Raw genomic sequence first — 69,468 nt, 5'->3', positions numbered from 1 at the left:
CACTGAATCTGATCTCTTTCCATAATCTCTATGGCCACAATTCCAATCCAATCCCCTAAAACCCCCTGCCTTCTGAAGAAGTCTCCTGATAGCACCCCCACTCCCGTCTCAGCCCTTGTCCTCTGCACTCTTGTGACCACACTGCCATCAAAATGATCTTGGTACAGGGACAATGAGATTATGTCACTCCTCTACTGAAAGCTTTCAAGGGCTCCCTGCCCCAACTAGAACAGAATTCACACTTCCTCTCAGGGCACTCAAGGTCCCTCCTGATCTGTCTTCCCACCCCAGCCATGTCCTCTCCTCTCCCCTTTATTCACCACCCTGCAGCCACAGGGGCCTTCCATCCCCTGAGGGAACATGCCAAGCTTGTTTCTACCTCAGGTCCTTTGTCAGTTCTGATGGGTTGCATTGTGTCCTCTTAAAACGCATATGTTGAAGTCCTAAACCCCAGCACCTCAAAATGTGGCCTTATATATAAAGACAGAGTCATTACAGAGGCAATCAAGTGAGACTGAAGCCATTAGGGTGGACCCATATCCAATGTGGATGGCGTCCTTATGAAAAGGGGGATTTCAGAGACAGTCATGCACACAGGGAGAACACCATGAGAAGATGAAGGCAGAGATAAGGGAGATGCTTCTACAAGCCAATGAGTGCCAAAGATTGCCGGCTAGCCGCCTGCAGCTAAGAAATAGGGACAGACCAGATTGTCTTTCACAGCCCACAGAACAAACAAACCTGGCCAACACTTTGATTTCAGACTTCCATCCTCTAGAACAATGATTGTCTGTTGTTTAAGCCAGCCCCTTTATGGTCCTTTGCTTCAACCATCTTGGCAAACTGCTGTTCCCAACACATCTCCACAGGATAGGGCATGAGTTTTCCATTTGACAGCACATCAAGTCCATTCTTTCCACCTGACGATCTTCATCTACCTTGTTTTTCACTGCCTGTGTGATACCCCATTGTTGGCCGTCTCATAATTTGCCTGACCACTCCTCCACTGACAGAGAGTTACAAGCTGCTCCCCACTTTTGCCACTAGAAATGACATTACCTCTAACACTTGCTGTGTGAAGACATGCTGAAGGGAATGCCTCGGCCGCCTGGCATGCCCATCTAAGATGCTGATCTCTGCCAGCAAATGACTTTCCACAAACACTCACCTGTGTACCCTCCACCAACCCATCCATGGTGCCATTTCCTCACACACTTGCGGCCCCTGAGCCTCATTATTCTCCTGATGGGTGACCAAACATCACCAGGTTCCTTGGTTCTGGATTACTTCTGACGGAGACTGAATGTCTCCCACAGGGCCAGGCCACTTCCATCGGGATACATGGCTACAGTGAATGTTTGCCTCTTTTCCGCCGCTCAGTTTTTTAGCCAACCCTTTTCTCATCATCACCACAAAATCACAACAAACGCGAACTGTGTGTGTGTGGAATCCCTAGTAGGAACTGATGTAACTGAAAAGGCAAGAAGGGGATTGACTCCCCTCCTACCCGGTGCTGCAGAGAGTACCTGCTTTGCACCCTACCTGCACAACAAGGAAGATAAAGAGGAAAGGTCATTAAGTGCAAGACAGCAAAGCTGGTTCATGGCCCGAAGAAGGTCATCTACTTAGCAGGCATTGGAAACCAAGAAGAGCTGGGAGGGCCGGTCTTATCAGTAACACACATGTGCACCTCACAGTTTGGTTCGGCTAATCACAGCAGTGGGATCCTCAGCACCTGTCTGGGTCAAGGACACACGGTGCACCAGCCCGCAGGGCAGAAAATCATTTCACCACGTTGAACAGCATTCCTGCAGCTGAGCACGCTCCATTCGAAGGGAGAAAAATGACACTTCCCGTCCCATTGTCGAGGGGCGAGGGTTTGGGGCTCTAAATCCCATTGTCCTCAGCTTAATTCTGGGTAAGTCACGCTGAGCACGGCGCCACAGGCCACAGAGCTGTGCACCGCCGGGCCTCGGGTCCAGGCGAGCTCACAGCAGAGGGGCCAATGGGAGGCAGGGAAGACCAGGCTGAGGTGGGGCCGCTGTGTGTGGAGCAGCACACCGGCTTTCTACTCGCAGACGGACGTCGCGGGTACACGCGCTTAGAAGGAGCGGAGCCAAGACCCTGGCAAGAGCAGGGGGCAGGAAAAGGAGCCTTGGTCGCGCCCCGCACGGGTTCCCAGCCCCACATCCAGGGAAGCCCTAGCCCTCAGGTACCGTCCGCAAGAAGGCTGCGCACATAGGCTCCTGCATCATGGGCCCTGGCACCTGTCAGCCCCGGCAGGTCTCACGGCCTCCGGAACCACGGACCCTGCGAGTCGTGGGTGCCCAGGGCCGACTCCGGCTTTTCGCCACAGGGAAGAACAGTACTCCGCCTCCCCGAGACCCAGCGAGGCCACCGGAGCCAGGACAATGGGCTCCCAAACGAGGAGACGTGGGCCGCGGTGAGAAGAGGGAGCGCCTGGCTAGTGTCGAGGTTGCAAGGTCGCTGCCGCTAACTCCGGGAAACCGGTGGCCAGTGACAAGCGCTAGCGGTCCAGAACTCTACCGCTTTAATGCAGCTCCCGTCATCCCTTTCATGAAGAACGCACGTGGGCACGTAATCACGCATGTACGCACAACACGCAGGAGGCACGTAGTCAGCCATGCATATAGACAGCCAAGTCATTATGAATCTCGCATTCTCGAAGACACGCACTGACGACATCACGCACGTACGCACGCCCTGGCTGCTAGGAGACGCTATTCCCTTTACCAGGCCCTCATGCGGGCCAGCCAGCCAGGCAAAGGCCAGGGGAGCTCGAGACTGGCAACCTGGGCGAAGAACCGGAAGGAGGAAAAGGAAACGGAGGGAGAAAGAGTAAGGGGAAGGGCGGGACGAGGCCACCAGGCAGGAGTTTTGGGTCCAGAGCTGCTATACCAGCAGGGAGGAGCTGGGAGAAACCGCTGGGGAGTGGGTGGAGGCGGGGTTGAGAGGAGGAGGGTGGAGCTGGGGGAGGGGCAGGGCGGGACTGAGAGAAACGATTGGGGGCGGTGTTAAGGGCGGGGCTAGGATAAGGTGGGGGTTGGGGCAGGGCCGGGCGGAGCTGAGAGAAACCACTGCGGGCAGGGCCGTGGGAGAGCTGAGCAAGGAGAGGCTGCAGAAGGAGCTCGCGGACTCCCGAGAACCAGCAGGGGGAGGCAGGAGTCCGCTGAGAGTAGGAGGGCGGGGGAGAAAGAAACCGCTGGGAGGGGCTGGAGGCGGGGCTTTGAAAGCAGCTGCGCGAGAAGCAGGGCGGGGCTGGGAGAAGCAGGGCGGGGCTGGGGTCCAGAGGGACCGTCTTTTTAACGCCTCTTTTGCAGGTGATGAGAAACGTCCACACTCCTAATGTCTTGCCTCCTCTAAGTCGCCGGACACACAGCCCAACTTCCCTGGCAAACTTGCTTTTCAAACTCTCTTCTCCATCTCAGTCAGGGGCTCAGGTTCTGTAGTGCTGCCGTGCTTTACTCCTCTGTCCCTCCCCTTATCTAGTCTCCCGCATTGACTTCATAAGCAAGTTTTGAGTCCCTGCCTCTGGAGTGCCCGATGAGACAAAACTGCTCCTCGTCCTGCATCCCCGCTGCTACTTCCAGAACTCAGGGCTCGTGGTCTGGAGCCTGCACTGTTCCATGAGCCTCCTGACCAACCTGGAAGCCTCTGTCTTTCCTCCCTCAGGTCTGTCCTCCACATTCCACTGGCTCAGTTTCTAAGTCACAGATCTGTCCCCAACAATCCTCTAGTGAAAACGCGGCCGGGCCTTCTCAGGTTTAAGTCCTAACAGTTCAGGGAGTCGGCTCAGCTCTCCCCACCCTTAAGCCGAACGCTCTTTGGGTTCACGCTGTGCTGTTTAGTCACTGGTCCCCACCAGCCTGCTGTTCCAGGTCTCCTTGCTTTGCACCGTTAGTTCCCATGGCCTTGTCCTGGTGCACTCCTGACCTCCTTCAAGACACAACTTTAATGTCACCTTCACAGCCCCACCCCAAGTATTACGGACTTTTGTCTCCAGCTCTGATAGCATTTTGTACATCCCCCATTCCCACCCCACATTAGGCTCTTGCAACTCCAGGTGGTAATTGCTCTGTAAGAGTCTGGCTGCTGCAGGGTCTCTTGAGTTCCTTGAAGGAACCGCTGGTGTTTTACTCATTTCTGAAACTGGGTGCCCAGGGCACAGTATCTGCTTAGTAAGTGTTTAATCAGCAAAGGGCTGCTTTCTTGTTTTTTCTAGTGAGATGCACCTACTTCTCCCTGGAGAAGCTCGAGGAAGCAGGAATACTGAAGATGAGGTGAGGAGGAGAGGGTCCCTCTTTATGGGATGTAGGCCGTAGGGCTGCAGGGGACCTTCAGATCACCAGTTGCAATTCCTATGCATGCTAGCATCCCCTCCTGGGTTCCTTCCCCCCAAGAATGGTTGCCAGCTTCTGCCAAACACCCCAGAACCTGCTGGGAGTGGTTTCAAATCATGAGTGAGGATCCCCGGGATGGTGGGTGGCTGTTGCTCCGCCTGTAGCGTCTTGTATGAAGGACTAGAACTTGCATAATGAGCTGGATAGTCACCGTGTGGCTGCTAGCGGGGAAGCCCATGGTGGCTACATAAGAGCTCCCTTTTCCAACTCTCCCAGCTGCCCCTCACTCTCACTCCTGGGTGTGCTGGGCAGTGGGGTGCAATGCGCACGTGGGTGCACACTCTCCCTGAGACCTCCCACAGAGGTCTCATCTGTGGTCGGATGAGGAGAGGAAGTCCAAGTAAAGCAGCTGCAGCGGTGAGTGGGCCTAGGAAGAATGGCATCACCAGGCCAGGTAGGGATGCGGGTGGTGTTCAGCTATCCCTGAGAAAGGGACCAGAATGCACCTGAGTCTTCATTTTCATTCCCAATAGCAGGTCAGCACCAGACCCGAAAACGCTCTGATTTCTGCCCTCCACGCCATACTCTCTTCACCTGCTGCCTCCTCATTCCTCCCATTAACAATGTCCTGGCAGGAACAAGACTTTCCCCTCCCTCTCTGCTTGTCTCTTAGCAGGTCAGGTCGGCCTTCACCTCCCCAGGCCCGTCCTGCTCCTGCCTTCCCCTGTGGGGCCCTCCGTGGGTGCTCTGGAGCCCCAGGCAATAGCCAGCTGCGGGCGTGTGGGGCCTTCTCGGGTTCTTTGCTGTGCTCCCATGAAACCGCTCTGCTTGGCTGCACCCCACTAGCACACACTCAACTGACCCCAACTCCTGGGGCTGGGGGTGTGTCTCCTCAAAGTCTGCTTGCTTCTTCAGGCTTTGCTTGCATGCCCATTGTGCTACACGTTGTATCTCTTTTAGGAAGCCCTTGTCTATTCCAAAGATCCTGCTTTGCAGCTGACCGTACCCGCTGCCCGTCTCCGCCAGGATACTGCCTCCTTCCTGAAACCACAGCCCCACTCAGGTCTTCCTTCCATCCTAATCCCTGGGGAGCCCCCTGCAGAGCTCCCTGTCCATCCCAGTGGCCTTCTGAGCCTTGCCTCCCCTCCCTTCCCCTCCCTTCCCTTCCCTTCCCTTCCCTTCCCTTCCCTTCCCTTCCCTTCCCTTCCCTTCCCTTCCCCTCCCCTCCCCTCCCCTCCCCTTCCCTCCCCTCCCTCTTCCCTCCCCTTCCCTCCCTCTCCCCTCCCCTGCCTCCCCCTTACCTCTCCCTCGCCTCTCCCTCACCTCTCCCTCCATGGCAGGCTAGCCTCCCTGGCTAGAGCTGTCCCCTGGGAATTTGCCGTCACTTTCCCTCTCTGTGCTCAGCATCCCTGGTTGAGAGGTTTAGGAGGAAGAGGAGAGGACAAGAGGAGGAGAAGAGTCCCTCTCTTCCGCCCACATGCTCCCCTAGGGAAGCATTGTTTTTGCTCAGCGTGATTTCTGTGCGACTCCTCCTATTTTCTGAGCCTGTCACCCCCTTCCTCTTCCCTTGCCTCCCCACTGAGACTTTCCAGAGTGCAGCCACCTCCCCTCACTGTGCTTCTTTGACTCTGAGGCCCAGGAGGAAGTTGCCCTCCTCTGGAGAGGGTTCACGTTTGATCCAGCCTAGTGTTCTGGGACCGCTTTGACCCTAATTCATGATTTCCCTTCAGATGCTTCTTGTTTGGCCTGCCTTCCTCGTCTAGGAAATGGATTTTGCTCATTTTTCTATTGAGTCACTTGCCTTGTTGGTATGGAGTTATAGGAGCTCTTTCTGAATTCTGCCTCAAACCCCATGTTGGTTTTTTGTATTTCAGAGACCACATCTGCTCAGGGGTTTATTCTTCCGTCTGTTTGCAGGGCTGTTTTGGACTCAGTATTCACCTAAGCACTCCAAACTGTAAGTAACCCCAGAGCTCATGGAGTGTCCCACTGCCCCTCCTTCTGGAGGCTGTGGCCCCTCCCCCAAAGAGGAGGTGCTTGCATGCGTCCAGTGCCCTGCCCATTAGATTAGAGAGGGCTCCCTTCTTTGCTCTCTTGCACTCATTTGTCCGCCTTTTAGCTTTCCTTTTCTGCCCTGGACTCACACAGGGTTGCGTGAACGTGTGGTGTAGCAGGAGGAGACAGGTAAAGTGGAGGAATAGGAGCTGGAGGGGAGCAGAAGGGAAGAAAAGAGGAGGGGGAGGGGAAAGAGAGGGAGTGGGTGGAAGGAGGAGAAGGGGAGGAGGTGAAGGAGGAGAGGAGGACACAGAAAAGAGAAGAAAAAGGAGAGGAGGAGACAGGAGGAGGAGCAGCAAAGGAGGAAGAAGAGGAAGAGGACAAGAAGAGCAAGTAAGGAGGAGGAGGGGGGAGTGGGAGGAGTAGGAAGAGAGAAGGACCGAAGGAAAAGGAAAAGGATAGGCAGATGTGGAGGAGAGGAGGCAGAGGAGAGGAGGAGATGAGAAAGAGGAGGGAAAAAGGAGAGGAGAGGGATGAGTGGGGAGGAGGAGGAAGAAGAACAGGAAAAGGAGAAAAGGAGGAGGAGAAGAGGAGGAGTGAGAAAAGAGGAGAAGGAGAGGAGGATGGGGGGAGGACGGAGAGGAAGGGAGAAGGAGAGAAATAGGAGGAGGGAGGAAAAGAGGAGAGGTGTAGGAGGAAGAGGAGAGGAGGAGCAGAGGAGGAGGAGGAGAGGAAGAGGAGGAGATTTGGAGGAAGAGGAGAGATGGAGGAAGAAAGGAGGAGGCGGAGAAGAGGAGAAAGCAGAGAGGAGGAGGCAGAAGAAAGGAGGACCAGGAGGAGAGGAGGAGGAGGAAAGGACGAAGAGGAGGAATAGAATAAGAGGAGCAGAGGAAAAGGAGGAGGAGGTGGGGGAGGAGTGGAGAGGAGAGGAGGAGGAACAGAGTTGGAGGAGGTGGAAGAGAGAAGAGGAGAAGGAGGAGAGGAAGAGAGAAGGAAATGAGGAGAAAAGTAGGAGGAAGAAGAGAGAAGAGGAGAGAGGAGAGGATGAGGAGGAGCGGAGGAGAAGGAGAGCAGGAGGGGGAGGAGGAGGAGAGTAAGAAGAGGAAATGAGGAAGAAAGAAGGACAGGAGATGGAGAGGAGGAAGAGAGTATTAGGAGGGGAGGAAGAGGGGAGGAGGGGGGGAAAAGGAAATGAGGAGGAGGAGGAGGCTGCAGCGCCCTTATCAGGCTCCAGTTCTCGGTGTGCCCCGTTCTGTAAGACACTCCGCTGTGGTCAACCCTGGCCTGCAGAGGATTCCCGCGCTGGATCTCTGAGGGATGCTGGCGCCCTCTCTCCAGCACATTCCTGATGCCCTTGCTGACGCATGTGTCCTCTGGGCCCTCTCCTGAAACATGATCCTCCAGGGTGTCTTCTGGCCTCACCTCTTCTGTCCAGTTCCAGCAAACTCACTTTGCTTAGCCTTTGAATCCCTTCCTTCACCATCTGCCATGACAATTCGGGCCTTTCACCGTCACTCAGGCCTGGACCATCACTGATGCCCATCCCATGCCATCCACAGGTTTGCCCCATCCCTTCGGCTCCCTACCAGGGCATTCAGTTGTGTTGAGCAGCAGAGTGTCTCCAAGTCCCTTGTGTAGTTTTCGTTTCCGGCCCCCACTGGTTGAGCTGCATCCGGGTCCCATCCCACAGGGACCCCCCGGCCGCTGCAGGTGCATGCTGATCCTGCAGCTCCTCAGGGGTGTCATGGCTTTCCCCCTTCCCAGACCCAGCACACCCTGCCTGCGCAGCTCTGTGCTGCACCTTCACTCTGGTCACGGGTGTGGCAGTCAGCTCACCAATTCCTCCTGCTTCCCTGGGACTCGCTGGCTTTTAGCACCGCAAGTCCCTCGGCAAACTGGGATTGTTGATCACCCTACCCGGCAGCCAGTGATAAGGTGAGGGCCGCTCCTGGGAGGGAGGACACCCGTGGGGAAAATGCTTGTGTTATTTATTTCTCCTTCGGGATAGGGTGCCTGCAGTGCTTCATGGGAGGGGTGGGCTGATGCTGCAAGCTCAGAAGTTTCAAGGGCATCTAGGGAGACCAGATATTCAGAGACCTTCTCTTAGATGTGCGTGTTCCATGTATCAGGGATGCAGGTTTTCCCAGCAGGACTTGTGTCATTGGCATGACAGACCTGCCTTGGCTGAGCGTTCAACTGTCTTTGGAGTTCAGCCACCTTAGCAAGTCCTGGGTTTGTTCTTCAGACTTTGCTGCTTGCCCATTGCTTGGATCGGGGGCTACTTTGTAAACCACCAGGAAGACTCCAGTGTTTCTGCTTAATTTTTAGATGTTTGTTAATTGCCCTTGGCCTCTCATTAATCCCGGTGGGTCCTTCAGGAAACATACCGTTCCCTGAGTTTTCATTTCCAGGCATCTGCCCTGCCTGGATCTCCTCGCCTTCCAGGAACTTCCTCTTCACAAGCCGCGGCCATCCCAGCAAAAGTTCTAACATCGAAGGTCTAGCAGCTAGCCTGCCGTCTTGTGCCTAGAGCCACCTGCGTGCCACCTACCCCCGAAGATGGGAACCTCGTTGCCAGTTGGGGAGATGCAGGGCAATCCTGTACCAAGACCCCATCTTACCACCTGTTTTCTCGGACCACTCTGGAACCCACTGTCTCAGATTGGGTCCTCCAGGAAGCAGACTGTGAGAGGGAGTTGGCAGGACCAAAGGTTTACTGGGGCTAACTAACCCTCAGGAAAGGGACAGGAAGGAAGCAGGGCTGGAGAGCAGGTTGAGCCCGACCTGACAGTCTTGAGCAGCCCAGCAGGGAGGTGTGGAGCAAGGGTTGCCCAGTAGAGGGGCCTGCATTGGGCATGGGTGGTGGGGTCCACATGGTACCTGGCACACAGCAGGCTGTGCAATCCATATTAACTGCCTGGATGAATTAATGCCCAGGAAAGGTGCCCTGGAGAACGGGTATGTGCTGAGCACAATAGGGAAGGGCCCAGCATCTGCCTTGGCATAGGCAGAACTGTGCTGTGCCCTGCAACAGGCCACCCGAGAGCTGCTTTCATCTTGTGTGTGCATTAGACAACTGCCAGGGGCATGAAGGGGATGTGCTTCCAGGGCATTTGCTGGCAGGGTGTCTCGTGATCTCTTGGTATTGGTGTGAGCACAGCCTGGCAGGAGAGGGCAGATCTCAGTGCAAAGTATCATGTCAAAAAGCAGATCGAAGCCAGGCCCCCTCCTGGAAGAGGCTCCTTGAAGGTAGGTGCACACTCATGTCTTTGTTACTTGTAAGGGGGCATCTTACAGGCAAGAGAAGTTAGGTGAATGTGAAGAGGAAGGAACTGCTCACTCTGGGCAAGGGGCTGGGGGAGGCTTCGTAGAGGAGCAGGTGTTTGAGCTGGGCCTTGAAGGTCGAAAGGGTTTTGTTAGGTGGGAAATGGGGGAAGGACAGCCTGAAGGGGTTAGGTACCTTCAAGGAGCCCAGAGAAGGTTGGTGGCTGGAGCAGACCCATTCGTAGAGTGAAGTCGTGGGAGAAGAGGCTGGGAAACTAGATTGGGTCCAACTCCTAAAGGCCCACTGAAGGAGTATGGGTTGCACGCTGGGTGCAGCAGGTGAGTGTCCTCACTTGGGTTTCACTGTCAGCATTTTTAAAAGGCAAACTGGTTCTCTTCCTGAGGAGAATTCACTGATTCACTGATGTGGCCAGTAAGTCATCTGACAAACCTTTGTGTACTTCTGATGGGATAGGAGTGTTTGTAGACAACGGTCACACAAATATGCAGCCCAGTGCAGCTCAGGAGCAGCCTTCCATGGATAAGCCATTGGTACCTACAGTGTGCTCCTGTCCTTGCTAATCTGAACACATGGGTAGTAACCTTAAGCGTGTCTCAATCTTCTGACTTGTGATGAGGTTTCCAATTCTTGTTCCTGACTTTAGAATGAAGTTTGGAGAGATGTCATTAAGTCTCTAGGTTCTGAGGATTACTGTGGGGTGGGCAGAGGGAGAAAAGGGTGTTGGGGCCAGATGTTCCTGTGCTTCTACCAGAAAGTTGATTTGCCCAATGTACCACCCTCACTTGGCAGGCCTGAGCAGAGTGGCCTGCCACTCACAACCCAGAGAAAGAAGGTACAGTGCGGGCTTGCCCTGGCGGGCGCTTGGATGCCCTAAGCTGCAGCATCCACGCCAGGTGGGATTTGGTAGGGTAGGCCCCCCATCCACTGTGTCTGATCATACTGCCTTTGAAAGAGGAGGGTGGATGATGAAGACAAGACGATGAGATAGGGTGGCCTCAGCATGTTGCAGCACCCAACTGGAACATTTGCAAATGATACTTGGAGAAAGCTTTAGGAAAGAGGCCCACTTCATTTATGAAATGACACTAGATAATGTTTGACCTTAGTCACATGTTCCTTGATTCCTCATTTTGCCCTCTGTTGGCTGACTCATGCAGCTTCACTTTTAATTAAAGGTGGGCTGTGATGAGAGTCATGATCAGTGAGTGGCTTCCATAGCACAAAGTTCTGTGTAGTTCTTGGGGGATGTGAGTTTAAGTATGAGGTGCTAAGACGAATATGTCCATACATTGTATTCTATTTCCTCTATCCTTTCCCTCCTCTAACCATTTCTGCCTTCTTCATCTTTCTAACTTTCCCAAGGCATTTTACATCAGATTTCAGATATAGAACAGTGGATGTTAGAACAAACCCAAATTCTTAATGCTTGTTACCATGAAAACATGGCAACACCATTCACATTTTCTTTACAAATGGCCTGTACGGGTCAGCCCAGGCATTGACTTAGGAGCCCATTGTTTGCATCCTCTGGGTCCTTGTAGTTCATATGCTGGAGCAATGTATAGAGGCGCACAGAAGGGCTGAGAATGTGGCCATGAGGTATGTAACAATGAGGCCCAGAGCCTGAGCTTTGGTGTCTAGCAAACCTAGGTTTGAATGTTAGCTCTTTGTGTTCCTGTGTGACCTTGTTGGTTACTCGTGTCTCTGTGTCTCCTTCTCTTACAAACCAGGAGGTACAAATGCCACTCATGTCACAGGGCTGTTGCTGGGACATACACTTGCACCTTGTGTTCTCTCTTTCTGGGACTCAGGTTCTCAAGATTTGCTTCTACATTTACAGGTTGGAGATTATTCCAGCAACGCTGAGGAAACTTTTCTTTTATTTTTTTTCTCAGCTTTGCAAATTTCAGAGATTTCCAACAGTGTTCGAGGGACTGTGATGTGCTCTTGCAAAAATCCCATATGTTTTTTGAAGAATCTCAGTTGTGCTATCTAGAAAATGAATCAGTTAATCTAGAACATGGTTTTCAAACCTATGTGGCCATGGAATATCATTTTGGAGGGACGCTTTCACAGGATGTAAGATTCTGAGTGAAAGCTTTTTTTTTTTTTTTTTTTTTTTTTTTTTTTTTTTGAGACAGTCTCTCGCTGTGTGGCCCAGGCTGTAGTGCAGTGGGGCAATCTCTGCTCACTGCAACCTTCGCCTCCTGGGTTCAAGCAATTATCCTGCCTCAGCCTTCCAAGTAGCTGGGATGCCATCATGCAAGGTGCATGCATGCCATTACGCATGGCTAATTTTTGTATTTTTAGTAGAGACAGGGTTTCGCCATTTTGGGCAGGCTGGTCTTGAACTTCTGACCTCAGGTGATCTGCCCACCTTGGCCTCCTGAAGTGCTGAGATTACAGGTGTGAGCCACCACACCCAGGTGAAAGCTATTTTCTTTAAGCCCTTGAAAAAAGTTGTGCCACTTCCTTTTGGTATCCTTGGTTTGGTAAGGTATCATTTTTCTCACATTGCTTCCAAGTTTTTCTTTTCTTTTTTTTTTTTTAAATTATTATTATTATTATTATTTTAAAGACAGGGTTTTACTTCATTGTCCAGGCTGCAGAGCAGCATTGCAATCATAGCTCACTGTAACCTTGAACTTTTGGGCTCAAGCAATCCTCCTGCCTCAACCTCGCAGGTAGCTAGGACTACAGATATGAGCTGTCATGCCCAGTTAAGTTTTTTTTGTTTTTATTTAAGAGTTCTCAGAAGTTTAACTCAAGTGTTTTAGTGTAGAATTTCTTTGGATTTATTCTCTTTGGGATTTGTTCAGCTTCTGAAGTCTGCAGGGTTATGTCTTTTGTCAAATTTGGGAAATTTTCAGCCGTTACTTCTTTGATTTTTCATCCCCACACTTTTTCTCATTTCCTCTGGGACCCTTATGACACAGATGTGAGATCATTGTTCGTAGTCCCACAGGTACCTAAAGCTCTGTCCATCTTGTTTTCCCATGTATTTTCTATTCGTTTTTCGGAATGGGAAATTTCTGTTCTGTCTTCAAGTTCACTGGTTCTTTCCTCTATTCTTTCTATTCTGCCAGTGATTCCTTTATAGAGTTTTTAAAATTTCAGTTATGGTATTTTTCAGTTCTAAAATTTCCATTTGATTCCTCATTATGTCTTCTATTTATTTTTTGGCTGAGACTTTCTATTTTTAGTTTGTTTCAGATGCGTTCTTAATTGCTTAATGAAGCATTTATATAATGGTGGTTTTCAATTTTTTTTTACAGATAATTCTAACATCTTTGTCATCAGTGTTGACATCTCTTGATTGTATCCTGTCATTCCATTTGAGATCATCCTGGTTCTGGGTATGATGTGTGACTTTTGATTGAAATCTAGAGATTTTCATATTATGTTACTAGGTTTAAAGTGCTATTTAAACTTTGTTTTAGCTGGCATCCTCTGACATCACTCCAGCAGAAGAAAGGGAAGGATCATGCCGCATTACTGCCTGGTGAGTGCAGTAGTCTACCTTCCCCACATGGCCTCCATTGATTCCTGAAATGGGTGGGGGTACTCCTTGTTTCTGCTGGGCAGGAGTGGACTTTTTGGATCTGATCTGGGGCTGCACTGATACCTTTGTGGCTGGGAGGGCTTGATATTTTTCAGCACTGTATTCAGTATCACCTGCACAGACACCTTAGGGGATGGGGACTTGCTATTGCCTGGCAGGGATGAAAATGCCAGCTCCCTGATTGGCCACCTCCAACAGCACCAAGGTAGACGGGAGGGATGTTACAGCTTAGCAAGCATGTTACACTGAGCCCCCTAGTTGACCTTTGCTGGCATGTGTGGAAGTGGGGATCAAACTATATTTCTGTGGTATTTAACTAGAGTAAAGCAGCTTACTGTCTAAAAGTTTTCTATCTTGGTAAGTTACAACTTTCTTGGTCCTCTGGCTTTGGTTCTTCTTTCCTCCCTCCCTTACTGTCCACCTTTCCTCCCTCTTTTCCTTCATTCCTTCTTTCTTCTTTCCTCTGTGTTTGTTGACATTTCTGGATCCTAGCTCCTTCAGCTCCATGTCTGGTGTATATGGGCAAAGAAAAAGAGAGAGAGAGAGAGAGAGAGAGAGAGAAAGGGAGGAAGGGAGGAAGGGGAAAGGAGAGGAGAGGGAAAGAAAGAGAGTGGAGAGAGAGGGAGGGAGGAAGGGGAAAGGAGAGGATAGGGAAAGAGAGAGGAGAGAGAGAGGGAGAGAGAGAGGGAGGAAGGGAGGGAAGGGGAAAGAGAGGGAAAGAAACAAAAAGAGAGGGGAAGGGAGGAATGGGAAAGAAGAGGAGAGGGAAAGAAAGAAAGAGAGACACACACCAGAGAACTAATTAACTCCATTGTTCCTCAGGTCACAAGGTCCCTATCTGATCTGCCTTCACTCCACCTTTCAGAGTCTTATGTTTGTTTTGTGTATATTATCAAGGGGTTTTAGGTCACTTAGTTGGAAGAATAGGGAAAAGTATATCTACTCTAGTTTTGTGGAAGTGGAATTCTTCTGAGAACCTCTTTTTTGATACAAAATATGTACTTGTGCATATTTTGTATCAAAATATATAATGTACATGTCCATTTTGTACATGTATATAAATTGTATATAAGTATTTAGGGTTATAAAAATAACCAAAGACACCAAAAACTGCCACAGGTGGATTTGAGAAGACGTTGAAATGCCTCCCCTGCTAAGACACGCTCCTCCTTGACAGAGTGGGAACCCTGAAAGCTGTAGTGTCACCACTGCCCTGTCCTGTACCTACCTATCTTTTGACTCATTTCCTCCAAGCTCAGGTTTTCAGTTTTGGGTGTGTGCCACCTAAAACTGAGCTGTGGAACTGCAGCACAATCATCAAATTCAAAAAAGGCAAGGACATCTGGCTCAGATTTTAAGATACACCATAGATGGAGTAAACTAAAACCTTTGATTCCAGATCCTTAACCCCGATTAAAAACAACACAACCCTTCATGCCTATTTAAAACGTCCCTTGCAAAAGATGGTTTGAATATTCCAAGTTGGAAATACCCAGCCTTTTTAAGTTACAGCACCCTTTTTGATACAAAAAATGGGCATGACAGAAATTGTATAGTGAGTAGTGTTATAAAAATAACCAAACACACCAAAAGCTGCCATGGGTAAATTTGAGAAAGTGTTGAAATACACCACACAGCGTGAGACCTTGCTGGCTCTGTCTAACAGATGACGCTGGGGCTGCAAATGGTGTCCCAGCCTTCCAGCGTCTGTGGTCTCCAGAACAGGGCTGAAACCTGTTCTGCGCTGACACTGCTCTCCTAAGAAGACCCCAAGTTGAGAGGAGCCTCTTACCCACTCATCTATAATCAAAGCAGACTTGATGCCCATCAGAGTTGCCCAGTGATTCTGGTGAGCCCTTCCTCCCTCTGGCTGTGAGTACTGGGGAGCATGGTGGGGACTTTCAGATAGCTCGGTGGGGCGCAGAAAGAGAGGGAGTTCCCCCTGACTCCTGCCCCAGTCGGTCAGCCCCGTGGGCCGAGGGGTAGCCCCACTGCTCAACCTCTCCACTCTCTTGGGGAGGACGAGGCAGCCTTGACCCACGAGGGCTGATGAATGGGTCGGTTATCGGCAGGCTCGTAGGCCACCAGCTTGGAGATCACGTTGTCCCTTTTAGATTCAGTGTGGCGGGAATCTAAAAGGTTGAGGATGGAGAAGCCTGCAGGATGGCAAAGTGAGGGACCCCGGCAGTGGGACCTCAGGAATCCACCCCTGAAACTCTGACTGGGGTGCCCGTGGAGGCCCTGAAGGTACAGCAGTCAGGCGCTCTGTGGCATTCTGAATACTGGCACGCAGCCTTTGGCCTCTGCCAGCTTTTGTGAGCTGCCCTGCACCAGGCAGAGGTGGCCCCCAGGCCTAGCACAGGGTCTGCCACATGGCACATGCTATAGAAATAACTGTGGACTGCCTGACTGCAAGATCACATTGAACATCTGGAACATCTGGCCTCAGCCTGTGCTGCTGCAGCCAGGAGCAAATACGGGGAAGTCTGGCTAAGGAGAATGCATGCCTGTGTGGGCCCCAAGGATCCATCCTGAGATCAGGAGGAACAAAAACCCAATGACCTTGACAGGCCCCTCAGGCAGCCTGTTAAATCCCACGTTCCCATGCCCAGAGGTTTTTGGCTCCTGCCCCAGAGGCCCAAGATGAGGACCTGGCAGCACAGGGAGGCTAAGGGAATGATGAGCTCAAGGAGAGGTGGCCAGACCACCTGAGACACCTGTTGAAGTGCACTTTCCCATGTCCAGAACTGCGAGCTCCTGAGACAAGGTGCAGAAACCAGATTACACTTATCTTTCTGACCTAATTCACAGAATGGGCAGCAGCCCCCGCCTAACCACTGCCCCATCACTGAGCAACAAGTTAGCAACAGCAATGCTGGCCACATGGGAGGCCCTCAGGTGTCCTCAACCCACCCCTAGGTTTACTGACAGGTACCCTGCAGGGAGGAGGGTGGGGCCCCGAGCTGGACTTCACCCAACATTGCCACCTCCTCAACCCGTGTCCTGCCTACCACCCAAGGAGCTGAAGGACCCAACGGCACACCCTCAGTGGTTTCTGAAAGGTAGCAAAGCTCTTTCTACCCTTTTCCACTTTGGGTGAGAACATGTAGCTGGGTTGACAAGTTGGTTTTTCAGAAAGGAAGCACTGAATAGTGAGGCACTCGCCCAGCCAGAAGAGCGATCTGCAAAGACAGCCCCATCCCCAGGACGGGATTGCTGGATTCAGATACCACAAACCAAGAGAACCCAGACTCTGAACATGGAGCAGTACCAGGGTGAAAGACTTTTCCCACCGACATGGTCACATAGCCATTCTCCTTGAAGTACTGGGGGATGGTGGAGAAGTTTCCAGCGTGCACCCTCCAGTAGGAGTTGAAGTCGTACAGGCGGGTGGTGTCAGGTCTCCTGCCAGTGAGGAAAGAAACGCGGCTCGGGGCGCACACTGCTTGCTGTTAGGGAGCAGAAGCAGAGGTAAATGTCCTCACAGCAAAATGTGCCTTCCATCTCATAGGTATCCAAGCAACCTCCCTCCTGAGGCCCCTAGCAAACAGCTTGGTAGCTGAGTCATGCAGAGCTCAAACCAGACACTGGGATTTGGGCATCACCTAGGCAACAGACAGCTTCCCGGAGAGAGAAAGGGAAGCAATCAGCCCCTGAAATCAGCAGATGCTTATCTCCTCCTACGCAATGGCCTCCCCAGGCACGCAGACCTGCCAGTGTTGCTGGGGGCAGAGCCATGAGGGGTTCAGGGAACAGAGCCACCCTGACTAGCTCTTACCTGAGGCCCAGTCTGCAGACCTGTGGGTGCCCTTCTGCAGTACCCCTTCCTTCTGAGCAGCAGGCAAGCCCCCGTTCTGGGAGAAAGCTGCCCAGGGCTGCCGTGAGCACATTAGGTCCAGGGCAGACCTTCCACCCAAGGAGAAGGCCACCCTTGAAGGTCAAGCTTTCCCATCAGTGGAAAGCCAGATTTTCTCCACTACCATTTTCTAGACTGCTTCCTCCTAACAAGATGTCCCGCACAATCTGCGCCATCTGACAATAGCTGAAGCTCCCCGCCCCCAACCCTCAGTGCCCGAGGAGGCACACACCCACAGCTAGAGGTTCCCAGACACACCTGCGCAAAGGCATTCTGGAAGAGGAGGCTGTGGGATGCCAGTTGGTCAGTGTTTGGGGCCTTCACTAGTTCATCCCTGCAACTTGAAAGGGTAAGACGTGTTCTAGAAAATAACACCTGTGGCCAGGCGCAGTGGCTCATGCCTGTAATCCCAACACTTTGGGAGGCCAAGGCAGGTGGATCACTTGAGGTCAGGAGATCGAGACCAGCCTGATCAACACGGAGAAACCCCATCGCTACTAAAAATACAAAAGTAGCTGGGCGTGGTGGTGCATGCCTGTAATCCCAGCTATTCAGGAGGCTGAGGCAGGAGAATCGCTTGAATCCGGGTGGTGGAGGTTGCAGTGAGCTGGGATTGTGCCATTGCAAATGAGTGAAAAACTCCATCTCAAAACAAAAACAAAAACAAAAACAAACACTTGTAAGAGAGTGAGGGAAGTAGAATTGAGTCAGTCCCTCAGGGAGCTCTATGGTTGGGAAGATTCTATTGAGATGTTGCAAGTAGAGGCTGGAGTCCAGGTGTTGGTACTCTCCACCCTTCATTGACCCCTTGACTGATATTTGGAGAGAGAGTTATGTGCCATCATCACGCAACACCTTTGTCAGGCAGGGGAATGATTATCTCTGCCATCAGGCTGGGCTGTGGAACGACCACAGCATCGACCACAGCCCATGTCTTGCAGGCCTCAGATGGGCTTGCTTCACACAGGATGCTCCCCTCATTTGGGAATAACTTCTCCAGGATTTGGCTTGGCCCTTTTCCTGGGGAGTTGAACATGAGGCAGGGTAGTGGGATGGTGTATGGCCCGCATGACTGCAACTGGCTTTGAAGCCACAACTGATGCTCATGGTCTTCCTCGTCTATCCAATCTAGAGTGCTCTCAGTCTCAGCCACCATGTCTGCTGTTCTCAGTGACCTACCTGGTCGAGTAACAGACCTTTATCCCTGAGGATTGGTTCTGAACCCGTGGTCCCCATGACCTTCTCAGACTGTGGGAATTGCATGTGTCCATTTACCATAAAAATTGGGCAAAGAATTATTAGGAGACATTCAAATGGATCACCTGGGTGCCAAATATATCCTTCTCTGTTCACAGTGTGTAAGAACAACCCTGCCTCCTCATCATGATCAGAGCCAATACCCCTGGCAGAATGGCTACTCTTCTTTACACCTGCTTAGTTCCATAGCCATAGCAGGATGAATGAACCCAAGGTTCCCATGACTTGTAATTCAGTTATCAGCCATGGCTCATAATTCAGTGGGACTCCTACTGTGTGTACTGGTGGAAGCATTCCCATTTGAGTAGCCAGGATCCACTGTTCAATTAGGTAGCCACTGGCTGCATGTGCCTACTGAGTACTTGAAATGTACCTGGTGTATCTGAGGAACTGAATTTTAATTATCTAAAATTCAGATAAAATAACTAATTTTATCTTAATTTAAATTTAAATAGATGAATTTTGCTAGTGGTGACTGTATTGGGACGGGAAGCACAAATTCCCATGTGGATCACTAGGAGAAATAATAAGTGAGGTCATTCCACTGCTTGGTCCCCTGCTTCCAGACCCAAAGAGGCCTACATGGCATCATGCTTCCTTCTTAGTGGTAGGAGGTGTGAGATACAGTCATTTGCCTCTGACTTTGGAGGGGTGGTCCTAGCATGCCCCTGATCAGTAGCCCCTTAAATACTTCGTTGATATGGCAGGGCTCTGAATCTTTGTAGGCTTAAGCTACCACTCTCTGAAGTGCTTATGTCTTTCAAAGGCCTCTAAAATCCCTGCCATGTCTTGCTCATCCAGTTGTTAGCATGATGTCATTGATACAGTGGACTTTAGAACCTAAGTGGGCAGACACTGGTAAGTGACCAATGACTTCATCTGTGGTGTGCAAGCCAGATCAGGAGGCCTCTACCATCACTTTGATGTACTGGGAAAGCTATTTTTAGTGTGTAGACTTCATGCCAGATTTGCCCAGATCAGGGGTGGGATGCCCAGAGCTCCTGGTTGTTGGAAGTGGTCTACCTTGAGTACAGAAATCCACACCAACTCACTCCCTTCTCCAAGGGGACCCTCACCCTGAGAAATTTAACTGGACCTTGCTAACATGCCGGGAGAACGTCCCTGAGAAAAAGAGCAGTGAAGGTGCACGTGAATTTCCTGTTGCATACCCACAGTGGGCCAGAAACAAGACCATTGGATTTTTACCTCGTACTTTTGATGTTTGGCAGTCATTGATTCTAGTTTGGGGGTGAAAGAGATGACACATGTATTGGAACCTTCCTTGGGGACTGCTAGTCTTAGGGACAAACTGCCAAAATCAAGCTAGGCAGTGGTGGTCAGAGCTATGGGATGGAAAGCGAGGGATAGGACATATAAACTGACAGCTGGAGGCCCAGACACTGCCCATGTTAGCATGTTTGGGGACAAAATAAGGTGGAACAAGAGTGGGTGGAACAGAGAACAGAGTGGGTGGAACAGGAGCAGTTCAGGGACTCTGCAGAAATAACCTGTGGCTCCTCAGAGAGCTTACAGGGGAAGCTTTCCTTGAGTACCCAGATGTCAAAGAGATTGGCAGAGGCAGGAAGGATATGTTCCCAAGCAAAAAGTAACAGCAGCTAACTTTGATTTCATGGAAGGTGCGAGTCCAGCTGTGAGTCAGAATAGGGAGACAGGCAGTGAACAGAGGACAGAATGATGACCTGCAGTGCTGAGAAACGGGCCTATGTATGACTTGGTCCTCAGTCCCTGACCCAGGGGAACACCAAGGATGCCGTGGGGTGCAGGGAGGGCCAGAAGAGCTAAGTACTCAATTTCTGCAAAAAGGCCCGTGCCCCAGGACAGGCCTGGGAGAAGACATACAGATGATCCCTACCCCTAGTCCTCCAACAAACACATCTGCCTCAAAACTGACATATTCTCAGCTGGTGGAAACATCCAGGAAAGATAACACATGGCTCCATGTGCAGCTGTGGTGCCTGTGGGGCACTGGGGATTATACCACCAAACAGAGCTTGAACAGTGTCCCCAGCTCCTGTTCTTTTTAAAACTGTGTTAAAATATATATCATATAAAAGTTACCATGTTAAACATTTTTAAGTGTCCAGTTCGGTGGCATTCAGTGCCTTCACATCATTGTACAATCATTGCCCCACTAGCCTCTATTCTTTTTAAAAACTTTAAACTTTTATTAATATTTTAGATTTAGGGGGTACATGTGTGGGTTTGTTATAAGGGTGTATTGCATGATGCTGAGGTTTGGGGTTGGATTGAACCTGTCACCCAGGTAGTGAGCATAGTACCTAATAGGTAGTTTTTTAACCCACATCCTCCCTCCCTCTCCTCTCTTGCGGTTCCCAGTATCTGTTGTTCCCGTCTTTATGTCCATGTGTGCCCAATGTTTAGCTCCCACTTACAAGCAAGAACATGTGGTATCTGATCCTGTGTTAATTTGCTTAGGATAACGGCCTCCAGCTCTGTGTTGCTGCAAAGGACATGATATCATCTTTTTATGACTGTGAAGTACTGGTGATACAGATGCGCCACATTTTCTTTATCCGGTACACCAGTGATGGAACCTTAGGTTGATTCCATGTCTTTGCTATTGTGAATAGTGCTACAATGAACATACCAGTGCATGGTCTTTTTGGTAGAACCATTTATTTTCTTTGGGATATATATCCAATAATGGGATTGCTGAGTTAAATGGTAGTTCTGTTTTAAGTTCTTTGAGAAATCTCCAAACTGCTTTTCACAGTGGCTGAACTAATTTACACTCCCACCAACAGTGTGTAAGTGTTTTCTTTTCTCCACAGCATCACCAGCATCTGCTGTTTTTTGACTTTTAAATAATAGCCATTCTGACTGGTGTGAGATGGTATCTCATTGTGGTTTTGATCTGCATTTCTCTGATGTGATGTTGAGCATTTTATCATGTTTGTTGGCTGCTTGTATGTCGTCTTTTGAGAAGCATCTGTTCATGTCCTTTGCCTGGTTTTTAATGGGGTTATTTGTTTTTAGCTTGTGGATTTAAGTTCCTTATAGATTCAGCATATTAGACATTTGTGGATGCATAGTTTGTAAGTATTTTCTCTTGTTCTGTAGGTTGTCTGTTTACTCTGTTGATAGTTTCTTTTGCTGTGCAGAAACTCTTCAGTTTAACTAGGTCCCACTTGTCAATTTTTGTTTGTGTTGCAATTGCTTTTGAGGACTTAGTCATGAATTATCTGCCAAGGCCGATGTCTAGAATTTTCTTCTAGGATTTTTGTAGTTTTAGGTGTTACACTTAAATATTTAATCCATCTTGAGTTAATTTTTGTATATGGTGATAGGTAAGGATCCCGTTTCATTTTTCTGCATATGGTTAACCAGCTTTCCCAGAACCATTTATTGAATAGTAATTCCTTTCTCTATTGCGTATTTTTGTTGACTTTGTCGAAGACTTTGTTGTAGGTGTGCTTCATTGTTCCTGGGCTCTCTATTCTGTTCCATTGGTGTGTGTATCTGTTTTTGTACTAGTACTATGCTGTTTTGGTTACTGACGCCTTGTAGTATAGCCTGAAGTTGGATAATGTGTTGATTCTGGCTTTATTCTTTTTACTTCGGATTCTTTTGGCTATTTGGACTTTTTTTTTTTTGGTTCCATACGAATTTTAGGCTAGTTTTATCTAATTCTGTGAAAAATGATATTGGCATTTTGATAGAAATAATTTTGAATCTGTAGATTGTGGATATATGTACATTTTAATAATACTGATTCTTCCAATCTATGAGCATGAAATGATTTTTCATTTGTTTAAGTCATCTATAGTTTCTTTCAGCTCTGTTTTGGAGTTCTCTTGGAGAGATCTTTCACCTCCTTGGTTAGATGTGTTCCTAGGTATTTTAATTTTTTGTGGCTATTATAAATGAGATTGTGTTCATGATTTGGCTCCCAGCTTGAACATTTTTGGTGTATAAAAATGCTACTGATTTTTGTATGTTGATTTTGTATGCTGAAACTTTACTGAAATCACTTTCAGTTCTAGGTGCCTTTTGGCTGAGTCTAGGCATAGAATCATCAACAAAGAGAGACAATGTGATTTCTTTTCCTTTTGTTTTGTTTTTTTGTTTTTGAGATGGAGTCTCGCTCTGTCGCCCAGGCTAGAGTGCAGTGGTACGATCTCGGCTCACTGCAGCCTCTGCCTCCTGGGTTCAAGCAGTTCTCCTGCCTTAGCCTCCAGAGTAGCTGGGATTACAGGTACCCACCACCATGCCCAGCTAATTTTTAGATTTCGCCATGTTGGCCTGGGTGATCATGAACTCCTGATCTCAGGTGATCCTCCCACCTCGGCCTCCCGAAGTGCTGGGATTACAGGCATGAGTCACCACACCTGGCCATTCTGGCCCTTCTTTTCCTAATTAGATGCCTTTAATTTCTTTATCTTGCCTGATTGCTGGCTAGGACTACCAGTACTATGTTGAATAGGAGTGGTGAGAGTGGGTGTCGTTGTCTTGTTCCAGTTCTTAAGGGGAATGCTTTCAGCTTTTGCCCATCATGAAGAGATGGTGGATTTTTATCAAAAGCTTTTTCTACATCTGGTGAGATGATAATGGTTTTTGCTTTTACTTCTGTTTATGTGGTGAATCACAGTTATTGATTCGTGTATGTGGAACCAATCTTGCATCCCAGGAATAAAGCCTACTTGATTATGGGCAATTAATTTTTTGATGTGCTGCTGGATTCAGTTTGCTAGTTTTTTTTTTTTCTGAGGGTATTTGTGTCTATGTTCTTTAGGGATATTGGCTTGTAGTTTTCTTTTTCTTTTCTTTTCTCTTTCTTTCTCTCTTTCTTTCTTTCTCTTTCTCTCTTTCTTTCTTTCTTTCTTTCTTTCTTTCTTTCTCTCTCTGTCTCTTTCTTTTCTCTCTCTCTCTCCTTTCTTTTCTTTTTCTTTTCTTTTTTTTTTTTTTTTTTTTTTTTTGATACAGAGTCTCACTCTGTCACCCAGGCTGGAGTGCAGTAGCGCAAGGTGCAATCTTGGCTCACTGCAACCTCTGCATCCTGGGTTCAAGCGATTCTCATGCCTTAGTCTCCCAAGTAGCTGGGATTACAGGCATAAGCCATTGTGCCCGGCCTTCTTTTTTTTTTCTTTCATGACTTTGCCAGATTTTGGTATCAGGATGATGCTGGTTTTGTAGAATGAGTTAAAGAGGAGTCTCTCTCAATTTTTTGGAATAGTTTTAGTAGGATGAATACCAGCTCTGTTTTATATATGTCTGGTAGAATTTGGTTGTGAATGTATTTGGTCCAGTACTTTTTTTGTTGGTAGGTTTTGTTTGTTTTGTTTGTTTGTTTGTTTTCTGACAGGGTCTCACTTGTCACCCAGGCTGAGGTGCAGTAGTGCAAACCTCTGCCTCACAGCCTCAAGCCATCCTCCCACCTCAGCCTCCCGAGTAACTGGGACCACAGGTGTACACCACAATGCCTGGCTATTTTTTTGTCTTTTTAGTAGAGACAGGGTCTCACTATGTTGCCCAGGCTGGTCATGAACTCCTGAGCTCAACTTATCTGCCCGCCTTGACCTCCCAAAGTGCTAAGATTACAGGCGTGAGTCATTGTGCCCAGCCTTGGTAGGTTTCTTTACATTACGAATTCAATGTTATAACTTGTTATTGGTCTGTGTAGGCTTTTAATTTCTTACTGATTTAATCTTGTGTGGTTGTGTTTTTCTAGGAATTTATCCATTTCCTCTATTCCTAGGAATTTATCCATTTCCTCTGTTCCTAGGAATTTATCCATTTCCTCTGTTTCTAGGAATTTATCCATTTCCTCTAGATTTTCTAGTTTGTGTTCAGTGAGGTGTTCTTAATAATCTCTGAACAGCTGGGCACGGTGTCTCATGTCTGTAATCCCAGCACTTTGCAACACTGAGGCAGGTGGATTGCTTGAGTTTGAGACCAGCCTGGGCAACATAGTGAGACCCTGTCTCTATTGAAAAAAAAAAGAATCTTTTCTGAGGATCTTTTGTATTTCTGTGGGATTAGTTATAATGTCACCTTTGTTATGTCTGATTGTACTTATTTGAATCTTTTCTTTTTTTGTTTGTTAATCTAGCTGGCAGACTATTAATCTTGTTTATCTTTTCAAATAATAAACTTTTTGTTTCATTGATTCTTTGTCCGGATTTTGAGCCTCAATTACATTTAGTTCTGTTCTGATTTTAGTTATTTCTTTTCTTCTAGCTTTGGGGTTAGTTTGTTCTTGTTTTTCTAGTTCCTCTAGCTGCAATATTAGATTGTTAATTTGAGATCTTTCTGTTTTCTTGATGTAAGCATTTAGTGCTATAAACGTTCCTCCTAACACTGCTTTTGCTGCAGCCCAGAGATTTTGGTATGTTGTATCTCTGTTTTCATTTATTTAAAGTAATTTTTTTGATTTCTGCTTTAATTTCATTTTTTACACAAAAGTCATTCAGGAGCAAGTTTGGTTTCCAGGTAATTGTGTGGTTTTGAGAGTTTCTCTTGATTTTGATTTCTATTTTTGTTTCACTGTGGTCCAAGAACCTGCTTCATATGATTTCAGTTTTTTTGAATTATTGACTTGCTTTATGGCTGATCATGTGATAAATCTTAGAGTATGTACAGATGAAAAAATAGATATTCTATGGTGGTTGGGTAGAGTATTCTGTAGATGTCCATTAGATCCAATTGTTTGTGTCAAATTTAAGTCCAGAATCTCTTTGTTAGTTTTCTGCTTCAATGATCTGTTCAATGCTGTCAGTGAGGTGTCAAACTCCCCCACTATTATTGTGTAGCTGTCTAAATCTTTTTGTAGGTCTAGAAGTACTTGTTTTATGAATCCGTATGCTCTGTGTTGGGTTCATATGTATAGATAGTTAAGTCTTCTTGAATTGAGGACTTATATAATTTATCATTATATAATGCCCTTCTTTGTCTTTTTTTACTGTTGCTGGTTTAAAGTCTGTTTTATCTAATATTAGAATAACAACCCCTGCTGTTTTTTTTTTGTTTTCTGTTTGTGTGATAGTTCTTTCTTCATCCCTTTACTTTGAGCCTATGTGGCCCCTATTTGTTAGGATAGAAGACCTAAGATAGAAGAGGCTATCTTCTTCTGGAGGTTACAAAGCTGCCCTTGTGGGAGGACTCTTGGAGGGTCACACATGAAGACTTGATCTGGTTGTTTTACTGTGTATTCTTCCCCAACATGTTGCTCTTACTTTTATCCTGAATATCATGCCTCCAGCCCCCACTATGACAAAAAAAAAAAAAAAAAAAAAATTGAAGGAAACTGCTGACCCAACACCAAAAGTCTCTGATGCCTGCTCTTGAAATTGCTCCTGCAAGAGACCAGATAAGCCCAGACCTTGGGGAAGCAGGGAGAGGTGGGAGAGAAGTGACTTGGCCAGGAGAAAGAAAAGGGTCCAAAGGATAAGGAATCCTTGGAATGGGAAGGAGAACTAGAGCTTGACATGGCATGTATTAGGGGCCAAGTGGGATAGACTCCAAGGACAAGCTTCGACACGTCTACCTGTCCCTAGCTGTCTCATGCCCTGTGGGCACCTGCTGTTTGGACACTTACAAGCCCGCCTAAGAAAATGGTGAGGACTCAGATATCAACCCCTGCTTGAGGGATACATGGACAAAACAGAATCAACAGAGTACTTTACCTATGAGAAGGGAAGAAGGGTCTAAGTGTCACTGTTGCACTTCCCTGTTCTTGGCTTCCTCCCACCACTTCCCACCTTAGAACCCACAAAGCCAATTCTCGTAATCAAATGATTATTTGTTTCCACATCTTTCTGCAAAGGGTAAGGCCAGAACCTGGTTAAAGGATATATTTGCTTCATGCTGTGTCTCGCCAAACATCTGTCTTTTATCACCACAGCCTTTATGTGGCTGCAAGAAGAATTTGGCTTCTATGTCTGAGTCTGTCCTGGGAGTTGGGAGACATGGGCTCTCAGCACAGTTTTGCTGTGGAAACTGCCTGGGAGATGTAGGCTCCCAATCTGTTGGGAGTGTGTGTGAGTATAGGTGTGTGTGTGTGTTTCTGTGTGGAGGTAGAGGAGGGATGGTCTCTGGGACCGAGTTTCTAGGCTTCTCTAAGTCTTTGTCAGGTTCTTTAGCAACTTGCCTCCTGCCATCTCCATGAAAGGCAGTGGTCACTCTGACAGATGAGATAAAATCATCCTCATGATGGAAAGGAAAGCAGATGGAAGAGGGGCTCTGCTTTGATCGAGTTGCCTGCTTTTCTGTTACCCCATGACCCAAACCTGGCACCATCAGTTCAAGTCCACTGGGGGATTGCTGGCAAGCGAGCTTTAGAGATTTTGGTAAACTATGAGATTTCGTCCATTGCCTGTAAAGGAAAGGGGTGTGTGTGTGTGTGTGTGTGTGTGTGTGTGTGTGTGTGTGTGAGAGAGAGAGAGAGAGAGAGAGAGAGAGAGAGAGAGAGAGAGAAAGCTACCCAGATAAAGATAGTCAGGCTTCTGTCCTCCACAGGGCAAGCAGGGCAGGAAGCACAAACTTTGTAGTTATAAACCTGGAATTGAACCCGGCTCCATCATTCAATGGATGTGTGACTCAGAAAGTCACTATACCTCTCTACGTTATAATTATCTCATCCGGAAGATGGGTACAATATTAACCATCCACCTGCAGGAGTAATAAAACTTCTCAGTCTATCTCCTGGGGGATGAGATTCCTGTGGGAGTGATCTGTAAACTATAAAGCACAGTATTACTAATAGTGGTGAAGACACATTTCTGTTTTCCCAGGAATGACCTTTTGAATAAGTGTGTGGGGATGCTGGCCTGAGCCTGGAAGCCTGTAGATGGGAGATGGGCAGATAGGGAAAAGCCTCCAGCTTGGGGAGAAGGAAGAAGAGCTGTGAGACTGTAGGTTTCCAGTCCTGAAGGTCCTACAGGATATGGCCTGTTTGGGGACTTAGATTCCATCCATGGATTATGTGTAGTGGCTGTGGGCCAATAGGGAGGCAGTGAGAATCGACTTGGGTGAACTGACAGGTTTGAAAATTGAGGGCTATTTCAGTACCAGGAATCTGTAAGGCGGGAAGCCTCTTTTTTGATCTGTGTGGAAATTGATGCCTAGGGCAGTACAGACCCATGATCTATTATTCACAAAACCCTAATCCATAAAGCTCTGGCAAGCAAAACGTTTTTCACAGGCCTGCTCTAAATTCTCTTGGTAGTAAAACCTAAAATGGATGATACGAAACTGTTTATAAAATACTGAATTTTCTTCATTTATCATATTTTGTATTCATACATCTCACTGTTTAAATGTCAACGTGTTTGCTAGACTCTGAGAGGTGTAACTGATCTACACACCTCATCCCCTTTCTGAATTCTGAAAATTATCTCTGCATATGTGATACTAACACCAGTAAGAGCCACCATTTGTTGAGGCCTTGCAGAGGGCTAGAGTTCCTGGATATGTGCTTTTTCTCCAGCCTTGACCTCATGAGGGCGCCCTTCCTAGGACAGTTGGCCACAAAGCTGAAATAGTTAGCACAGGATCTCCTTGTAGCATGGTGCTTATTGTGGTCACACATTCTATCATTTCCTTCTTCACCAAATCTGTGTAGAGCACAGGGGGATAAGTGAGGTGGCTTTTCACTAGCTGAAACTGGGTTTGAGTCCTGCCTTTGTCACTTACTAGCTGTGTGACCTTAGACAGCTTATGTCTACTTTCTCATCACGTAACATGAGGATGGTAGAACCCACATCCCAGCATTGTGGGACCATAAAGTCCTTTAGACAGTGGTGTTCAGGGCTTACTCACTCAGACTTGGTAGCTAACAGTAATAACTTAGAACTAATCTGGACCCTGAATTGTAAAATGTACTTTTCCCACATGTAAAATTGGGGTTTTCTGACAGCCTATGATCTGGAAACTCTTGCCTATCCACCCCTGCTCTCAGCCTTGTGACCTTCCATGTGCTCTAGTTGCCTATGAGAGCAGATCATGGTTACCCTTAAAGCACAGGGCCTAGCAGTCCAGCCCAGTGCCCTGGCCTGTGGCAGTGTTGCATAGTGATTAAGAAGCCAGGGGCTAAATTCCAGCTCTGTTGGCTATGAGACCTTGGGCCAGTAATGACCCTCTTCAAGCCTCAGTTTGTGCATTGGTACTCTGGAGAGAAAAATAGTGCACAGCCCTCGGGCAGCAGTGAGGATTCAATGAGTTGAAAAGTCTGGGATGAATTTGATCCACAAAGATGTTATTGGAAAAGAATAGCAAAACACTCCTGGGGTTGGGGTCTTTTGTTTGACTTTGGACCGCACTGTGGACTGACGGTGGTATGAAGAGTGCTAATTGTATCCCAGTGAGAACTTAATCTTTATTTTATTTTTATTTTATTTTATTTTATTTTAGACAGGGTCTCACTCGGTAACCCCGTCTGGAGTGCAGTGGTGTGATCTCAGCTCACTGCAACCTCTGCCTCTGAGGTTCAAGCGATTCTTCCTTCTCAGCCTCCTGAGTAGCTGGGATTACAAGCTTGTACCACCACGCCTGGCTAATTTTTGTATTTTTAGTAGAGACGGGATTTCACCATGTTGGCCAGCTGGTCTCGAAAGAGAACTTATTCTTTAAGCAGCTCATTGTTGATATTGAAAACCAGTTACACTGCATGATAGTAGCCATAGATGGGGCCCTCAGGCAAATGCTCACGAAGCCCTGGAGCCTAGTCAGATGCATCACCTCAGTGCAGGCTGAAAACCCCCACATGGCACAGGCTGTGGCTTCAGAACTGAAAATATTTCGCTGGCCCTTATGCATCTCTCTGAAGTTCACAAGCCATGATATGAGCCATGTGGGGCTCAGGAGAGCCAGCAATTGCTGCAGCTTTGCCCCAACTGGGCTGGAGCTGAAGCAGGCTGAGAAGGCTGGGATCTGGAACTCCACAAGCTAGCCTCTGGTCAGGCAGGCAGAACCTGCTTCATAAAGGCCCAGTTGATTGAGTACTTACTGGAGGCTGGAAGTGGGTCCCTCCGCTGGCTGTTTGTGGGATTCACATTTCCTGATGGGGCCCAGGGAAGTTTAGCAGTGGCTCAGGGTCACACAGGAGCTGGGGTTGAAATAAGGCCTGTCTGATTCCAGAGTTCATACTTTTTCTTTTTTTCTTTGAGACAGAATTTCGCTCTTGTTGCCCAGGCTGGAGTTCAGTGGCGCAATCTCGGTTCACTGCAACCTCTGCCTCCCGGGTTCAAGTAGTTCTCCTGCTTCAGCCTCCTAAGTAGCTGGAATTACAGGTGCCTGCCACCATGCCATGCTAATTTTTTTGTATTTAGTAGAGATGGAGTTTCACCATGTTGGTCAGGCTGGTCTCGAATTCCTGACCTCAGGTGATCCACCTGCCTCGCCCTCCCTTGCCTGCTGGGATTACAGGCATGAGACATTGCTGCAACAGAGTTTATCCTCTTTAGACTGCCCTATCATGTGACTGCTTAGCCACCATCAATCAGAAAGGTGGGAACCAGGCAGCCAGCTGGGGGCAAGCTGGTGGTTTCTGCATTGGGATACAAAGTAAGGGTTAAGACCGTGGGCCTCAAGGCCTTGCTCCTGCCCAGGATTTAACTGCAATGCTTAGGCTCCAAGATTCGATGGAAAGAAATCCAGCTGTGGGCTCTGAGGACTTTGAAAACTGTGTTTCATATGTGAATACACTTGCCCTTTAGCAGGAATCTCCGCTAATAAGCCTTCCTCCTCTTGAGTGTTTTTATCGGTCACTTAGAGAGTGTTAGAGAAGTTTCCCGTTTTGATAGACTTTTTAATGATGTTACAAAAATATCATTTCATACTGATTCCACAGGGGGGACATCTGCTGCTTCCCAAATGCCACATTTCTTCAAATAAAAAGCAGAAGATAGCATGTAATACATAAGGAACTCATGTCTTAATAAAGACAAAATTGAAATTCTTTTAATAATTAGTCTCATATGATAGAAAAGAGGACTGATTTTCCTCACCCACCCAGCAAGGTTGCTCTTCTCACTATACTTGTGTGGCATAAACTACTGACTACTTCTAAGCACTGATCTGAAGTCATGGTAATTTGGCATATCTTTGAAGATCCTTCCTCCTACACTTCTGTTTGTACCCTTAAAGGTGTCATATTTCAGGCTGTATTTAGCTATTCTTTTTGTTGATGCATCCATTCATGCCTGAGGTATGTCTCATAACACACCTATGAGAGGGGACCTTGGAGGAACGTCACCAAAGGCTGAGGAGCAATGTCTTTGCAGTGTTTCCCAGTCCATCTTGTCTTCTGGCTCTTACTTCAGAAGGGACAGTCCTGCTTTGCTGGCAAGAGGGAGTGGGCTCTGCCTTGAATTCCAGCTGTGGGCTCTGCTTTGCAAGATATCTTCTTGTCAGAACCTGAGGTCTATATGACTATGGGACAGGTCCCAGGTATGCGACTGACAGGCCTGAGGGACCAGAAGCCTTTCTCCTTACCCAAGCCCAGATGGGGAAAACTTCAACTGTGAGAGCCCCCCTTTATTCCCAAACAGCCATCATTGTTTCCCTTCCCTGAGGCTCTTTGTAAAGAGATCTGGGAGAGTAAGAATAAATCCTTTCTAGATCAAAGAGAAACAGCAAAAGCCAGGAGAGAAGCAGGTAACCAATGTACCCATTCCATTCAGATGAATGCAGTCCAAACGGAAAGAGAGCCAGTCATACATCACTCAGTGACAGTGCAATGCAGTACTTCCAAAGATCTGGTTAGGCACTTCTGTTTTTCTTATTTTAAGCTTATGCTTTACAAAGTAAGTTGGTTGTTTTTTGTTTTGTTTTGTTTTGTTTTGTTTTAAATGAATCGCCTTTAAAGTAGTGGGGGCAAAACACCAGAGCTTAGGCAACCCCTGGTGGAGGCTTTTACAATTCCTCTACTTTTTGGCTCTGACAGCACGAGGGTTGCCTGCTCTAAGCCCTGCCTATCCACCCACCCAGAACTGAAGTGGCTGAATCATTGCCTGGCATGACAGGAAAGTCTTGGGCTTGAGGGGAGAAGAAAAAGAAAAGAAGAGAGGGAAGAGGGTGGGACGAGAACTGGAAAGAAGAGGAAGCAAGGGAAAGATTGTTCAGAGGATGATGCAAGATGTCCACAGGCAAATGGAACTGGGACTAACCTCTTCCATCATGAGAGAATGTCTCAGCTCCTGAAGTTCTTGACATAGTGTGTGACCCAGGGTAGGAGCCCAGCAAACGTCAGGGCTTCTGTGATGCCCAGCCCCTTGGCTGCCCTGTCATGCTCCATGGGACTTCACTTCTTCCTGGGAAGTAAAACAGAATCAGATTCTGGTTGTGTTGCCATTCACTTTCACTCCTCTGGAACCCCAGGGAGCCTAGAGCTGCTACTGCTGCACCTCAGTCCTCAGGGCAGCACAGACCTGGCTATGGAACTAGATGCTTATGGATGACAGTCTGTACTCTCCAGAGTTCAGATTTAGAGCAGAGTTCTCGCACATTGCCTCACGCACCTTGAGATAGTCTCTTCTGGGAACAGTGCCCTCCGTGCCCAGCGTATTTGGGTAACATTCACAGCTGACGTTAGGCTCCTCCTTGGAACACCATTTCATGTGCCCACAGAGTCCAGGGCCCTGCCTGTGACTCTGCAGGGGAGAGAGCCCTCACTGGCATTGGGCTGAGGACAGCCTGGGACATTCCCTTTCCTCATCCAGGTAGTTCTCATCATGGTTCTCATCCCGAACCGTTGAAACCCCACGAAGGTACTAGCCCCGGTGAAAAAGTAGTAAATGGACTGGGCAGAGCCTGCCCTTGAGGAGTGCCCATCCAAGGATCCCTGGATCTGGAATGAGAGACAGATCTTGAATTCTCCCCTGAATCCTCATCCTACCACTGTGTGGGACTATGTACCAGTTTGCCAATGTGCATTGTCCCCTCCTCCTGGAGTTAGGATCAAAGGTGGGGGTAGAAGTCCAAGAGCGAGGGGAGGCAAGAGAAGGTCCAGAGTCCTAGAACTCCTCTCACACCAAATCCACATATCTTAGCTACAGAAGTATCTGGGGCAGTCCCCTTTGCTTCCTGTGACACTAAAGTGGCATGAGAAAGCAGCTGAATTTTCCTGTGCCTCCAAGGAGGTAAGAGAGGGAGGGAGAGAGAAAGAGGGAAAGAGAAAGAGGGAGGGAGCGAGAGGGAGAGGGGGAGAGAGACCGAGAGAGTGAGAGGGAGAGCGCACCTCCAAAAAATGTCACAATAGAAAATGGCATGGACTGTGCAGCTAGGAACCAGGTTAGAATGACATCACCACATTGGAAGACAGCATGAAGGTATGCTATCTCTGAGCACTGGATGGGATTGTACATTGGAGTGGATGCTGGCAAGGACAGGTTGCCGTTGACAACGAGCAGATTCTCTTCTCTCTTGCTCTCTCTCTCTCTGAATTTAAGAGCCTTACAGACTTTAGGTGATAGGCTGGGGCAAAAGAGACAATCCTAAATCACTTGATAACAATAATTGGTAATTAGTAAGACAATCCTGAAGTAACTGGGAAAATGTGGAATTGACTAAATTTTCTGTTATCTGTTGGAATTGAGACTCAAGATAGGGCTCTTTTGTGGTAGATGCCATTCTAGGTGGCCCCCAAGTTTCCTGCCCCCTAGTGTATGTGACCCCTTGCGTACGGTAGAATGTACTACAATCAGCCTCCTTATCAATGTGTTCCACATCTGTGGATTCAGCCAACTGTTGAATTTGAAAAAGATGGATGGTTGTCTCTGTAGTGAACATGTACAGACTTTTTTTCCTTGTCATTATTTCATAAATAATGCAGTGTAACAACTATTTTCATGGCACTTACATTGTACTAGGAATTATAAGTAATCTAGGGGTAATGTAAAGTATATGGGAGGATGCGTGTATGTTATATGTAAATACTGCACCATCTTATATAAAGGACTTAAGCACCTGTGGATTGTGCTATCCACAATCCTGAGCTTTAAGTGAGAATGCAGTCCTTCAGTGCAACCTTTTGAGATCCTGAACTTAAGACCCAGCTTAGCTGTGCCTGGATTTCTGACCCACAGAAACTAGGAGGTGATAAATGAGTGGTGTTTACAGCCGCTAAGCTTGTGGTCATTTGTTACATAGCATTGATTGGCCCTTATCCCTCATTCACTGAAGACTCAGGTACCAGGCTCACAGATGACCTTGGTACCCTGTGTCCTGTCGTCATTCTGGGGGACTGCAGTGTATTCATCAGCAGCTTGTGCCACTCACAGACCCTTGACTTCTTCCTCATCTCTAACCTCTAGCAGTCTCTTCCTCCCCGCCTCAGCCTCCCAGCTTCAAGGCCACATCCTTGACCTTTAAATCACCAGATCTGTTTTACCTCAGAAATCTTAAATTTCAGGATCTCATTCTGGGACTAAAACCAGTACTCTCACACCCTTGCTGCCTCTCTACATCCTCAACCATCTCCTAGATCTTTCTTTGTCCCCAGTCCACTAGTCTTCTTAACCACTGTCAGCCACCTGAACTGCTCTCTTACTGGCTCTCTCCACTTGCTCCTACTCTTGTCTTTCTGCTGCTATGAGCCCCAGCAAAACCTCAAGCTTACACCAGAGCAAACAGACAACAAAAACAAACACACACAATTGTGCCAAGTGGTGTATATAATTTTCTATCCCAGCTGAGCCCATCAATCTTGTTAAATTTTGAATTGTTTATAGGTAGTGTTAGTTTACTAGGGCTGCTGTAACAAAGTACTACAAATTATGTGGCTTAGAACAACAGAAATGCATTGTCTTACAGTTCTGGAGACCGGAAGTCTTAAATGAAAGTGCCAGCAGGACCATGCACCCTCTGAAACCTATAGAAGAATGCTTCCTTGCCTCTTCCTAGCTTGTGGTTTGCTGGCAATTGTTGGCATCCACTGGCTTGTAGATGTATCACTTCAATCCACTGTCTTCACATGAGTGTCTTCTCTCTGTGTGTTTGTGTGTGTGTCCAAATTTTTTCTTTTGATAAGGACCCCAATCATATTGGATTAGGGCCCAACCCAGTTACCTCCTTTTAACTTGATTACCCTGTTAAAGACCCTGTTTCTAAATAAGATCACATTCTGAGGTACTGGGTGTTAGGACATACAATTTTTGGGGGAGGACACTAACATATAAGTCAAAAAAGACCAAAATACATGTCACACAAAGCAAAGGCCCTCTGCCCTGCACCTTCCCTCTTCTGTTCTCATTTTAAATATTTCTATTTTCATTTCTTCTAGTAGATTGTCCCTGTCTTTCTAAATACTATGTTACTGCTATATCAACTTTCTAATGTTTTCAACCTTAGACATTGCTGACTTCTTCCTATGATAGATGAGATCACTTATCCATTCCCCTTTTTATGTACATATTTTTAACCTTGGATTTTGGAAATTGATCAAACCTATACAAGATTACAGAAAATAGTGTAATAAACCCCAGGTGTTCATCAATGAACTTCATTGGTTATCAACTCATGACAAATTTTGTTTCATCTCTCCCTGCCATTTTCCCTTCTCCTTTTACTATATAGATTTATTGCCACTTTTAAGTTTTCTATTGTTTACTTTTGTATCCTTAAATATCCCTAAATCTGTATTTCTCTTTCTATGAACTGGGGACAACTATTGATTTTTCTTTTTTTATTTTATTTTATTTTATTTTTTGCGATAGGCCGGGGCAAAGGACACAATCCTAAATTGCTAACCCTAAGTTAATGTGCCTACATTTCCTGCCATCTGCCTTCCTCCTCCTCCCAGCTTTTTGCCAGCTGTTAGTTACTGCAGGCCAGGTTCCCAAGGAAGCCGACTAAGATGGAGAGTAATGTGCAGGAAGTTTCTTAGGGAGTACTCTTAGGATCAACACCTGTGGAAGGGGAGGGGAGGGAAGAAATCAAAATTCAACAGACTGAGAAAGTGGGCAGTTTCAAATAAGGTTTCAGTTAACCCCACAGGGAGCTCTGAAGCTGAGATGGCCTTTCAGAGATGTCCCAAGTTGGGGTAAGGGGCTGGACCTTTTTTTTTTTTTTTTTTTTTTTTTTTTTTTTTTTGAGACGGAGTCTCGCTCTCTCTCCCGAGCTGGAGTGCAGTGGCCAGATCTCAGCTCACTGCAAGCTCTGCCTCCCGGGTTCACGCCATTCTCCTGCCTCAGCCTCCCGAGTAGCTGGGACTACAGGCACCTGCCACCTCGCCCGGCTAGTTTTTTGTATTTTTTTTTTTTTTTAGTAGAGACGGGGTTTCACCATGTTCGCCAGGATGGTCTCGATCTCCTGACCTCGTGATCCGCCCGTCTCGGCCTCCCAAAGTGCTGGGATTACAGGCTTGAGCCACCGCGCCCGGCCTGGGGCTGGACCTTTATACCTTCAAGTTGAGTCATTGATGTGGGCTTCCTGAGGACAGGGGATGATCTTGGCTGAGGTGCCTATCTTTTTCTAAGACACTTTCTGATGAGGGCTCACGACAGCTAACAGCTCTCAAGCCAGCTAGGGAAGTAAAATTTTTGGTCTTCAAGGGAGATCTGAGCAGTGCATCACAGCACCATCACAGCTATATTTGTACCTTCCCATTGTCCATTGTCGTTTAGTCATAATTAAGTCATCTGGGCTTTGTTATAGATTGATTCTCAAAGTTGAAAATCCAACTGTGTTTGCAGTATTAGGACGGTATAATAGTATTCAGTACAGTACAGTGTAGGGCTAAGATTCCATCTCCCCACAATTGCTGCTCTCTCTGCTTGGCGCACCCTTCTTGCAGACCTCAATGCGGCTTGCTCCCTCACTTCCTTCAAAATTTTGTTCAAATGCCCCTTCACTAGTGAGGCCCTGCCTGGCCACCCCATAGAAAATAACAAGCATGCCCCGCACCCACGCTTTATTTTTCTCCAGACCGGGTATGCCCACCGACTGACTGACTATCTATCTATCTATCTATCTATCTATCTATCTATCTATCTATCTATCTATCTATCTATCTATCTATCTAATCTGTCTGTCTGTCTGTCTGTCTATAGTTTTAACCTCCACCAAGGCAGGGACATAGAGCCCCAGTACCAACAACAGCGCCTGGTATACATATTTGCGATACTTAAGAATTAGTTGAAGAAATGAATAGGAAAGGGAGTCCTTTTAGATGGAGGAAGGGACTTTCTCAAAAGTCCTCATGGAAGGAGAATGGCATTGAGGCTGGATTACAAGAAGTGTGTCTTTTATAAAGATAACAAGGAGGGGCAGGGCTTCCAGGTGAAAGGCATAGCACAAGCAAAGGCAAAATAGACGGGTAACTGCTAGTTGTTAAGGGCAGTGGTTGAATCGCAATACCCCTAGCAGTTCTACACCTAGGGGCCTGCGGGCCGCTGGGTCTGCGAAGCTTGCAAAGCAGCTGGCCCGCCCCGGCTCTGCGCCTGTTTCTCGGCCACGCCTACTGCCGCAGGATGACGCGCACCTCTAGAACCCGCCCCCAAGGGGAGGGACGCAGGGAAGAGTCGCACAGACGCACTCGCGCCGTGGCCAGCGCCCGGGCCTCCGGGCCCGGGCGGCGGCTGTGTTGCGCAGTCTTCATGGGTTCCCGACGAGGAGGCCTCTGTGGCTGCGGCGGCTGCTGCTAACTGCGCCACCTGCTGCAGCCTGTCACCGCCGCTCCGGAGCGGCCGCGTCGAAGCCGAAATGCCGACGCCCGGGTCCGGCCGAGGCTTTCTCTGGCTGGGTCTGGTCCTGAGCTCCGTCTGCGTCGCTCTCGGATGCGAGACGCAGGCCAACTCGACCACAGGTGCCGCCCACGCCCTCCCTGCCGTCTCCCCTCCTCTCTCCTCTCCTTCCTCCTTTGTTTATATCCATTGTTTTTATTCTCCCTCTCTCCTACCATTCTTTCTTTCATCCATCCATCATTCGTTCCCTTCCTCCATTTTTTACTCCTTCCTACCCTCCCTTCATCCCTCCCTTCCCTCCTTCTATTCATCCATCCTCCTCCTATCCCTCTGCTTCTCTTCCTCTTTTCTCCCATCTTTCCCATCTCCATCCATCTTCACCCTTCCTTTCCTCCCTCCATTAGTCCATCCGTCCCTTTTACCTTCTATCTATTCATATTTCTGTCTCTCTCCTTCCTTCCTTCTCTCTATCCTTTCTTCCCTTCAACTATGCATCTTTTCCTCCTTATGTTCCTCCATCCAACCATCTGTCCTTTCCTCCATACATCATTCTCTTTTTTTCCTAAATTCATCTTTCCTTTCCACCGTCTTTCACTCACTATCTCGCTTCCTCACCCAGGTTTGAGGCCATTACCAAAGCCTAACCCTGCCACCCAGGACTCAGGCTTCCTCCTCGAGCCCCACTCCCACCCTTGCCGAGGCACAGCCCCCTCCCTGCCTGGGCTGCTAAGGTGCAGGGTCCAGCCTTGGGCCTCTTAGTAACCTAGCACCTACTATGAGGGAGGGTTCAGTGTCAGTGCAGGTTACCTCACCAAAGCCCCTCCCTCCTGTGTAGATGCTCTGAACATTCTTCTCATCATCGTGGATGACCTGCGCCCCTCCCTGGGCTGTTATGGGGATAAGCTGGTGAGGTCCCCAAATATTGACCAATTGGCATCCCACAGCCTCCTCTTCCAGAATGCCTTTGCGCAGGTATGTCTGGGAACCTCTAGCTGTGGGTGTGTGCCTCCTCGGGCACTGAGGGTTGGGGGCGGGGAGCTTCAGCTATTGTCAGATGGCGCAGATTGTGCGGGACATCTTGTTAGGAGGAAGCAGTCTAGAAAATGGTAGTGGAGAAAATCTGGCTTTCCACTGATGGGAAAGCTTGACCTTCAAGGGTGGCCTTCTCCTTGGGTGGAAGGTCTGCCCTGGACCTAATGTGCTCACGGCAGCCCTGGGCAGCTTTCTCCCAGAACGGGGGCTTGCCTGCTGCTCAGAAGGAAGGGGTACTGCAGAAGGGCACCCACAGGTCTGCAGACTGGGCCTCAGGTAAGAGCTAGTCAGGGTGGCTCTGTTCCCTGAACCCCTCATGGCTCTGCCCCCAGCAACACTGGCAGGTCTGCGTGCCTGGGGAGGCCATTGCGTAGGAGGAGATAAGCATCTGCTGATCTCAGGGGCTGATTGCTTCCCTTTCTCTCTCCGGGAAGCTGTCTGTTGCCTAGGTGATGCCCAAATCCCAGTGTCTGGTTTGAGCTCTGCATGACTCAGCTACCAAGCTGTTTGCTAGGGGCCTCAGGAGGGAGGTTGCTTGGATACCTATGAGATGGAAGGCACATTTTGCTGTGAGGACATTTACCTCTGCTTCTGCTCCCTAACAGCAAGCAGTGTGCGCCCCGAGCCGCGTTTCTTTCCTCACTGGCAGGAGACCTGACACCACCCGCCTGTACGACTTCAACTCCTACTGGAGGGTGCACGCTGGAAACTTCTCCACCATCCCCCAGTACTTCAAGGAGAATGGCTATGTGACCATGTCGGTGGGAAAAGTCTTTCACCCTGGTACTGCTCCATGTTCAGAGTCTGGGTTCTCTTGGTTTGTGGTATCTGAATCCAGCAATCCCGTCCTGGGGATGGGGCTGTCTTTGCAGATCGCTCTTCTGGCTGGGCGAGTGCCTCACTATTCAGTGCTTCCTTTCTGAAAAACCAACTTGTCAACCCAGCTACATGTTCTCACCCAAAGTGGAAAAGGGTAGAAAGAGCTTTGCTACCTTTCAGAAACCACTGAGGGTGTGCCGTTGGGTCCTTCAGCTCCTTGGGTGGTAGGCAGGACACGGGTTGAGGAGGTGGCAATGTTGGGTGAAGTCCAGCTCGGGGCCCCACCCTCCTCCCTGCAGGGTACCTGTCAGTAAACCTAGGGGTGGGTTGAGGACACCTGAGGGCCTCCCATGTGGCCAGCATTGCTGTTGCTAACTGATTGCCCAGTGAGGGGGCTGTGCTTAGGTGGGGGCTGCTACCCACTCTGGAAATTAAGTCAGAAAGATGAGTATAATCTGGTACCCAGGAACTATAGGGTGCCAGAGATGAGACATTCCTTACCTCAAATGCTGCCTGATAAACTGGCTGTCTTTAATGCCAATATGGGGATAGTGAAAAGCAAACAAACTTTAAAACTTTTTATTTATAGAAGTAATGCATGAGTATTTGAGAAAAACGGAGAAAAAAGTATTGGAAGACAAGAGCACCATAGGGACAATAATGCTTATCATTTGGGAATGACGGCTTGAATGTTTTCAGTCTCTTTCCCTTTGCTCAGTGGTTACACTGGCAGGCCTGGCAGCCTTCTGCAGGAACCCAGCTGGTCAGGCTGGTCAGCCCAGGTTGAGAGTAACATTCAGCTCTACTAAGTCAGGCCAGTTTCAGAGGTGAACCTGTCGCGAATCATATTGCACAGCCAAAAGCCCAGTGTCAGGAGAACTTTCTGCAGTTTGTTGTTCTCATTACCACACCCCTTGCCTGAATGCAGCTGCAGGGAAGTGATGATTTTGGAGAGAGGAGGAAACACAGCAGAGGGTGGAGATTGTGCTTTGGGAGGGGAAGCCAGGCAAGGACTGAGTGATGTTGCTTGACTTCCTCCCTCCTGATGATTCGATTTTGGCATGAGGCTCTAAGCGCCATGTCCTTCCCAGAGAATAAACCTTTTCTGGCAGCCCTTGTGGGAACACATTTTTCAGCTGAGTCTGTGTTCTCAAGACCTTTTTCTGTTAGCATTGGGCCTGCTTCAAGATGACAGTAGCCACCACTGAGTGCCAGGTATGTACCGTTTACCATGCTGGCCACTCCTTTAATCCTCCCAACAGCAAGCGAGGTGGGTTTTTATCATCATCATCATTTCCCAAGGAAGACATGGAGGCTCATGGGAGTCAAGTAGCTTGCCAGAGGTTGCAGGGATGCTAAGAGGCAGCATCCGGATTTGGACCTGTGGTGGTTGGCCTCCTGTGTGCTCTTTCCACAGTGCTTGCTGTGTTCATAGGTCCTCCACCCGCTGCCCTCTTTCTCTGCATTCCTGCCTCTTCTGGTGCTCCCTATTGGAGTCCTACTGTGTGACTGTTGCTGATGCTTTCTCTCGAGGTTCTGCCTGTGATCCCCTCCACTCCTGGCTAACCACTATAGGCAGCGCTTCCCTTCAGATCCCTCACAGGCCTTACTGGCTTCTAGAAGTCCTCCCTGCTAGTCCTCACCTGACTCACAATAACCTCTGTGCTTGGAGGATCCCCCACTTGGCTCTTCGATGCTTCTGAAAGCTGGCAGTCCTTCCTTGGTTTCCAGTACTACTATATTGTCTTCCCAAATAAACTATAAACTACTAAGCTTAAGGGTGGGTTTCTGCTTCATGAATGAGCACTTGAACTTGGAGTTCTAAAACATGGTTTTGAGTCCTGGCTGCCTTATCTAATATCTGGTTAGCATGGGATAAGGCACATACCTTCCCTGAGCCTCCCCTTCCTGCCCCCATCAACTCCCTGGTGGTGCTGATGCCTCTGCTGCCTCCTTCATAGGGTGAGAGATAGGTTTCAGCATGGGCTCTAAGGAGCTGACTGTTCTTGTCCTTGTGGGTCCCTTCCGCAGAGCCTATCACAAATCATTAGGGCTTAGGGACCAGGAAGTCAGATGCTCAGTTCTCAAATAGAAACTAGAGAGTTTGGCTTTAGAGGGGACTTTTATAGATGAGGAAACAGCCCCGAAGAAGAGAGGTTCCACTTGCCCTTTTGTTTACAGAGTTTTAGTTATGGGGAGTGTTTTAACAACTTTTTTTTTATGTCATGTTTTAACAACTTTTTTGTCATGTTTTAACAACTTTTTTTTTTTTTTTTTTCCAAGGGATAACTTCTAACCATACCGATGATTCTCCATATAGCTGGTCTTTTCCACCTTATCATCCTTCCTCTGAGAAGTATGAAAACACTAAGGTAAGGCTGTGAAAGGGACATTTCTGAAGAGGAACCACTTTTTCCTTTGTCACATAAACTACTGGGTATACTGCATGTTCTGTGAAGCTGGTTATATACCGCAAAGTTGTGGGTTTCATTTGTGATAATGTCTTGACAGAAGTAAGTTCAGCATTAGGCCCGACAGGAGCAGTGGCTTCATTCTAGAAGCTGGTGGGTGCTACTTGTTCTAAAACCTTGGGCTCTAATGTATCAGAATCATTGAATAGCTCCCCAATGCTCACTCTGGATGAGACTAGGAGATGCTGAGACATGGGAGGGAGAAAAGAGGCTGAGCTCCAGGAGCCTTAGCCCAGAATGGGAGAGAGGCATGCCGTGTATCTGTCTCAGACCTAATGTGTATGTTCAGCAGCTGAGACATCTGATAGGGGTTTTAAATTTTTAGAGCATTATGAAAAAAAGTAACCTACAAAGAAAATCTTGGTTTAGAGGAAACCCAAATGTATAAATGAAACTAAAACCCACATTTAAAGAAACTCAGAAAACCAACTGGGGAACTGAGAAATGAAATGTACCTCTGAGGTTTTAGTAAACATGTTGGGAAGGGTGAGGGTTTGGAGGTGAGGTGGAAGGTATTGTTCTAAATTCCTGACAGCTTTCCATTTCAGAATACAGTGAAAACTGTGAGCTCTGGCCTTTGGCTTGTGGCTTGAATAGGGAAGATCCCATCTTAATTCCCTGAAGCCATCTTGCTCCTTTTTAGTGGCCTCACTTACGAAGGCCAGGTCCCTACCCTAACTGCCCCCCTACCCATTTCTTCTCAAAGTGGCGGGTCTGACAACACTAAATCTCCCTCGAGTGCTGCAAATTGCGTATATATAGATGATGAACAAGTGGTCTGAGGCGGGTGCTGGCCTGTCCTGCCCAAGGGTGGGGTGAGCAAGGCAGGGCTGTGAAAAGGCAGCAACACTCTTTGAGATGGAACAGCAGCTAACACAGCCCCTTGGTCTTTGTGATATACACATCATGGTCAAAACTAACTTTGGTCTCACGGCCAACATGTCTACTTTGGGAAATAAAGCAGGAGGTTTCATTCTGTGCCTAGCGTAGCTGAAGATCTGGAAATTCCATGGACTGTCACCTTATCAAGTTGACTGGGACCCTGTCATTTACAAGCCTTAACCTGTCTTTGTAATTTGAAATGTTTTTTTTTTCTTTTTAATTTTTTAATTAAAATAGAGTTCATATACCATAATGCTCTCTCTTTTAAAGTATACAATTTAATGGTTTTTAGTATACTCACAGAGTTGTGCAGCTACACCAAATCGATCTTAGACCATTTTTATGACTCTCAAAAGAAACCATGTACCCATTACCAGTTGTTCCTCATTTTGTCTCAGCACCCAGCCTGGGACAACAACTGAACTATTTTTGGTCTCCATGGATTTGTGTATTTTGTGCATTTGGTATAAATAGAGTCATACACTATGTAGCCATTTGTTTCTGGCTTCTTTCACTTAGAATTCTGTTTTTGAGGTTCAACCACATAACAGTATAAATTAGTACTTCATTCCTCTTTTTTTTTTTTGAGACAGAGTTTCACGCTTGTCACCCAGGCTGGAGTGCAATGGCGCTATCTCAGCTCACTGCAACCTCCACCTCCCAGGTTCAAGCGATGATTCTCTTGCCTCAACCTTGCGAGAGCTGGGATTACAGGTGCCCGCCACGACACCCAGCTAATGCTTGTATTTTCAGTAGAGACGGTTTCACCAGGTTGGCCAGGCTGGTCTCGAACTCCTGACCTCAGGCAATCCACTCACCTCCTAAAGTGCTGGGATTAGAGGTGTGAGCCACCGCACCCAGCCTTTCATTCCTTTTTATGGCCACATAATTGTCTGTTGTACCACATTTTGTTTATCAATTCATCACTTGATGGATATTTGGTTGTTTCTACTTTTGACTATTAGAAATAGTGCTGCCTTTGACATTTTTGTACAAGTGTTCTTATGGGCATATATTTTTCGTTTTCTTCAGTATAATAACTATGTTTAACTGTTTAAGGAATTGCCAGACTGGTTTTCAAAGTGACTGCACTATTTTACATTCCCACCAGCAATGTGAGAGGGTTCTAATTTTTCTGCATCCTCATCAACACTTGTTATTTTCCATCTTAAAAAATTATAACCACCCTATTGGGTGTGAAGTGGTTTTGATTTGCATTTCCATAATGACTAATGATGTTAACCACATTTCCATGTTCAGTTGGCCATTTGTATATCATCTTTGGAGAAATGTCTATCCAAATCCTTTGCCCATTTTTAATTGGCATTTTTTTATTGTTGAATTAGAGATGGATTTTTTTTAATAGTCTACTGGGGTTTCTTTTAATTAGTTATGATATGGAGAAAGAGTATTAGTGGCAAGAAACTAAGTGCTAGTGGATTTCTGGCCCCTGCCTGGAAAACAAGAAACACTTTTCTGTTTTAATTCTACTTCTGATGTGTCTGTTCAGTCTGAATAACACATGAAGGGCTGATTATGTGAACATTAAATCTGTGTGTGTAGCCTTCATGGCTTCCATTTCTTACACTTAAAAAGCTGATGTTATATATTTTGTTTTGAAAGACATGTCGAGGGCCAGACGGAGAACTCCATGCCAACCTGCTTTGCCCTGTGGATGTGGTGGATGTGCCCGAGGGCACCTTGCCTGACAAACAGAGCACTGAGCAAGCCATACAGTTGTTGGAAAAGATGAAAACGTCAGCCAGTCCTTTCTTCCTGGCCGTTGGGTATCATAAGCCACACATCCCCTTCAGATACCCCAAGGTGAAGAGCTGGTTGAAGGCTGATCCAGCACAGCCACCACAGCTGTGTTGTTTGTTGAGAGAGGGATTTGCACAGGGAAGGTGGCCACATCCTGCCATCCCCAGGCATCATGGATGCCTGATGGGCACTAGTGTCCTCAGTGGAGTGAAGATGGGATTTAGAGGCCAAGGCCAAGAACATGTAAGAGTCTTGTAAGAAATGCTTGGCTTTCCACTTCCCTCCACTGGAGGATTTGATTTCCTTTCCTTGAACTTATCAAGCACATGTTGAGTTGGATGGCGAGATCACCACAGAGAAGTGAATCAGAGCTGGCTGCCAAGGCCTGTAATAAGGGATGGCCCTTGCAGAACAGCCCCAGGGAGTATGAAGCCCTCTTTAAAAACTGCCTGTTCCCCCGAGCCTGTCAGGTTAGATCGTGTAAACACAAAGCACTGCATTGCTTCTTGGAACCTCAAATCCTGTACTTGCTTGTATGTCATTTAGAGCATGTAGTCTTTTCTGTTTTAGAATCCTTTTCCATTTTTCCCTATCATGTTTTATGAGGGCCTGAGTATCCCATCCTTTTGACTTTGCAGAGAATGCCCCTCACATGTAATGAGAGTAGAGACCAGCGGTATGCTTTTTGATGCTGCAGGTATCTTGCTTTGATTGGCCCAGGGGATCTTGCCTTCCTAGTAGGAGCTGTCAGCCCCCTTGATAGAAGAAGGCTGTGAGGTTCACCTCTCCTGCCTCTTTGCAGACAACAGTTAACAAAGCTGACCTGGCTGTGATTCTTTGAAAGGCCTGCTTATAAGTCTAGCCCTTGGCTGGCATCTGGGAACTTTGATTTCCAGAGTGTTCCCACTACTCCCAGAATTGACTTACTATGCTTAAACTGTTTAGACAAACATTGTGGTTGATGATGAACCCTTGTTTTTTTTTTTTTTTTTTCTGGGAGTCTGGCATTTTGGTATGTTTCAGACAGACAATGCCTACCTCACCAGCCCCAAATAAAAACTGGATAATGAGGCTTTAATGAGCTTGCCTAGTTAGCAGCATTTCACATGTATTATCACACAACTCATTGCTGGGAGAAGTAAGTGTATCCTATGTGACTTCCCTGGAAGAGGACTTGAAGCTTGTGCCTAGTTTCCTCTAGACATTGTCTCATGTCCTTTTTTCTTTGCTGAGTGTGTTTTACTGTAATAAATCATAGCTGTGAGTGAGACTAAATGCTGAATCCTATGAGTTCCCCTAGTGAATTACTGAACCTGAGGGTGATTTTGGGAACCCAACACCTCATGACACTTTTCTAGCCAGGCAGGAGGTGGGGAGAGGAACAGAAGGGCATCTGTTTGTATGAAGGAAGAGAGCTGTTGCTGCTCAGTTTGTAGGAAACAGAAGTCGTATGATTTCATTGCCATTGGCATCTCATGAGAGTAACTTAAGGCTGGACTTCCAGGTCAGGGATGAGCACATGGGAAATGCTAGTGAGCCACCATGTAAATGCATCACAGGCTTAGAGAAAAGGCAGCATAGATACTAATAGAGCCACAACCTTGTGCTTTTGCTAAAACAGTGACAACTTTGTGGCTTTGTGTTTTTCCCCAAGGAATTTCAGAAGTTGTATCCCTTGGAGAACATCACCTTGGCCCCCGATTCCGAGGTCCCTGATGGCCTACCCCCTGTGGCATACAACCCCTGGATGGACATCAGGCAACGGGAAGATGTCCAAGCCTTAAACATCAGTGTGCCATATGGCCCAATTCCTGTGGAGTTTCAGGTATCAAGGACATAGTTGGAGGATGTATTGGACACTGATGACATAGTGTCATAGGTGAAACCACTCTTCTCAGTAGACACAACTCCATCTATAATGTCTTATTAAGAGCTTTCTTTGTGTGAGTTATCGGGCAAAGAGCTGGGGTGGAGGTGTCCTATAGGTATTTAGGACACAGGCAGTGTTGCATGGATCAGAACTCTCCCAGCCAGTGTCTTACCTTCTAAAGAAGGGAATATCCAGAGAGTTGGTGACTTGTTGCTTGTGGACACGGGTGGGGAAGCAGCCTGGGTGACCATTCCTAACCAAGGGGGATACTGTTTAATTTAGGTGATAGCTCATTAGTTGTAGAGTGATGAGCAACTCCCGAGCAGCCCAGAATGCTTGGTTTGCTGGTACTTGCAGGTTCCCTTTGTGGGAAAAGCCCATCCTGGCTAGCTGTCACTCTCAGGGGGTGGCTTGGTGAGCAGGACCTTGGTGCAGAGGGAACTGGGACACCATCATGGCCAGTGCCATCCAGTTGTGATGTCTGGCATTCCTTTGCCATGATTTAGGGGCAGAGCAACCACATAATTAGAATCCTCACACTGACTCATCAATCACCTTTTCTCCCTGGAGAGCAGAATACACATTGACTAATGCTCTTTCTGGAATATTCCACACAGAACCGTGCCCTTCTCTTACCACATGAATGCTGTGGCAGGCAAGCTATAGTGAATGGAAGATGGCAGGGTTTTCAAAGTATGCGTCCTGGACTACCTGCCTTAGAATTTCTGGGAGGGCTTGTTGGGAATGCAAAGTCTTGGCCCACTCAGATTTACACAGTTGGAAGCTGGAGGTGGAACCTGACCTGACAACCGATATTTCTTTAAAAAAAAAAACACACCAGGTGATTCTGATTCATCAGAAGTTTGAGAGTCTCTGCTGTAGTGTATTGTTTAAAACAAACACAATAAAACCACCGTATACAGATATCCCTTGCTATCCAAACTTACTTGGCCCCTGAGATTGCACAACAAGAGTGTGGGTGGTGAGAGGTGTGCATTCCTCAAATCCATTTGATTCTGGTTTCACTGAGAGTTTGGAAAGCAATGCATCCATCTGTTTTTTTTCTAATTTTGTGTTTCTGGGCTACTGATGATGAAGTGGCTTGAACTGGCCCTGAGGCTGCACCTGGATGCTTTATTAGTGACGGTCACTTAAAACGACCCTTCAAAATGGACTGTGTGTCAGGAAGGGCGCTGATTCATGTGTGGTATTACCTTTAGTCCTCATGGGGACTTAGTGAGGTACCTGCTCTCTGTTGTCTAGGTGAGGAAACTCAAGGCATGAGAGGTGTGCTGACTTGTCTGACAGCACAAAATTAGTGCTAGGTGGAGCCGATTCATCCCCAGGGACTGTAACTCCAAAGCCCCATGGTTGGATCTGTTGGTTCCCAGCAGTGTGGGTTAAATTCATGTTCTACCCCATACCAGCTGCCTAACCTCTGTCAAGTCATGTTACCTCCCTGAGCCTCCCTGAGTTTTCTTCTCTATAAAATTGAAACAAGGTAGGTAAAATTTTTCCATGATAACACCTACTTTAGAGATTTTCAGCAAGAATCAAAGAGAGCATGTAGAAGTATCTAGGACCGTTTCGGCTGCACAGAGCGGTCTCCTTCAAGTTCTGTTAGTCACCTCCTTAGACACAGTGGACAGCATGACTCAAAGGGCCTCCCTGATGCATGCACATGCTGGTCCCAGCCCTGTATTCCGCTTGAACTCGGGCCTGTTCACTGTCCTCTTGCAGCTTTGGATGTCCGCATCCACGCCCATCTCACTGCACTCTTGAGCTCTGGGCTCTCTTCAGCTCCAGCCCTCTAACTCAGCTCCACATGAGCCAGTGACCTCAGGGGCCACACTCAGGAGTTTGTTGCCTGCTGCTTCTGAGTCACCACACTGACCACAACCTCTTCTAGCACCTCCCTTGCTCCACCTCACGGGGATTGCCAGAATATGCATTTCTATCTCCCCCTTGTGTCCAGGGCCTGTTGGCTTTGTTGCTTTCCGAAATAGCTAAGGCCTGGTGGTAGGTGACTACTGTTCTTCCCAGCTGCTTAGCTCACCATACTTGTCCATTTATCCTTGCCCCTCCTGCAATACCCTTATCGTCAGACAGTCCAACCACACCCTCTGCTCTCCAGTCCAAGTCCTGAAAGCTGCTGGAGAAAATCCATGCCCCCACGAAGCAGGAGGCCCTCAGATACCCCGCCTCCAGCCCCAGCAGCCCAGGCAAGCTCTCTGCTCAGCTCACCTCACTTGTCCTCTGCAGCTGCTCTGTTTGTATGACCTCTTCCCTACTCCCCTTCACTGCTCCCCTCCAGGCCTTTGCCACCCCTGTGCCCCATTTCTCAGTGGACAGCACCTTTCCTCTTGTAGAAATGGAGGCTGGTGGATAGGCGGAGGTAGGGGATCGGATGGGGTGGATGTGGGTACACATTCTGGCTGTGCCCCTTATCAACTGTGTGACTCTGGGCAAGTTAACTAACCCTTCTGAGTCTTGGAGTCCTTAATGTGCCATTCAGAGGATCAGATGCCACCTAGTGTGTACTTGTTGAATGGGCTCTATTGATAATCTCCGTCACTGAGATCTGGAATTTTGTGTTTGCATGTTCTGGGCTCAAGGCCTCTTCCCTCGACTCCCCACCACTGTCCCTGCTTCCCACGTCTGCAAGCAAAAAGAGCAAGGTCTTCCTTCTCACTCACCTTCCCTGCAGCCTCTCCATCTGCTCTCATCCCTCTCAGCTGCAAAAGTGCCAGCCCCCTTGCCCCTGCCTGTTTCTGCTTTCCACTCCCTCACCTGACCTCCAAGGCAGAACGACTGCACACTGGGCTGTTCTGGCTATGTCTGTGGCCTCATTGTCTATTTGTTCTTCTCTGTCCTCTACGCAGGCTTCCACCTCCCCAACCCACTAAACTTTCACCTCAGCACTGACCTTGGTGGCCAATAAAATCCATCTGTGTGGGTCCTGACCTTCCTTGAGCTCCGTGTCACTTCCTCACTGGCCAGCTCCACCCCTTCTGGAACTCCTTCCTCCTCCTCCTCCTCTTGCACCGCCTGCCCCCACATGCCAGTGAATTATGCCACCAGCTGAATGTGAAACCTGGAGTCACCCTGGGGTTCCTCAACACCTCCTCCTGCTCTGCTCCCTGCCCCCATGTCTACTTGATGCCCCTAAATTCCTCTCACATCCACATGGTCCTCTAGATCCTTCATCACATTGTTCTGGACCACTTTAGTGGGCCTTGCTTTGTTTTGTTCATTCAGCAAGTGTGGTGAGCACCTCTTATGTACCCAGCAGTGGCCTAGTACCATTTTGTCTAAAGCCTCTGGAATCTGTGTCTGTGTCCTGTTGCAACATGACTCTTAATAACTTGCAGCCCGGATCATGTCAATTTCTCACCTTGAAAGACCTCAGTGACTCCATTGACCTAGAACTTGGAGTCTCCACTCCCTGGATAGACCCACCAGGTCCATATTATCTGGCCCAGACCTAACTTTCCAGTCACCCCTCTGCCCTCCCATTTGATTCTCCAGTCACATGAGCCTTTTATTGGCCCCACACACAACCTACTCCATCACAACTCCACACTGTTCCATGCCCTGCAGCCCCTGCTTGGAGCATCCGAGCCCCATTTGTCTGACTGCAGGCGCTTCTTGTCAAGTTCTAACTCCTCTGTGAAGCCTTCCCTGAATCTCCCAGGCAGATTTGAGGGCTTATTCCCCTGTGTCACCCCTGGGCCTCTGTGGGGGATCGGTCAGAGTGGTGGGAAAAACTATAGGGAAAGGATACAAACCTTCTGAAAGGTCAGAAGGTTCTGCAGAGCCCCAGGGGAGAATAGCTGAAGGCAGCTATTCTATAACCCTGAGGCAGAGGGCAAGGAGTAGGTACAAGGAAGTGTGGGGGAATTTATCTTAAACAGTCTTGTTTACTTATGTTGACCAGGAGCTGACCTTTGATCATCTGTGCATGTGAGGTTCCCTGGAAGGAGAACAATAAATGTTAATTACCTACAGGTTGGCTCCAGGTTTTTGGCATTGTGCCTGCACTGAGTAAAAGCAAGCAGCTCCAGCTTCTCGGGGCTGCTGTCTCGCCACTAGAGCTAGGCAGTCACCTAGCTGCTCTTACACTGCATACCTGTGTCTGAGTACTCATTTCCTCCATAGGCCAGGGTCTGCAGGACAGACCCGGCAGGCCTCACTGATAATTAAACATTTTCTTGTCTCCGTGATTGTGTCCTCACTGGATGGGGTGGTTCATCAAGGTTGAGGACCTTGTCTGCTTATTGCCTTACATCCAGGGGCTAGCATAGGAAGGAAGGAATACTTTTGTATAGGACACAGCCATCCTGACAGGTGTCTTTCTTCCCCAGGAGGACCAAAGTTCCACACGTTTCAGGCTGAAGACTTCATCTACCAGAAAGTATAAGTAGGCCAGGGTTCAACATAATCCTGCTAGAAAGTTAGATGTATATCTTTTCTCTTGACTGCAAGTGAGAACGGGTGAATCTTATGATTGTCCTCACCCTGGCAGTGATAAGAAGAAGCTGGTGGGTCCAGATGATAAGTCAGGGACTGGTCTGAGAAGTCATGGCTTTCTTCTCACCCCTCTTTGGGGTGGAGGATTAATCTTTGTTCTTAGCATTTGTGAACCAGGCTGGGGATGAGAGCCCAGGAGGGGCCGGTGGCTCATTTACTTCAGGGTATGATCTGGCTGTTCCCAAAGCCCCTCTTGGGTTCAGGGACTGTGAAGGACGTGCTGCTCTCTGGTCTCTCCCTTGCTCTTCTGCCTGCTGACAGTTTGTTAGAAATGAGCTCCATGTAACAGCCATGGTCCATGAAAATATGCAGTTGTAATCTGCTGTTGGGTTAGAAAGTGATCAGAGGGAAAGGCTCAGTCAGGGTTGTTGTTATGTGTTAAGTTATGAATTTTTTTCCCTGAAAAGAGCTGTTGAAGTCCTAACCCCCTAGTACCACAGAATGTAACCATATTTGGAAATAGGTGTATTGCAGATGTAATTAGTTAAGATCAGGTCATATTGGAGTAAGGTGGGCTCCTGATCCAATATGATCAGTGTCCTTTAAGAAGAGGGGAGAGAGATACACTGGAAGAACACATGAAGATGGAGACACAGTGATGCAGCTGCAAACTGAGGGATGCCAGGGACTGACCGCCACCATCAGCAGCTAGGGAGACGCAAGATTCTTCTACTTAGAGCCTTCAGGGAGAGAATGGCCCTCCCAACACCTTGATCTTGGACTTCTAGCCTCCAGAGCTAGGAGACAATACATATCTGTTGTTTTAAGCCACCCAATTTGTGATATTTTGTTATGGCAGCCACAGGAAATTAACAGAACTGAATTGTATCTTTGTGACCTTTATCAGAGCATGTGTGGGCCTGTGTTTCAAGGGACTGTAGGATCAGTTTCTGTGTACATGTTCATCTCTTGGAACCCATCAGAATATGTGAGGGAGACAGAAAGGAGCAGTAGGTGACACATTCATCCACTGTGATCTGTGCCCTAAAGTGAAATCTGATTTGCTTAGAAATGTATCTTATTTGTAGACCTACAGATTTTGCTGTGACTCTGTGGGTGAAGCGATGCAGACGGTAGGAAAAGGAGTGTTACATTTTGGCTGAGAAAATCATTAAGGGCATCAACTAAGGGGTTGGGATTGGGAGAGATACTCAGGCAAGCATTATCTCTGTATACCATGGCAATTTAAATTGCAGTCACTCTCATTATTATGTTTTTTAATTTGCAGCGGAAAATCCGCCAGAGCTACTTCGCCTCTGTGTCATATTTGGATACACAGGTTGGCCGCCTCTTGAGTGCTTTGGACGATCTTCAGCTGGCCAACAGCACCATTGTTGCATTTACCTCGGATCATGGTAAGCATTTTGAAATTCCCTGGTGAGTCAAAACATCTGAACTTTCCTGTGAAATATGCTTTGCAAAATTGCCATTGACATAAACATGGGTTTGTTCTCTTTTGTGAACCAGTGGTGCCTTGAGTCTGGGATCCTGGGGTATTTTTATGATCAACTTGTTAGTCCTGAGACCTCTATCTTAGATGCTTGACGGATAGGTGTGGGTGGGTGGGGGAGGGTCTTGTAGCAACTTTTTTTTTTTCTTGGTGAATGCAGCAGGAACCCTCCATTTGTGTGGCAGAGCTCTTGTAACCCCCATTTTTAACTGGAGGGTTGGAGGTCTTTTAGTTTGGGTGGAGAGGATCCAGAACAATCCTGGCAGAGCCCAGCAAGCTCTTCAGGCCTGGCTCCAGCCCTCCCACCCCATCCCCGCTGTCTTCTCTGCTGAGAGCCTGGGATTTTCAAGTCTTTATCTCCTTTAAGGCTGGTTCCTACTTTTCCAAAAATGAAACTATCTTTTTAAAAGCACTTTTTTAATTCTTCAACATTCCAAGAGCAGGGAATAAAACAGCAGCTCCCCCCGTTTCCCACTCACCCACTCCCCCATCTCTGAATTGTTTTGAAGCAAATCCCAGATGGTTCTGTTTTCTGATCACTATCTCTGAAAAATATTGCCTCTTTTGAAGTATAACCATAATACTGATATACTTAGAAAAAGGAAAATAATTTATATCATCAAATATGAAATAGGATAATAGTAAATCATAACCTGTGCTTATCATAAAGAGAAAAAAGGATACAGAGCATATAATTCAGGGCCAGAACATCCTGCCCTTTTCTCCCACCTGCTCAGGGCTAACAGGTGCTAATGGATTAGGGATCCATCTGCCAGCCATCAGTTGTGCACATATGCACAAAGGGATATACATGTGTATGTTTGTAACATGTATGTCACAAGATGTGATTGCTTGTTCTGTGTGTACTGTTAACGTTCCCTGGTTTTGTACACTTAATATCATAGACAATCTCTGGGTCATTTCTCAGAAGCCTGCTTTTTCCCTTAGAAAGGTCTGTAATATTATATATGGAGGTGCCATAATTTTTCACATATTCCCGATGATCTGCCATCTGCTTCTGACCCCTCAGTGCCCAGTTTCCTTTTCTCCATGAACACACTCTTTGTTGTGAGGCAGCTGCCGTAGATTACAAATAGCCCATCTAAGAGTACCCTCCTGGGACATTCTCCATTAGAACCATCTGGGAGCTAGTAAAACATGCTGGTTTCTGCAACTGGTCTCAGGAACTTGCAGGTCTGGGCATGGGAAAGTGCAGTTTAACAGGTGTCCCTGAGCTCATCATTCCCTGGGCCTCCCTGTGTTGCCACGTCCTCATCTTGGGCCTCTGGAGCAGGAGCCAGAAACCTCCTGAGCTGCCTGTCAAGGTCACTGGCCTCTTGTTCCTCCTGATCTTGAGACGGATCCTTGGGGCCCACACAGGCATGCGTTCTCCTTAGCCGGACTTCCCTGTATTTGCTCCTGGCTGCAGCAGCACAGGCTGAGGCCCGGCACCAGATGTTCAATGAGATCTTGCAGTCAGGCAGTCCACAGTTATTTCTATAGCATGTGCCATGTGTCAGACCCTGTGCCAGGCCTGGGGGCCACCTCTGCCTGGTGCAGGGCAGCTCACAAAAGCTGGCAGAGGCCGAAGGCTGCATGCCAGTATTCGGAATGCCACAGAGCGCCTGACTGCTGTACCTTCAGGGCCTCCACGGGCACCCCAGTCAGAGTTTCAGGGGTGGATTCCTGAGGTCCCACTGCCGGGGTCCCTCACTTTGCCATCCTGCAGGCTTCTCCATCCTCAACCTTTTAGATTCCCGCCACACTGAATCTAAAAGGGACAACGTGATCTCCAAGCTGGTGGCCTACGAGCCTGCCGATAACCGACCCATTCATCAGCCCTCGTGGGTCAAGGCTGCCTCGTCCTCCCCAAGAGAGTGGAGAGGTTGAGCAGTGGGGCTACCCCTCGGCCCACGGGGCTGACCGACTGGGGCAGGAGTCAGGGGGAACTCCCTCTCTTTCTGCGCCCCACCGAGCTATCTGAAAGTCCCCACCATGCTCCCCAGTACTCACAGCCAGAGGGAGGAAGGGCTCACCAGAATCACTGGGCAACTCTGATGGGCATCAAGTCTGCTTTGATTATAGATGAGTGGGTAAGAGGCTCCTCTCAACTTGGGGTCTTCTTAGGAGAGCAGTGTCAGCGCAGAACAGGTTTCAGCCCTGTTCTGGAGACCACAGACGCTGGAAGGCTGGGACACCATTTGCAGCCCCAGCGTCATCTGTTAGACAGAGCCAGCAAGGTCTCACGCTGTGTGGTGTATTTCAGCACTTTCTCAAATTTACCCATGGCAGCTTTTGGTGTGTTTGGTTATTTTTATAACACTACTCACTATACAATTTCTGTCATGCCCATTTTTTGTATCAAAAAGGGTGCTGTAACTTAAAAAGGCTGGGTATTTCCAACTTGGAATATTCAAACCATCTTTTGCAAGGGACGTTTTAAATAGGCATGAAGGGTTGTGTTGTTTTTAATCGGGGTTAAGGATCTGGAATCAAAGGTTTTAGTTTACTCCATCTATGGTGTATCTTAAAATCTGAGCCAGATGTCCTTGCCTTTTTTGAATTTGATGATTGTGCTGCAGTTCCACAGCTCAGTTTTAGGTGGCACACACCCAAAACTGAAAACCTGAGCTTGGAGGAAATGAGTCAAAAGATAGGTAGGTACAGGACAGGGCAGTGGTGACACTACAGCTTTCAGGGTTCCCACTCTGTCAAGGAGGAGCGTGTCTTAGCAGGGGAGGAATGCATATGTGGGAACCACCACAGAGCCCTACGTTAGGTATATGTTGCTAGTAGTTTGTTAAGATATTTGAGTTTGGAAATTTCATTATTTTTTCTTTTTTAAAGGTTTCCTCATGAGGACAGATAACTGATTTTGAGTACAGCAGCATTCAGTTGAAATCACCCTTTCTGTGGTAATTCCAAGTGAAAATTTTTCTTCTAGGTGATGAGTTTCTACTTTCTCTGGTTTTTACAACAGGAAATGAAATGGTGTCTAAACTAAACAAGCTGTGGTATGATGATTATTCATTTTCTGTCATTCTGTGCTTTTTATGAACTAGGGTGGGCTCTAGGTGAACATGGAGAATGGGCCAAATACAGCAATTTTGATGTTGCTACCCATGTTCCCCTGATGTTCTATGTTCCTGGAAGGACGGCTTCACTTCCGGAGGCAGGCGAGAAGCTTTTCCCTTACCTTGACCCTTTTGATTCCGCCTCAGAGTTGATGGAACCAGGTATAAAATATGCTGAAATGATATTGCTTGACAATAAGATCACCTTTAGTTTATATGTGAACCACTTTATTGAATCATAGGCTTTGGAGGTTACACAGACCCTGCTTCCTGCCTTGTGTTGGAATTTCTTCTCAACATTTTGTGGTCAGCACATGCTTCCTGAGCATCTCCCATACTCTGGGCAGGGAAAGAGTGACAGCACCTGAACTGACAAGTATGGTCCCTGTCCACAAGGAGCCTTGTGGGGTGATGATGGACAAAGGAACAGATGCATCCCCAAGATGAGGAGGGCTGTGGTACATTCTACAAGAGCCTGCTCCAGAGCTTAGAGGAAGGGGCTGCCCCCATAACAGATGAGTAGAATCCTTTCCCTCAATGCACCCTTTTGGTAGGGACTCAGCCTCCTTTGTAGGGGGTACATTTTCCATTTTGACAGCTCATCAATCTAGTGAACCACTAGATCTGTAAAATCTACCAGGTGATTCTACTCTGCCCTCCCCAGCAGTGAAGAGCACGTTTACTTTGACTTCCATGTACTAGTCCTTCAAAACTTTGAAAACAGCAGTGATGCCTCCCACCCTATCCCTCCACCAATACCTTCTCTTCTCTAGGCTGAAATCCCCAGTCCTTCAACCATTCGTCACAAGGTAGTGTTTAGACCTGTGGTTGTTCTGGTCTCTGTCTTCCAAAATGTTTCAGTTTGAGAAAGCACTTCCAGAATACCAGTTGGACCAGATACCCCTCCTGGATGTGTGGGCAACCTGTGTGGGTTCTTGTGAGTTCTATCCTGACTCGATCTGCCCAGTGCATTTCAGAGACAGGTTGTATACTGTCTCTGAAATGGCGTATGATGTTCGCTGTTTTTGGAGCACCTCTTCTATGAACTATGCTAAACCAGATTGCCCCCTTTCTGGACTTATGCATTTAATCCATCCTTAACATCTAAATCTTGTACTGTATGTTGATTCCTGTTTAAATTTGTCTGGTTCTGGACCATCATTCTGGCCTTTCTGGATCTTTCCGAGTTTGCTTTATACTACCCAATTTTATTTTTTACACATTTGATTTTTGTGCACTGCATGCCCTGTCTTTTTTCATGTCATTGATAGAAAGGTTAAACAGTTTCAAGGCATGATTTTAGCCCTTTGTTTGCTGGGAAAGATCTTCTGATTGGTTGAGAATCTTTTCTGAAACTTTCGTTGGGAAGTGTTCAGCAATTTAGAAATGGATGTAATTGCACTGCCTTTCAGTTTATTTCCAAATTTTATCTCTAGTTGTGTCTTTTCCCTGAACTTCAGGCTTTTGTTTCCAACAGTCTTTCCCACTTAGCCAGCCTAACATATCCAAAGCTGGACTTCACATCTTTCATCTTCAGCTTTTCCTTCAGCACTCTTCTTGTCCTCAAGAAATGAAAATAGTCACTCATGCCAAAAAATCATGGAATAATCTCAACCCCGGTTTTTCCTCTTACTCCATATGCAATACTCAGTCTATGAGCAAGCCTGTCACACTCCATTCAGACTCTGTGTACCACTTCCCACCACTTCCCCTGCCACTGCCTTGGACCCCCAGACTGCTGCTATCTTGTGCTGAAGTACTGCAACAGCTTGCTAAATGGTCTCCTTGCTTGTGCCCTGGATTCCTTGGAGGTTTTCCTCCTCAGAGTAGCCACAGTGATCTCACTAAAACCCAAGTCAAGTCATGTCACAGCCCGGCACAGGAGGCTCTTATGTACCCTTCTTGATCTGAGTAAAAGTCGTCACAGTGGCCTTACATGTTCTGGCCCCATTATCTCCCTGACCTCATCTTTTTATAAGTATCCAGGCCAGTTGTCCTATACAGTGTCCCACAGCCTGGATTTGTCTGATTGTTTCCACATGACTACATTCAGGGTAACATTCTTGACACGTGTGCTACATGGGCTGTTGTATTCTCCCATTGTGTCACATTTGGGGGTAGGGGGGTGCACTTCATGGCCAATGTTACTAGTATTGTAAGTTTGATCACTCAGTTAAAGAGCTAGGCATCAGCCAGATCTTGCCATTGTAAAGGTACCCTTTTCAACTTTCTTTACTTGTTTTCTTTTTATTTTGCTTACAAATTAAGTGTCTAGAAAATGAAATCAAGCATGATAAAGCACTATCTTAAAGATCCAGAAGGGCTAGCATGATAGTGCAAATCCAAGATCAATTTTAACAGGAATCAATATAAAGTACAATATTTAGACTTTAAATATGGGTGAACCACAATGAAATACTACTTCATACCCACTAGGATGGCTATTAATAAAAAACAACAACAACAAAGAGCTGTGAAAGGCCGGGTGTGGTGACTCATGCCTGTAATCCCAGCACTTTGGGAGGCCAAGGTGGGTGGATCACGAGGTCAGGAGATCAAGACCATCCTGGCTAACAAGGTGAAACCCGATCTCTACTAAAAATACAAAAATTAGCTGGGTGTGGTGGCACATGCCTTGGGAGGCTGAGGCAGGAGAATCGCTTGAACCTAGGAGGCAGAGGTTGCAGTGAGCCGAGATTGCGCCACTGAACTCCATCCTGGAGACAGAGCTAGACTCCGTCTAAACAAACAAACAAACAAACGAAACAAGTGTTAAGACTGTTAGTGATTATATGGAGAAATTGGAACACTTGTGCATTGCTGGTAAGAATGTAAAATGGTACAGCCACTGTGGAAAATAATTTGGTGGATCCTCAGAGTTAAACATAGAATTACTCTATGGCCCAGAAGTTCCACTCCTAGGTATATATCCACAGAGCTGAAAACAGGTATTCAATCAAAGGTTGTACATTAATGTTCATAGCAGCACTATTCACAGTAACCAGAAAGTGGAAGCAACTCAGATGTCTGTTGACAGAAGAATAGACAAAATGTGGTCTGTCCATACAATGGAATATTATTCAGCCTTAAAAGGAAGGAAACTGACACATGCTACATCATGGATGAACCTTGAGGACATTATGCTAAGTGAAATAAGCCAGTCACAAAAGAACAAATACTGTATGATCCCACTCCTATGAGGTATCTAGAGTAGTCCAGTTCATAGACATAGAAAGTAGAATGGTGGTTTCCACTTGCTGGGTGAAGATGGAGAAAGGGGAGTTGTTATTTAATGGGGACAGAGTTTCAGTTGTGTAAATTAAGAGGAGTTCTGGAGATGGATGGTGGTAATGATGGCCCAACAGTGTAAATGTACTTAATTCCACTGAACTGTACACTAAAAAGTTGTTACGATGGTAAATGTTATGGTGTGTGTATATGACAGTAATAAAATGAAAATATAACTCTAATGCAGACATCCAGAAGGGGGTAATGTGTGGGGTGATCCTGTGGAACTCAGAATATCCTGTTCCTCAACAGACTTCTTTTACCTAGTGGTTTTAGCCTTAATTGATGATCCTTGTCTGAGTCAGTTATTACATTGGTGGTTCCAAAATTCAGGTTGTTTTAAAAAGTGCCAACAGGCTGGTGGGACTCTTAATTTTGCATCCTGCTATTTGATTGGATGAGTAATTAATGCAGGGTGAGGTGCTGAGGTGGTGTTTCTAAATGTCTGTTGTTAAAGATAAATGTTGTAAATTAAAAAAAGAAAACATGGAGCCCAGACAGGTTCCTTTACTGATCCTGCCTGGCCATGGCAGGCTTTTATAATGTAACCCATTCTGCTCTGTTGCTTCCTGTTTCAGGCAGGCAATCCATGGACCTTGTGGAACTGGTGTCTCTTTTTCCCACGCTGGCTGGACTTGCAGGACTGCAGGTTCCACCTCGCTGCCCCGTTCCTTCATTTCACGTTGAGCTGTGCAGAGAAGGCAAGAACCTTCTGAAGCATTTTCGATTCCGTGACTTGGAAGAGGATCCATACCTCCCTGGTAATCCCCGTGAACTGATTGCCTATAGCCAGTATCCCCGGCCTGCAGATTTCCCTCAGTGGAATTCTGACAAGCCGAGTTTAAAAGATATAAAGATCATGGGCTATTCCATACGCACCATAGACTATAGGTATACTGTGTGGGTTGGCTTCAATCCTGATGAATTTCTGGCTAACTTTTCTGACATCCATGCAGGGGAACTGTATTTTGTGGATTCTGACCCATTGCAGGATCATAATATGTATAATGATTCCCAAGGTGGAGATCTTTTCCAGTTGTTGATGCCTTGAGTTTTGCCAACTGTGGATGGCAAATGTAATGTGCTCCCTTCCAGCTGGTGAGAGGAGGAGTTAGAGCTGGTTGTTTTGTGATTACCCATAATATTGGAAGCAGCCTGAGGGCTAGTTAATCCAAACATGCATCAACAATTTGGCCTGAGAATATGTAAGAGCCAACCCTTTTCGTTTAGTCTTTATTAATTTATAATTGGTAATTGGACCAGTTTTAAAAAAATTTCCCTCTTTTTAAAACAGTTACAGCTTATTTACTGAATAAATACAAAGCAAACAAACACAAATTATGTCATACCTTCGGATATGAAGACCATACATAATAACCAAACATAACATTATACACAAAGAATACTTTCATTATTTGTGGAATTTAGTGCATTTTAAAAAGTAACCATATATCAAACTAGGCACCACACTAAATTCCTGATTATTTTGTTTATAATTTAATAATGTATCTTATGTAGCCCTATATATTCAAAATATTATGTTAACATGTAATCCATGTTTCTTTTTCAAATCTAAAGTTAAAAAAAATACCAGAAGCCGGTGTCTTAAAATCTTTTATTTTTGTTTCTAAGACCATGGGATTTCAAAATCTCAAGATAAAATATGTATGAAGTAATTAATGTAGACTTTTTACATCAAATAATAAATAATGCTCAACAAACTAGAGATATGAGGTGTGTAGGAAATTTGGTTAAACTTTTTTCAGATACTTTCTGGCCCAAATAATAATTTGTTAACAAATAATATGACCCTTGAACTCAATGGCCATCTATTGGAAGACTGTTATTCACACTGGAAAACATTTAAAGATGTAATTATATCCATGGATGGATTGAATCACTCAAAATATATTAGTATCCTTCTTTAGGGACGGTTGGTTGCAGACATGTGTTTATTCAGGAGGCACAAAATATTCCATTTTAATTGCTTATTAATTAAATTCTAAATTATTTTATTAAATTCTAAATTATTTTGAGGACTGTGAAGACTTCATTAGTGTAATATTAGGTCATTGTCAATCTCTCAGAATGTGGTTCTGTATTCTTTAAATATGAAAGTATCCAGAAAGGCCAGTGGCAGTAAAAAGCTTAGTGTATATAATCTCAAAAGGGATGGAATATTTACAACTCATATTTATAACATGTTGAATCTTATCAGTTATCAGTAGTCATCAGAAGTGTCAGCAGCTTTCTAAATAAATATTAAATATCTAATGTCCTGTAGTGAAGGAGTAATTTTTAGTAATTGTCTCTTTACAAAGTCTCCAGTGTTTCAAGGTAAATGTTTGTGAAACAAAATACAGCAAAGTACATTAAGTTACTGCAGTGTATTGTTACCAAAAATGACAAGATATTATATTAAAATCAGTAAATTTTAGACAGATTTTTAAAATTAATTAGCCTACAATAGAGGTATATATGGTAGCATGATGATCTTTTAAGCAGTTAAGTTACTGACTGTTCTGGCAACAACGATTTCTCTGTGACTGAAGAGCCCTGTTCATCTCCTGATCCTGAAGCTCGTCTCTCTCTTGAGCCTCGGCTTTCTTTGGTCAATGGTTTCCCTCAGCTTTTTCTTCACTGTTCTTCATCCTCATTGTTGCTGTCATCACGTTCACTGTGACTTTTACAATACAGCCTGTAAATTCCTTATGACATAGTTCAGTGCATTTGGCTTTATCGCCTACTCCACAGTTCTTTACCTTGACTTGGCTTAGAGAAACCATATCTTTGTTGCTTCATATAACCTTTCCCCAACCCCACTAAGCTGGACATGACTTATTAGTGGTCCTCCAGTCACTTTATTTGTAGAAATCTCTTATTTCACTTGAGCAGGGGTTCTTTCATATGGTTTAGCTGACAGCAGAACTAGTGATTCTAGACATTTTGAATGACTCTCATTCAGTGGCTCACAAACACGAGGGAACATCACAACTACCTGAGGGGCTTGTTAAAACCCAGTGCGTTAGAGGCCGGGCATGGTGGCTCACGCCTGTAATCCCAGCACTTTGGGAGGCCGAGACAGGTGGATCACTTGAGGCCAGGAGTTCAAGACCAGCCTGGCCAACATGGTGAAACCCTGTCTCTACTAAAAATACAAAAGTTAGCCAGGTGTGGTGGCACATGCCTGTAATCCCAGCTTCTCAGGAAGCCAAGGCACGAGAATCGCTTGAACTGGGAGACGGAGGTTGCAGTCAACGAAGATCGTGCCACTGTACTCCAGCCTCGGCGACACAGCGAGACTGTGATTTTCTTTGGAGACTCCTAGATTTTCTGTGGATTTGAACTGAATTTGTTGGATGTTGGCAGGTTCCTCTTATGAGCTGTTTCTTTGCCCTGCATTACCCCACAAAGACTTATCTGGAGATGAGCAAAGTATGTTTGGTAGTGAGGTCACGAATGCAGTCAGCCCCTTCTTCCCCACTCCCATTGCCATCTTCTCAGTCCTTCTCCCTTTCTTTCCAAGTAGTTTACCCACCCCTCCTCCTTCCTCCCCTGTCCCTAAAATAATCCATGTGTCTTCCTAAAATCTCTCTTTGATCCTGTCCTTTGATAACACCGTCAGTGCCTACTACTGGGTCTAGACAGACCTCTGTTGAGCAGTCAGAGTCTTCCCTGACTCCACAATGCCCCTTTCCTTGGCTGACCAGTATGACTACTGGTCCCCACCTTTCCCTTGCCTATCCCTACCTCCCTCCTACTAGGTTGTCCCCTCCCTCTCTTCACCCATTCATTCATGACCATTTTTCACTACCAAGCTCCCCCCCCTCTCCTGAAGGAGGCTGAGGTTTTTGTGACTCTCTAGACTCTATTGTGGGATGGAATGAACATTGCTAAAGAATCTTGTGTTTGCTTTACTTTAAAAAGGTATTTTTTTCCTAATTATAAAATTGATGTGTCAGTTATGGAAAAATTAGAAATGCAGCACAAATACATGAGTATTTTACTGCAAAATTGCCAGATAATATCTTGTCTTTTTTGGGGGTGTGAATTTTTTGCATTGTTGTGGTCATATTGTGTTCTTTATCATGCAATTTATGTTCTTTTTTTTTACTAAGTATTATGTGTGGTTATTACAGATTTTCACAAAGATACTTTGTATTGTTGGTAATATATTTTATTGCATAGTCTTATAATTTACTTAACCTTCTTTCAATTGTTAGAAATTTAGGTTATTTCCAGATTTTCAGTATTGTAAATAATGCTGTGATGACCAATTTTGTGAATAAAATGTTTTTATGTATTTCAGATTATTCCCTTAGGATAGTCTGTCAGTGCCAAGTTGTCAAAAACATCTCTCTTTTGCTTCTCTTCCTGCTCTCCTGCTGCCTTAGGGGGTAGTAAACTGAAACATAAAGTAAACATGCATACAAATAAAAAACATAAAAATAAGCAGCCTGATGGTAACAGGTGAAAGTGGTAACCTGTTTTAACTTTGAATTCTGGCCGGGCGCGGTGGCTCACGCCTGTAATCCCAGCACTTTGGGAGGCCGAGGCGGGTGGATCACGAGGTCAGGAGTTCAAGACCAGCCTGGCCAAGATGGTGACATCCCGTCTCTACTAAAAATACAAAAATTAGCCGGGTGTGGTAGCGGGCACCTGTAGTCCCAGCTACTCGGGAGGCTGAGGCAGGAGAATGAAATGAACCCGGGAGGCAGAGCTTGTAGTGAGCCAAGATCGCGCCACTACACTCCAGCCTGGGTGACAGAGCGAGACTCCGTCTCAAAACAAACAAACAAAAAGCTTAAAATTCTTTGCTTGTTAGTGACCTTGATCGTGGTTCTCTTTGTGCGATAGTTGGGCATTTGTATTTCTACTTGTGTTAATTTGCCTTTAAATTTTGGTTATGGGTTTCACCTTTTAAAGTAATCAAACATATTTATCTTTTCCTGTGTGATAGTTTTTTTCTGTGTCTTTTCCTGTTAAACACATAGACCCCTCCCCAATATGGAGATTGAATAAATACTCATTTTCCTTTGCATTGTTTGTGGTTTGGTTTTATGCTTACTGTGTCTCTCCACCCCATTATCAGAGTAATATATGCTCATTACATAAAATCTGAAATATGTGAAGACTGGAGATGAAAAGAAGCCCACCATTTGAGACATAGCCACTGCTGACATTTGTATATTTCCCTTCACTCTTTTACCTGCCTAAAGACATATATGCAGATGTGGACATATTTAGCTTTACATAGCTGCAGTCTACCATGTATAATCTATATCTTGTTTTTTTGATCTAATAAAATGTTTGCTTGGTTTTTTATGTCATTGACAGTTCTTGGTTAGCAGCTGTAATGGCTGCACAGCCCTGCTTCATTATTACTATTTTTTGTACTGAAATGTATGTACCACTTTCTGCTTATCCATTCATCCACCAATGGCCACTTGGGTCATTTCTGCCTTTTGGCTATTGCAATAATGTTGCTGTCAACAAGGATGTACAAGTATCTGTTCGAGTCCCTGCTCTTAATTGTTTTGGGTATACACCCAACCTACATTAATCTTTAATCACTTAAAATGTTGGGCTTTGTGCTGGGAGGTAACCAAGGTAACTCTGGAGCAGCCTAACCCTGGCTACAGAGGGAAACTGACTCTTCCCTCTCTGCCCAATCTTTCACCACCTGTCAGGTTCCCAAGCTGTCCATACCTCACTGTGTGAAGGGCTTTGGGTATAAACTCCCAAAGAGAGGCTCAGCCCCTTTTCCTTTCCCAAGTTCATCCTGGAGATTATAGCTCTTCAGAGGAATCTCTTGAGTTCTGGCCTGGGATCTGGGATTAAAGTAGAACCCGGGTTGTCCCTTGGGGCCTTAGGGATAGTCCGTTGTGGTGGAACCTGCCATCAGCCCCACTGCACTCAGTGGTCCCCTTGTACTCCAGGACAGTTTCTCTCTTCTGCACATGAGAACTTCAAGCAGAGAGGACTGTCATTAATTGGTGCCTTCACATCACCCATCGTTTGGCCATAATGGCCAAGAGCCCTCACTGCGCTTGGGTCTTGCCTTTCCACATGTTACTGAAAGCTCCTGTTGGTGTCCCTGTCCACTAACTCACCTGATGGGGCAGATGCCCCTTTCCTCTGAATGATAAAACACAATCTGTTGTGGGGAGCCCACACTCAAGGATTTTCTTTGGGATCAGAGTTTCCCGGCTATTAGTCCATGCCCTGCTTGAGATCACTGTCATCTATGGTGCTAATCACCAAAGGATGCCCTTGTTTGATTCTGGATTCCAGGTGATAGTCCTTATCCCCAGATGGGGAAAGAGTTTGGGTGGGAGAGAACAAATGTGACAAGTTGGCTTCAGGTGAGGTGGCTGGGAGCCAACCCTCAGGTACCTGGCTCCGAGTAATGTGACGGCCCAGGCAAGAGGGCTCCCACTGCCAATGAGGAACAAAAGCTTGAGGTCTAGTAGTGTATTCAGCACATGCTAGGAAACAAGAATTGGGACGTGGACGAAGAGCAAAGTCCAGGGGTTAACTGCTTTTGGCTTTTCCTCTATAAAAGTCAGGGACTATGATTTATGTGGGTAAGAAGGTTTGGAGTAGGACTGAAGCTGCCATTTACAAAACCCTTGCCCTAATTTATTGTAGTTTTGGGTGTGTTTCCGAAAGAACCTTTCACAGGTGATTTTTATTCAGTACTCATTAACTCACAGATTTTATGGATTCACATCTTCTACACTATTGAAAAACATATCTTGGTATTTATGTTAAGTGCAGCATGAGTTATATGAATAAATCACATTAAATTTGCCATTATCATGTGTGCAATTCTTGCTGCTGTTTTGGGACTGCTTGGTGCTGCCTTAGAGAGGCCATTTAACAGATCTTGAGACCGTGGTACAGGTTTGCCCCCTTAAAGTATCCAGCCTGTTCCTCCCCATGTGAGGCCAAGGCAGCTGTGGCATGGGTTTTGTTAAGAAGTTGAATTCTTGAAGGTAGACAGTGAGTTGCACTTGACTGTAGACACACTTTTCTGGGCAGTGGTATGCCTCTCAGCTTGCCCTGCAGTTATAGTACAGAGACTCACCAGAAAGAAAGAGGAAGTGGGCTGACCAATTAGGTAGGCTTAGGGAAACCATATATGCAATAGCAACAAGGTAGAGGAAGTAAATTAATGGGTTCTTGGGGTTCCCAACTGGAAATTTGCCTGTTTACTGGTCTTGGCTTAGTGTCTTGATGAGCCTTAGTTTATCTTTTTCTACCTATTCTACTGGTTTTGACTAAAAATTTGGCAGGCAGTGCTGCTTATATTGGTGAGGACACTGGAAGACATACATTTCCAAATAGATAAGGGCAGGTTGGAAGGATTGAGTAAATCTCAGCAGGTGAAGTAACTTCAATGTATTCATTTACTGGCTTGTTTATTGGGCATGGTGTGAAGTTTAAAAAGCACAAACATGAGGGAGGATTGTTTGAGGCCAGAAGCTCAAGGCTAGCCAGGGCAACATAACAAGACACCCATCTTTACACACAATTTTTTTTTTTTTAAATTAGCTGGGTGTGGTGGCATGGCACCTCTAGTCCCAGCTATTGGGAGGCAGAGGCAGGAGGATCACTTAAGTCTGGGAGTTCAAGACTGCAGTGAGCTCTGATCATGTCACTGCACTCTGGCCTGAGTGACAGAGCGAGACCTTGTCTCAAACAAAAAAAGGCACAAACATGTATACAATGAAGAGTCATTTCCTCTTCCATCCTGTTCCCCAGTTACCCTATTATCCTCAGAGGCAAGCATGCTTACCAGTTCTTGGAAACTGCTGAAGTTTGAAAAGGATACATGGAGACCTAACAGGCAGGCCCCAGAACCAAGGTGCTAGTGAGGGATGACCCAAGGGAGCAGTATTGCACATGCAACCCTTTCACATTGTGGCCAACAGCTGAGAATGGGGGTGCGGGGTGGTGTGGCTGCCAGGAAGTGAAAGGCATCTCAGGCTACATAAATGGATATCCAGGAGGAAGGAGGAGGTAAGCTTCTCTGCCTATGTGCCACGGTCAGCCAGCACCTGGAGAACCGTGTTTAGTGGCGAACACGGAGCTGTCATGTAAATGTGGACGAACAGGAGCCTGTTCAGAGGACAGCCCTAAGATGGGTGAGACCCAGCATGTCATGTGAGGAACAGTTGAAGAAGTGTTCAAATGGGGAAAGAAAAGACTCTGGGGTGGGTAAATGTAGGGGTTGGGGGGAGAGCATGGCACTATCTTGAAATTTCTGAAGAACCATCAGAGGCAAGAGAGATTAAACACACTATCTAAAGCCCCAAGGGAAGATCCAGCACTGGACCCTGCAGGGAGACAGATGGCCATCCAGAGGTTGAACTTTTGGCTGGGCATGGTGGCTCACGCCTGTAATCCTAGCACTTTGGGAGGCCAAGGTGGGTGGATTGCCTGAGCTCAGGAGTTCGAGACCAGCCTGGGCAGCATGGTGAAACCCCGTCTCTACTAAAATACAAAAAAAAAAAAAAAAAAAAAAAAATTAGCCAGGCCTGGTGGCGTGCACCTGTAGTCCCAGCTACTCGGGTGGCTGAGGCAGAGGAATTGCTTGAACCCGGGAGGCAGAGGGTGCAGTGAGCCGAGATCGTGCCACTACACTCCAGCCTGGTGACAGAGTGAGACTCCGTCTCAAAAGAAAAAAAAAAAAAAAGAAAAAGAAAAAGAAAAAAAAAAACAACAGAGGTTGAACTTTCTAACATAGCAGCTTACCATTGGATGAGCCTGCTCCTAGGTGTGGTGAGTTGTCATCTGAGGTATGTAAGCATCATGTAGGCAAGAGGTTCTCAATAGAGAGCAATTCTCCTCTTGGGACATTTGTCAGTGTCTAGCGTCATATTTGGTTATCACAACTGGGGAAAGGCTGCTACTAGCATCTAGTGTGTAGAGGCCAGGGATGATAGGAATCACACGCAGACAGCACCCCCTCCCCAACAACAATAAAGAACTATCTGGCCCAAATGGCAATAGTTCCAAGGCCGAGAAACTCTAACATAGGCACACATTTGCTACAGAAAGAAAAACTACTAAAATCCCTTCTTTCTCTGAGACTTCTATGATTGGAGAATGCATGTTTAATTATTAAAATAGCATGCTGACTATATAAGGTGATTGGCCCTTTGCATATAGCCTTGAAAACATTTTTAAAGATTGTAAGGAGCTTTCAAATCAAGATGAAGATTTAAAAACAAACCATTTTATGTATTAGTAGTAGTAGATTGGATTTCTCTTTCTTCCTCTTCAGTGGAGAGACCCTCCCATCTGAGTTTCCTCTCCCATAGAAAATATGTTAAGTAGGTGATTTCTTTTAAAAAAATAATACTGCATTTTTCCTCAGTTGAAAAAGTATTACATATTCATCACAGAAAAATTAGAAAAATATATAAAAGCAAAGAAAATAATCTAACACCACTGTTTACTTGGTTGGCATAGTCCTTCCCCTGAATAATATATAAAAAATGGATCATACTCTATCTCCCATTGGTTTTTCTACACCGTGTTTTACAACCTGGGTGTGTGGTGGCATGGCACCTGTAGTCTCCTTTTCACACTGCATGATTTCTAAGGGCTTCCCCAAATTCAAATTTCTATGACACACAAATTGGCAGAATTTCCATATGAACATGTGAGGCCATTTCCTGGAGGACAAAAGTAGAAACTTCTGAGTTTCCTTCCTCTCCCATGACGTCTAATAAATGTGAGTGTTTCCACAAAAGAAAATACTGAGGCTGCTGCTTTTCACAGCCTTGAGTTTCACGACTCTGTTTGCTCACAGCGTGCCCTGGATAGCCCAGAAACTCTATGGGATAGAGACATCCACCACCAGGCCATAGGCTTTTACTCCTTTGTGTATCCATGTATCCATCTGATACATGCATCCACTGATACTTTGTGTATCGGTGTATCCATCCAGGTTTCTACCTCCACCAGGTATCATTCTGAAGCCATCTCCTATCACTTGGACATGTAACCACTTCATAACTGGTTTCCTACTCTTGCTGCACTGCAAACAAGTTCACACAGTTCTGAATATGATCTTTGCAAAATGCAAACCTGATTGTGTCACGGCCTATCACTTGTACCTCCCTGCTCTCCCTCCCTCCCAATGGCTTCCCATTACTACGAGGACAAGCAGAAAACTCCTGAACCTGCCCTTTGCGTAGACCATTCAGGGTTTGGCCCCTGCTGACCTGCCACACCTCCTTGTTTTAACTTCTACTCCATCTTCAGGGCCAACTTAACCCTTTCTTCCCAGGGTCATCCTTCCCTGATGCCTTTGACTTGGTCGCGTAGCAGCTTGCATCACACTCATACCACTTCTTCATAGTCCTCAGCTTGGTTGTACTTTGACATTGGTTTGTGTAATTATTTCATTTATATCTGTTTCCCCAGTAAGCTCCATGGGGGCAGATAGTGTCTATTTTTGCATCATTGTCGCCTAGTGCCCGGTACACAGTAACACCCACAGCAAATGTTTGTGGAATGAATGAGTACAGTGTTTATAATGGCTGCATTGTTTTCTGTCATTTCCCTAAGCTCCTATTGCTGACTCTTTAGGTTGTTTCCAGCGTCATTTCTATTACAAACTATGATGCAGACATCACCATGCAGCCATCTTTGCGCACTTGTGTATTAATGTATCTCTAAAGGATAAAATTGTAGAAATAGAATTCTTGGGTCAAAGGTATGTGTAGAGGACATTTGACATGATGTTGGACACCAGCATCATAAGTGCCTTTCTCAACTCGGGAAATTCTGCACTCAATTATTTTGAGTGGCAGGCAGGGGGAGCCCACTTGCCACTGCAGAGGTGCAAAGTGCCAGAAGCTCATTTTCCCATGACTTCCTTGTGGCTAGAGAGCAGGCATATGACTTTGACTCAACTCAGCAAGATGCTTTCCTCCTTGAGTTGGTAAAGCAGGGACCAGTGTGAATTCATCTTCCCCCAGAGGAAGGCTCTGCGGTGATGGTAACCACCAGTGTCCAGCACTGGCAGTGTCACTATGGTTACCAGACTGTTTTTGTGTGGTTATGGCAGCTTGCCTGGTCACCTTTGTCCTTACCTGTTTTTTAGGTTTTTGACTTTGGCCTCCCCTGGGATTCTATGAGCTACTCAAGCCTTTCAAAAACAAACAGACAAAAAACAAAAATCCTTTTTTCTGCTTAAATTAACTAGTCAGTAAAACAACCAGGGCTCCTGACTGGTGTAGTGTCTGCATTTGAAAATCTGGAAGCTAGTGCCAAATTTCCTCCAGAGAGGTAGCACA

At 46.6% G+C, this 69,468-nt stretch overlaps 3 protein-coding genes across 32 annotated transcripts in view; 2 read left to right on the top strand and 1 right to left on the bottom strand.

The window, feature by feature from the left end:
• Positions 1–2,548, bottom strand: part of EOLA1 (endothelium and lymphocyte associated ASCH domain 1) — a 4,859-nt gene extending 2,311 nt beyond the window's left edge. For 2 of the 5 annotated variants that reach the window (XM_065537799.1, XM_065537800.1), the window contains exon 1: positions 1,543–2,548. In XM_065537799.1, the coding sequence (XP_065393871.1) occupies positions 1,543–1,576 (34 nt within the window). In that variant the 5' untranslated portion in view covers positions 1,577–2,548. Of the gene's footprint in view, positions 1–1,168 lie in introns of all 5 variants that reach the window. The other 3 variants (XM_065537798.2, XM_045383598.2, XM_065537801.1) reach the window with 3 other exon arrangements.
• A 66-nt stretch (positions 2,549–2,614) lies between these two features.
• Positions 2,615–15,006, top strand: LOC102124190 (uncharacterized). 21 transcript variants are annotated; one of them, XR_012429772.1, is made up of 8 exons: positions 2,615–2,859; positions 4,244–4,301; positions 6,236–6,318; positions 8,121–8,291; positions 8,768–9,067; positions 9,429–9,605; positions 12,918–12,998; positions 13,083–13,144. XR_012429772.1 is itself a non-coding variant. In XM_015443965.4 (5 exons), the coding sequence occupies exons 1-5, from the start codon at positions 2,645–2,647 to the stop codon at positions 8,844–8,846; spliced, it is 606 nt and encodes a 201-aa protein (XP_015299451.3). In that variant the 5' UTR covers positions 2,615–2,644; the 3' UTR covers positions 8,847–10,342. The 21 variants fall into 21 exon arrangements, 5 of the variants coding, with proteins under 5 accessions (XP_015299451.3, XP_073884971.1, XP_073884972.1 ...); XR_012429779.1 differs by adding an exon at positions 3,511–3,693 and having other exon boundaries at positions 2,678–2,859; positions 8,768–9,605; XR_012429780.1 differs by adding an exon at positions 3,342–3,693 and having other exon boundaries at positions 2,678–2,859; positions 8,768–9,605.
• A 21,814-nt stretch (positions 15,007–36,820) lies between these two features.
• IDS (iduronate 2-sulfatase) lies at positions 36,821–63,194 on the top strand. 6 transcript variants are annotated; one of them, XM_045383593.1, is made up of 9 exons: positions 36,821–37,098; positions 37,812–37,948; positions 38,614–38,791; positions 41,111–41,199; positions 43,804–44,004; positions 45,596–45,766; positions 51,570–51,696; positions 54,854–55,027; positions 58,732–63,194. In XM_045383593.1, exons 1-9 carry the CDS (start codon positions 36,996–36,998, stop codon positions 59,202–59,204), a joined length of 1,653 nt encoding a protein of 550 aa, XP_045239528.1. In that variant the 5' UTR covers positions 36,821–36,995; the 3' UTR covers positions 59,205–63,194. The 6 variants fall into 6 exon arrangements, with proteins under 6 accessions (XP_045239528.1, XP_073884969.1, XP_045239530.1 ...); XM_074028868.1 differs by lacking the exon at positions 38,614–38,791; XM_045383595.1 differs by lacking the exon at positions 43,804–44,004.
• Positions 63,195–69,468: the final 6,274 nt, after the last annotated feature.

Source organism: Macaca fascicularis, chromosome X (genome assembly GCF_037993035.2).
Source record: "Macaca fascicularis isolate 582-1 chromosome X, T2T-MFA8v1.1".
Classification (NCBI taxonomy): Eukaryota; Metazoa; Chordata; class Mammalia; order Primates; family Cercopithecidae; genus Macaca; species Macaca fascicularis.
This window is presented reverse-complemented; position numbering and strand designations above follow the sequence as displayed.

What these genes read in the sequence shown, in the direction of transcription:
- LOC102124190 (XM_015443965.4), top strand. Translation starts at nt 2,645, where the DNA reads ATGCATATAGACAGCCAAGTCATTATGAATCTCGCATTCTCGAAGACA. An exon ending in AGGAAACGGAGGGAGAAAGA is followed by an intron (nt 2,860 to 4,243) that starts GTAAGGGGAAGG and finishes TGTTTTTTCTAG; the next exon opens with TGAGATGCACCTACTTCTCC. An exon ending in TCACCTAAGCACTCCAAACT is followed by an intron (nt 6,319 to 8,120) that starts GTAAGTAACCCC and finishes CCCCCTTCCCAG; the next exon opens with ACCCAGCACACCCTGCCTGC.
- IDS (XM_045383593.1), top strand. Translation starts at nt 36,996, where the DNA reads ATGCCGACGCCCGGGTCCGGCCGAGGCTTTCTCTGGCTGGGTCTGGTC. An exon ending in GCAGGCCAACTCGACCACAG is followed by an intron (nt 37,099 to 37,811) that starts GTGCCGCCCACG and finishes CCTCCTGTGTAG; the next exon opens with ATGCTCTGAACATTCTTCTC. An exon ending in TCCCCTTCAGATACCCCAAG is followed by an intron (nt 44,005 to 45,595) that starts GTGAAGAGCTGG and finishes TTTTTCCCCAAG; the next exon opens with GAATTTCAGAAGTTGTATCC.